The sequence below is a fragment of the Lissotriton helveticus genome, chromosome 8 (genome assembly GCF_964261635.1).
Source record: "Lissotriton helveticus chromosome 8, aLisHel1.1, whole genome shotgun sequence".
NCBI lineage: Eukaryota > Metazoa > Chordata > Amphibia > Caudata > Salamandridae > Lissotriton > Lissotriton helveticus.
Genome location: NC_136069.1, coordinates 1,276,194,230 through 1,276,266,318, shown reverse-complemented (window position 1 = coordinate 1,276,266,318; position 72,089 = coordinate 1,276,194,230).

The window sequence follows — 72,089 nt, the reverse complement described above, 5'->3', positions numbered from 1 at the left end:
CCTTCAGTAACCTTTGATATCGAAATGACAACATAAAAAAACACCCTTTGTTAATACTATAATCCTAGTGCTCCTACAATTGAATTGATGAAGACCCCATATTGACAAATCAATATTTTTCTGTTCAAGGATAGCAAAATGGGGAGGCACCACGGGCATCACCTGTCCTCGATGCAACTCATTAGAGGCAGATATTGTACATATCTTTGCTATCTGCCCTCAACTGCACACTTTGATCAAAGATATAGAAGTTTTTCTCGATAGGTCATTAGATATACAAATAACTTTAACTCCTATCTGGTTGCTGATGGGGATAGGCCCAGAGGGGGGTAACCTACAGAGAGAATTTATCTTTATGGCCACTATAGTATATAGATTAACTATAGCTAGGGCATGGTTGGATAGAAACCCACCGGTTATGCAAACATTTTTTTTTGTTGAAACTTTTTATTATTTGAAACACAAAAAAACAATACATCAAACAAACAAGCAAGGCAGTACAGTAACAATACAGTCATTAGGTCTGTGCTCAAGGAGGACGGGAGAAGCATGGTAGCAGGAGAAAAAAGTCTTTGAATACAGATGGGGGGGGAGGCGGAGGCAGAATTGCAGATGAGCAGTACGATATACCACAGCTGGAAGGGATATAGGTCAGGGCGACGGGGAAGGGCTCTGGATAGCGGTGAACGGGGGTGTACAAATATCTCCATGGTATGAGTTCCACGAATTCCAAATCTTCCCCCATTTTTTGGGCCTGCCTCTTGCAATATATACTGTTTTCTCACGAAACATGCACCAGTCCAGACTCTCTTTCCAAGCAGTCACTGTAGGCGGTCTCGGGGATCCCCACAACTGGGCTATATCTCTCTTCGCAACCATATTGGCCAAAGTCACCCACCGAAGCTGCGACACGTCATAGTCATTCGGACCCCATACATTCAATAGACATTGTCGGGCTTCCGGCATCATAACAACACCCGTGACATCATCCATAATCTCATGTATACGTTTCCAGAATCGCACCACCTCAGGGCATTCCCATATGATGTGGAGATAGGTGCCAAGGAGACCACACCCACGCCGACACATACCATCCGTAGAGAAGCCCATATGAATTAGACGGGGACCAGTGACATAAATTCTGTGGAGGATCTTGAGTTCGACCAGACGGAGGCGGGCCGGAATCGCCACTTCCTTGGGAGAGGAGATCGCGGACTGCCAATCCTCATCATCCAGTTCAATACCATCAGCAATCCAGGTCTCACGGAGGCGATCAAGCAGACCCGATCGGTCATTAATCATTTTCTTATAGAACAGTGAGATAGTACTATCCGGCACATAGCCATCTAGTATACGATCTTCGAGGGGGGAGGAATCCGGAACAGCACTGCCCACTGGCAACACAGAATTCAGAGCATGACGTACCTGGATGTAACGAAATTTTTCCCTGTCACTCAGCTTATACTCCATTTGCAGTTCAGTGAAGGCCTTAACCTTTCCTTTAACTCAGAGATCACGCACTTTACCAATACCGATCATATCCCACTTATCAAATCCCTTCGTCCTCCATAGGCCACCCAACTTCGCAGAGGCATAGAGCGGTGTCGCACCCGTTAATTTGTCACTCCAGCCCATAGCCGCCGTCGCGCTATGCCATACCCGCACAGCTATAGCAGTAGGTCCCGTAAGTTGTGAACGAGAAGGTCTCGAGTAAAGTGCCCTATAATAATCACCACCCGGGAGCAGCCACTTGTCCATTTCGAATACTGGATTCAACGCCGGGCCATACATCCCTTGGTTGATAGCAGCAAGGTGGGAAGCCCAGTAATACCTATGAATATCCGGGAGCGCTATACCGCCATCATACCAGGGGAGTGTCAATTTCGGAAGAGCTATGCGCGAACGTCCGTCCCATATTAGTTGCCTCTGCAACGACTCTACTTCCCGAAAATATGTCGACGGGATAACATCAAAACTATTCTGTAGGGCATATAGGAACCGAGGTAAGGACATCATCTTAAAAAGTCCGCGCGTCCTAGGGGAGACAACGGTAATTTATGCCAACGGGCCACGTCGGAGCGTAACGGTTGGAGTGGAGGGAGTAAATTACGTTCGTAGCGAACCGCCGGTTCCGTGGAGATAAACACACCCAGGTACTTAAAGCCAGAATGCGCCAACTCAATGGGACAGCCCCGTGGCAAACGAGGGACATCACCCGCCAGTACATAAATGTAGGATTTCGACCAATTAATGATGAGGCCCGAGTTCTTCCCAAAGGAGGTAAGTACGTCAAACAACACATTGAGCGATTTTTGGGGAGAGGTAAGGTACAATAAAATATCATCCGCGTATAAGGAAATACGATCCTCAAATTCCGGCGTCCAGCGTATACCCTTCATTGAGGGTTCCCACCGTAACCAGGCGGCAAGAGGCTCCAACGCCAAAGCAAAAAGGAGTGGGGACAACGGACAACCCTGTCGTGTGCCCCTACCAAGTGTAAAAGGCACGGAGACGTGGCCATTAACCACCACCTGGGCTAGCGGTGTTTCATACAGGAGTTTGACCCAGCCGATAAAACCCGCGCCGAATCCAAACTTGGCGAGTACAGCCCAGAGATAAGACCACTCGATTGTATCAAAGTCCATCGTGGCGTCCAAGGACGCCATGATGGCCGGTTCACGCAGCTTCGGGGCCCTTGCAAGAACACCATGCAGACGTCGCAAATTTAATGCCGTGTTACGGTGCGGGATAAAACCGGATTGATCTGGATGAATCAGGTCGCCAATAACCGTAATCAGACGATTAGCAAGCAATTTGGCAAGGATCTTGGGTTCCGCATTTAAAAGCGAAATGGGTCTGTAAGACGAGCAGCGATCTCGTGGTTTACCCTCCTTATGGATCACCACAATGGTCGCAAGACGCTGATCTGGGGGGAGGGAACCATTATCTCCCGCAGCCAGAAACATAGCACGTAGATGGGGAGCCAAAGTATCAGGGCGTAACTTATACAGTTCCACAGGAAGGCCATTGGGACCCAGAGCCTTGCCGGAGCGAAGGGAGCGCAGTGCGAGAGCCACCTCATCCACCGAGGGCGTGGCATCCAAGCAATCATGCTCCGATTCCGACAAACAGGGTAGCGCTATGTCCCGAAGCAACAAGTGCGAATCCTCTTCAGGCCTGTCGGACACCGAGGTATAGACCTCTCGAAAATAATCAGCAAAGCATTCAACAATGCCAACAGGATCAGTTAGACTCACACCATCACATGACACAATCACCGGAACCACTCGATTCGCTCTCTCTCTTCTGTCCAGCCAGGCAATCAATTTTCCTGCTTTATCACCCACATCATAGAGCCGTCCCTGCTGTTCCCTACTCATCGTCTTTGCCGCATCAGTAACCAAAGTCTTATATTCTAATTGTTTAAGGTGGAGGACATGTAATGCTTCTCGAGACACCCCCCGCTCCAATGCAGCCTCCAGGTCTGTGATTTCAGTTTCGAGCTGAACAATTGCCTCGTTCTTACATTTCTTGGCACATCCCACCAAAGACAATGCCTGTCCCCTGATCACAGTCTTAAAAGCTTCCCACAACGAGACAGGTGAGGATACAGAACCAACACTTTCAGTAAAGTACAGATCAAATGATTTAATCAATTCAGCGCATGTCTTGGGGTTGAGGAGATACCATGGGTTAATCGGAGCCACCCTGCCTTCAGCACCGATGCTAAGATTAAAATGAAACCAAATAGGGGAATGATCCGATATGCCCCGGGCCAGGTGTCTAATCTCTCCAATCGAGGGGGACAGTGCCGCCGGTATCAGGATATAATCTAATCTAGAAAGACTGCCATGAGCTCCCGAGTGAAAAGTAAACTGTGTTTGCTCTGGGTGCATTAGTCTCCAGCAGTCTATGAGGCCCAATGTTTCCAGAAAGTCGCCCAACCAGGACTGCGCATCAGGAAGATCTCGGGGGGATAGCGGTCTCTCCTGCCAGAAATGACGGAGTTAAAATCAGCACCCAGTTTTAAAACACCCTCAGGGAGAGCCAGCACCATCCGCCCCAGGTCCATGAATGTCATGGATTGCAAGCCCGGGGGGACATAAACTGACACCAACGAGATGGGCTTTCCCTCCCAGCGCCCGACAAGTGCAACTTATCGACCCCTGGCATCGAGGATCACATCGTCAACTTCGAGGGGAAGGGAAACCCTAAGCAGAATACCCACTCCTCTAGAACTAGATGTAAAACCAGAGTGGGCAGCAAGACGATAACCCCTTCTATTAAGAGCGTGACAAGTGTTTCCTATCAAGTGTGTCTCCTGTAACAGAACGACATCAGGCGAAAGGCGCCGCAACAGCTGCATGACCACCCCTCTCTTTATGCGATCACCCAACCCATTCACATTCCAGCATAATACCTTCAACCCCCTACCCCCATCCAAGTCCAAAATGAACTCCCATCGCAAAACGAGCATCACACCAGTGTCAAAGATAATGAAAGTACCTTGCCTTGAAAAAGAAAGAACAAACAATCCCAGAACTCGTCCCTCCCTCCCCCCAAGGTTCCCAACACAACTCCCCCCCACCCTGCACCCCTGCACCGACTCAAAAGCCACCCCAATTTGCAGTGTGCCTGTCGCCCTAGCAATTACAAACATGAACTAATTTACACAAAGAAAACCCCAGAGGAGGAAAGGGTCCCGCCTTCCCCGCTACCTCCGAGGATACAAATGGAATGATCAATAAAAGGCAGTGAAATCCGGCTGATCACGCTGAAAATTGTTCCGACACAGGCACCGAAATCATTCTTGGTCCGTCAGTCCCCCTTCCGCACCACCAGCATGTTCCTGGCCAGCGCGGCGAGTCGGCAAAGTGTCCAACCAATCACTCATTTCCTCAGGCCTGGTAAAAAAAATGTTCGATTGTCATATTCAACACGCAGTCGGGCCGGGAATAACATAGCATATTTTAGTTCCATGTCTCTTAGTCGCCGTTTCACACCTTGAAATCCCATGCGTTGTTTCTGGACCGATTGAGAAAAATCTGGATAAAAATTCACAGCGGCGTTCTCGAACTGCGTAGGGCCACTTGTCCGTGCCGCCTGCAAAATGGCGTCGCGATCTCTAAAGTTGAAGAGCCGTGCAATGATCAGACGGGGGGAAAACCGGGCTTCGCCTGTCCCCCTGGCACTCTGTGCTCACGTTCAATGGCAAAGAATTTGTTCAGGCCCTTTGGTGCCAGATGATTAAGAATGAGGTCCTCCACTCGAAGATCAGTGGCGAGTGGACTAGATTCTTCCGGGACCCCAATAATACGCACGTTATTGCGCCGTGCACGGCCTTCAAAATCCTCCAAGCGACGAGCAAAAAAGTCATTAGCAGATCGAAGATTGCGCACTTCTGTTTGCAAGTCGGACACGTCCGTGGTAAGGCTGGATATCTTCAGGTCTAATGACTTCACTTTCTCATTCGTCTTGGCCAAGTTAGTGCGAATGAGGTTGACATCGATAGCCACCGTGTCCAACTTCAAGGCCAAGGCTTCATATTGTTGGCCAATAGAAGACTGAATGCCAGCAATGGCGCCCATCACGTCTTGTAGTGTTAAGTCCGCCAACACAGCAGGATCATCGACAACCTCCTCCCGGGTCTTAGGTGCGCCACCAGGGGATCCTTTAGAAAGTGTATAGCGATCCATGACGTTCGTCTGGGTAGAACCTCCACGGATGGTGGTCTTGACCTTCCGTTTCTCACCCTCAGGCTTGCCCGTCATGGCGGGTCGGGTGCCCGGAAGGGATGCTTGGGATCTGGTCCAAATGGCTCCTTAAAGTCACACACTGGAACATAGGAGGCAAAGTTGAGCCAAGTGGAGACCACAGCCAAACAGACGCCCGCCCGAAACTCAATGAGCTGGCATCGGGGCTCGTCCGATCAACAGACACACCGCATATATGAGGCAGTGCGCCGGAGAAATGAAACCGAAAGTGAAGAGAGGATGTGGTCCGATCCCCGCAAGCCGTTGTTGTTAAATTACGACCCGGGCACTGCCACCACTCAAGGTCCAGGCTGCTCCATGGAGAAGGCCGCAAAGTTCAAGACGGCAAAGCTCGGGGACCCTGCGTCCGATTTCGACCCAAAAACCTGCTAGTACACCAGCCGGGTTGTGTCTTCAATGATCTTCCATCAAATCAGGATATTGTACAGGATAAATGCGGGAGGCAGCAAGGGTCTCCAGGAGCCCTGTGCTCACGCGGCCATCTCGGATGCGCGCGAAGCTCCTCCCGGTTATGCAAACTTGGCTGGCAAACCTATTAGCTGCCTATAATCTGGAGAAACCTATATATGCTCGGAAAGGTAGGAGGGGTAAGATGCGAGGCTTAAGAATTTGGGAGCCCATAGCCAGATGGAAGGAGGCTCTGGGTTCGCACTAAGATTGTTCGTACCTGACCATTGTTAAAATGTATAGTAGGTGTCGCTGCTTGCATTTTGCTCTTACCCTTATTTTATTTTACCTTTTTTTTTTCTTCCTTTTCCTTTTAAACATTAATTTGGTTATTTTTCCAATCTAAGAGGTATTATGAGGAAGATGTACTGTATATATATAAAGTTATTGGTTGTAGCATTTGAAACGACATAATATGTTAAATGTACAATGTGTGTAAATCGAAAAATAAAAAGATATTTAAAAAAAAAAAAAGAAGTGCTGGGTACAAATAACCCCATGACTACCACCATAACCAAAAATGGAATTGATTCCTTTGAAATATGAAAAGTTGAAATGATTAAATGTGGTGACACTAGCAGTAGACATTTTATGTGTGTTAACATATAAATGAGCTGCCAAATATCAATATATATTGCAATTGATGAATATGGCAAACAAACTTTTTAGTTGAATTAATTGTGTTTGCACATGGTGTCACAAACTTATCTCCGAGGAAATTTTAACACATGTCTAATGGCATTACATGCCGATATAACCTTTTCTAAATTGCCCAAATGACTCAGAAAATAAAGATTTGGATTTGCCAAATTAAGGAGTTGTGTCATATGCAAGGTACTCATTGCCCCATAAGTTGAACATTTCAAAAGCCACTTGCATTCGGAAGACTACTCCAATTGGGAGCATATCTCTCTTAGTTCTGTGCCCGAGAGAGGAGGCAACATTATGCAACTTCTCAAAAAAGAAGAATTGAAATACATCATGCAATTGGAAAAAATGAAAACTGAACCTAAACCACAACAACCTTGGACTTCACCATTATGATCAGCATTGGACATTTGTCCTCTGCAGCACTTATCCAGCTTCTTGTAGACACATTTGATTTATTTACTCTGTTTTACCGAGTCACACCACACCCAATCATTCAGAATTCCTACTTGACCGGCTGCTTCTCTACTACAGCAGCACATTTTGCAATTTGCCAAGAATGTTTTTCCCTGACACGCTGATATACTGAGGTATGCAAAATATTGTAGTGATGCATAAGAAATAGAGCAGAAAAAGCTCAAGGAGAAATTCATGTTGACCCAGACAAAGTTTATTCATAGAGGGTTTCACAACCAGTCTTTTTCAGGATATCAAGGTGGGTGCAAGGTGTTGGTATACCGGCAGGAGTGCAAGGTGTTCAAGGTGGATTCGTTTTTTCACAAGGAAGCATTAGAAGTGTTTAGGGTGCAATAGTATCCTGCTTACAGGCTTCTCGTGCTGATGCCACTAGTAGATTCATCAATATACTGCACTAGTACTCATGCAGAGGTGTTACGATTGATCCAAATTCTGGTCTGGACGTTGCGAATTTGAAGAAAATTACTCCTTGTATTTATTGTAACAAGATCTGGAATTGGAAGAGGAAGTGTAAGCTTAATCCTGAAAGAGTCAACAGAAATATGCAAATACAGGGAGGAAACAAATTGCAAATGCAAAATGTGCCAGTTTAGCAGAGGCAAATGCCAATACAGAAGCAGGTCCCAATGATGCAAGTCCCACAAGACCAGATGGTCTAGCAAAATATTGGAAACCCCAAATTGACTTTGAACCTGTTGCCCAGGGCAAACTTAAACTCTTTCCAGAACCAAAATCAGAACTCATTTCAACAATTTCCTGCATTTGAAAATGACAGTTTTGGCTCTGACAATTCGCAAAGCTGGTGCCTGAGAGGGGAGGAAGATTGTGTGCTTGACGAAGTCTTAGAGGTAGAGCAGATTGGTCCATTCATGGAAGGTGAGTTGAATGGCCACCCAATGTCATTTTTGATAGACACAGGTGCTACCAGATCCACTGTTAGAATAGGGGAAGTCCCAAACCTGCCCTGCTCTTGAAAGAAGATCCAAGTTGTAGGAGTATCAAAAAACAGATTACAAACCCAGTTTCAGAGAAAGTTCCTGTAAAAATAGACTAATTTGAGAAAAGTCATAATTTTTTGGTTTCTGACACCAGGCCAGTGAATCTGCAAGGGAGAGACTTGTTGTGCAAGTCAATTTGCTGTACACCAGATGGAGTCGAATTTCATACACATGATGAGGGTGTTGATTTTAAGATGACACAACAAGATTCAGCTCGAGTGTTGTTCCCAGTGGGAACCATTGAAGGGTGACCTCCTGATTTAAAAGAAACAGTGAACCCAGAAGTGTGGGATTACACAGGAAAATATATCAGACTGATCAAAGGTGTAGAACCAGTCTGAGTTACACTAAAGCCAAATACAGTATATCTGAGAACACCACCATGCAATTTGACACCAGAGACAGTTGAAACAACTTTATTTGACAACATACTAAGTAAGGGGGTTTTGAGAGATTTGGCTGGAGGTACATGCAACTCTCCAATCATAGGTTTGCAGAAGCCCAATGGGAAGTACAGAATAGTGCAGGATCTTCGAAAACAATTATAATATTGTCATTCCATGTTTTCCTGTGGTACCAAATTCAGCCACTATGCTTTTCCATATTCCTTGCACTGCTGAATGGTTTACTGTTATTGATCTTTCCCAGACCTTTTTCTCAGTGGCATTACACGAGGATAGTCAGCACCTTTCTTATTTTGTGTTTGAACAGAGAGTTTTGCATGGTGCTTAGTTCCGCAAGAATATACAGAGTCCTTACATCTGTAACCAGTACTTGAAAAATAATCTAGAGGCGTTGCAGATGCCCTACAAGTCAGTACTAGTGCAGTATATTGATGACCTACTTGTGGCATTGACACGAGAAGCCTGTAAGCAGGATACTATTGCACTCTAACATCACCTGACTGAGACTGGACACAAGATTTCTCCAGGGAAGTTGCAGTACTGTCAGAAAGTAGTTCAGTATGTGGGACACATTACTGAGAGAAGAACAAGACAAGTGACATCAGAGAAAGTGTAAGCAATTCTTCAGCGGAATCTATCTCGAAGACAGTGAGAAGTTAGGATGTTTTGGGGAATGGTTGGCTACTGTGGACAGTGGATACCAAACTTTTCCTTAGTGGCTAAGCCTTTACGGAATTCTGAAGGAGGTAATGGGCAGTCCATGTAACTTGCCTATTATGGGTTTACAATAACTGAGCAGGAAAATCAGACATTGTGCAGGACCTGAGGAAGGTAAACAACATAGTTGTTCCATGTTGTCCAGTGGTACTGAATCCATCTTTGATACTGTTTCACATTCCATGTCAAGCGGAGTGGTTCACTGTGATTGACCTCTGTCAGGCGTTCTTCTCGATTCCATTGCAAGAGGAGAGTTTATTCTTGCTTTTAAGCTGAACAATTTTGTCTTAACATGGTGTTGTATCCCGCAGGGGTACACAGAGAGTCCATCGATCTTTAATCAGATCTTGAAAAAGAACCTTGAGAGCCTTGTACTGTCGCAGAACTCTGTTCTCGTACAGTATATAGACAACCTCCTTGTTGCGTCAGAGACTGAGGATACATGCAGGGTTGATACCATCGCATTACTGAATCAGTGCCCCCAAGAAATTGCTGTTGTAAGGTGCACGGCTCATGGGAAGGGGACAGATTTTGTGTCACTTGGAAACCGCTATGCGGATGAAGTTTCACGTTTCTGTGCCGAACAAGGTTGCTCATTTACTGAGAGTCATGTAGAAGGGATCCAAGAAAGAACCGAGTTCAACACGATGTTGGCCATGGCAGATACTTGGGATGAGCTCAAGTGCCTGCAGGAACAGGTTTCAGACCAAGAGAAGAATGTGTGGATCAACTCAGGCTCCTTAAAGGGGGATGTGGATATCTGGGTCTCATGTGATGGGAGAGCGGTGTTACCGGATGAGTTGTTGAGCCCGATGGCAAGACAGATTCATGGTGCGGTACATCTGGGAAGAGATGCGATGGTGCGAGTGTTGAGACAAACCTGGTACAATCCAAGATTTCGTGCAGTGGCTGAGGCTGTGTGCCAGAGATGTGTTACATGTCAACATATGAATGTTGGAAAGAAAACTGTGGATACTATGAGTCACATTGGGAGGTCTGGGGGACCTTTCAACAGGATTCAATTGGACTTTATTGAAATGCCTATGTGCAATAAGTTGAGGTACATCTTGGTAGTGGTATGTGTGTTTTCAAGCTTGGTGAGGCATATCCGACTCATAGGTGTGATACACTCACAGTGGCAAAGCTGTTGAGGGAACTCATTCCTAGATTTGGGATTCCGACGTCTTTGGAATCGGACAGAGGGACACACTTCCATAGCGAAATCATGAAGATGCTTTGCACGGCATTGAATATTGATCAGAGACTCCATTGTAGTTACCGTCCAGAGGCTTCTGGGATAGTGGAGCAGATCAATGGGACTTTGTAAGCTCGAATGGCAAAAGTGTGTTCATCCACGTTTCTGAAATGGGCTGATGCTTTGCCTCTGGTGTTGATGAGTATTTGCAGTACCCCTGACAGGAGAACAGATCTTTCACCTCATGAAGTGCTGATAGGGAGGGCTATGAGGTTGCCAGTGGTACCATTTACAGCCTTGATAAGCATCACAGATGATCTGGTTCTTGATTATTATAAAGGACTCGCTGATGTCATCCGTTCTGTGTCTCATTAGGTGCAGGCTGCTGTGATTCCGGCTTCAAGTGATCTCTGTCACGACCTGAGTCCGGGGGACTGGGTGCTGGTTCGGAAGCACGTGAGAAAGAGTTGCTTTGATGTTCACTGGAGAGGTCCTTACCAAGTAATATTAATGACGACCACTGCAGTGAAGTGTGGAGGATTGCCAAATTGGGTACATGCTTCTCACACCCGTCGAGTTTCAGCACCCCTGGAAGAAACAGCTCCTCTCCCAAATGAAAAACCAGCTGAAGTGGCAGGGCCACAGGAGGGGACAAGCCAAACTGTGAGGGTGTATGAAGAAGTTGGTTGCTCACTAGACCGAGCTGAGGAGGGTCAAAGAGGCAGTGACACTAAAACTGCCTCAGAAAGGGGAAGTGACTGTGAAGGTGACCCAGAGTCAGACTCAGCTGAGAGAAGTTGTGAGCAGGGTGAGCAAGGAGAAAGCAGGAGTACCAGCCGATCAGAAGAGCAGTGGCCGGAAAGACAGAGCCAATTGAACTTGAGATTGGTCTCCGAGAGGGATCTTACTCCTGTGTCTGAAGAGTCTGAGTTGGACGAAGGCAAAGTAGGGCAAGCTCGTGAAGGTCTGAGGAGGTTAAGACGAACGAGAGTGCCTTTCCGAAAATACGCGACTGCAAAGTGGACGTACATTGTGACAGATTCCAGGAGTACTGAGATCGGGAAGAGTGACAGTGACCGGTTCCAGTCCTAATGTGAAACTGGACGTGGTACGGTTGGTTCCAGGACTGAAAATTGAAGGAGTGCTAACCCTCACAGTCCCGAATCCTCCGATACTAAGCAGAATTCACAACTTGATACTGAATAGACTGAAATTTCCTATCTTTGGAACTGAGATACCACCTCATGAATCTACTGTTCTTCGTATTGAACTTTTACAGCATGTTCTAGAAGCTGTTGGAGCAAATCTTATTTTGGATTAAAGAGACTTTGTTGTAAATAAGTGCAATTTACCTAGGTCCGAGTGGAAGAAGAAGAAATTTAGGGGCTTTCCGTAGATTTTGGAGAAGGGTTAAGGAAGCTTTTGCTTGCTGTAAATAAGGAACTGAAATAAATTGGGACTTCCAGCTTTCTGAAGTGTGGTTCGAGTTGGTTCAAGCAACTAGAGGAGGAGAAGGAGTGACTCTTAAATGTTGCTGCTGAACAAGAATTGCAACAAGTCCTGAGACCATGGAGGCTGGAAACCCAAATTGTAGAGCTAGGTGCATTGTAGGCACACTTATAGGAGGAGTGATACTCTTCATAATTCTATTAGTTGTAGTTTCGTATTTAGCACCACATGAGCAGGCAGTAGAGGTTGAGGGAACACCTACACCTAGTACTCCTAGCAAGAAAGAGGTCAAAATAGGAGACGAAAGAGCTTTGCTACTAGAGGAGAGTCGTAGGTTACATGCAGATCTGTCTAAAGGTGATTTTAAGCCTAATACATATGAAAAGTTGTTGTATGAATATATTGATGCAATGGATGCGAAAGATTGCTATGTGTGTATGCATTTGCCTGCTTCAGTAGATGAGAGAATCGGATATCATCATCTTCGATTGACATATGGTATTTCCTGTAGTTTGCTGCTTAGCATTTTTTATGGACAAAATAATTTTGAGTATTTCTTTTCGAATTATGATGTAGTTCTTCCTGAAGTACGTATCAACAAAGGAGAGAGTAAGGGATTCTTCACCGTAGTGAATGGAGGGTACTCCTAGTCCCAGGGACTGAAATGTAATAGAAACAAAAAGAGGATTATCCCCTGAAGGAACTGGAGGTTCTTAATGGGATATCAACAATGGTAGCAGAAGGACATTATCCTTTTGTTAAGAAACCCCTCACTCACCAACCTGGTTGGTGACATGCTTCATCATCGGGGTCCACCCTGATGGCCGAGTGCCATCCGGGTGGGCTGCGACACCTGACTACAGTGGAGCTGGTTGTTAGTGTTGAGTGCAAAAAAAGTGATGTTAAAAATGGTCCTGGTATACCTTGTAAAAAAGCTTTTTTTAAAGCTACTGGACAATAATAAGAAACAAAGTGTAGATACTGGTAGGTTATAATGAACAATAGTATCAATGTGTGTTATATAAAAACAGCGGGTCTACATGTTTCAACCTGTAATGGTAATCCCAGGTTTCATCAGGACCTATAAAGGAAAATGGGTGCTGTACACACACTAACGTGTACCCAGGCCTAAGTTCCTTGTACCTAACTGCAAAATTGAGCAGCAGGCTGCCTCAAAAACCTTAATAGGTGAGGAAAAAAAGAGAAACCTGTGGAAGGAAATGGAAACAATCACAAACAGATAGTATACATGCTTGTAACGTAGTGTAGGTGCTCAAGATGCTGCATGCTTCATGCGAATCCCAATTGTAAAAGAATTACAGTTTATAAAATGCCAGGGTCGTGGATACCGGCGTTAGTGGATGCTGGTATCTGGTGCAGTGGTGTTCACTGGCTGTTTATAGTTAAAGTGTTGCTACAATATAGCCATCAATGTGTGCTCACTCAGTCGCACAGATCAATGATTGCGTGCGTGGTGGCTGAAAAAATAACATTAAATATGGTCACTGGCACACAGAAAATTATTCGTAGCGTGACTATAAACTCACTCGCACATCGGTGAGTTTGATTAAGTTATGCATGCATATATCGTTGTCTACACGTAAACAAGACAGCTGTCACAAGGGTGGTATCTTACTCAATTGAGGAATTTCAAATGCTCCAGGGGGCAGAGGAGGGCTTGTGGAAACCTAATCTGGGGTATGAAAGGGTATAAATGCAGAGAGCAAATCAGTAAGGGTGAAGGAAGGCTCGAAATGAGCCCATGGACGCCGTAGCCGCGTGGCGGTCCTTCAGCAGCGTCTGGTTATTAGAAAAGAACTTATAGTTTAGAAGAAATCCAAATTCGGAAAACCTACACGCCTCTTTGTCATCCCCGTAGCAATGAGGAGCCGCCGCCGAAGGGATTAACAAGCGGCGGCTTCCGGGGTGGGCGTGGTCAGGCGTGGTCATGTGTGGCGCGTAGAGGCGCCGTTGCTAAGCAACCACCAGGTAAACTTGTACGGTGGTCGGGCGGTGAAAGAAAGCAGATTAGGCAAAGCGTCGAGCGCGTGAATGCTTGTTGCTTAGTGACCGCACAGAGAAATGATCGGACTAGGTTAAATTAAGCAAAGAGGTCGGAGTGGACCTGTGCACACAGAAGGGGTCGAAATGAACCTAGGGGTAAAAACCGGTCAGGAGACTCAATTGAAAGAAGTAGACATTACCCACATGGTTGGGATAGCTCATGAGTCAAAAGGAAGAAAGTCTCCCATGAGACCGGAGGAGAAAAGGTAAAACATCCCAGTTGGGAGGGGGAGTTCATAAATAAACAAAGTAGGGGATCCTCTACTGGAGAAACCATAGGTTAGTGAAAACAAAAAATGGGGGGAGGTTCATAATAATGGTGAAACCATAAGGCAGGATGGAGGTTAACAGAAAGATAGTGGGATCATCTTTGAAGGACGGAGCCCCAGGGTATATTATCATTCAATCCTGCAGTAAGTGTGGATAATCTATAGATCCACCTTTGTTATTTTTCAAACAGTTGTTTGTGTAAATTAGGTCCTGCCTTAACCTATTCAATAACAGACCATCTCATGTCAATGGGGGTGTGGTTAACTTCCAAAAAGTGGTCTGAAAGTCTGGTTGCATTCTTTTTGCATCGGATGGTACTGCAGTGCTCGCAGATCCTTTGTTTAACTTTCCTAGTTGTCATTCCTATGTATTTTTTACCACATGTACAAGTGATAAGTTAAACTACGTTGGTACTATTGCAGTTGGTATGCGATAATTGCTTCCAAGTTTTTCCTTCCTCCAGGTCTAAAGTTTTTGTGTTGTTGGTGAGGTGGCATACGCTGCAATTTCCACAGCGGAAATGTCCAATGACAGCAGGGAGTCCCCAGGCCCTTGTAGTTGATTGTTCATCAGTGGTGTTGGTCACTTTCGGTCTGGTGTTCACCAAGGTATCTTTTAGAATACCGGTTTCTCCCAATGCAAGTTGCGTGTGTTCAATATAGACCAATGCTTATTCACACATCTGCTCATTTGGTTGGAAATGGCATTGAAAGTTGTGACACAGGTCAGAGGTAAGGCCTGGTTGTTACTGGTCATTTTTTCTTCTAGCAGAGCTTCCCTAGGCTGGTTTCTTGCTCTTTTTGGCATTTATTGATGATTTAGTTGGGATACCCTCTGGCTGTTAGTTTTTCAGTCAGTTCAGCTGCTTGGTTGTGATAGTAAGTAGTATTACTGCAGTTACAACGGAGCCTCAGGTATTGCCCGTAAGGGAGGTTTCCCTAAGGGGTCAGGGTTGGAAACTCTCAAAGCGTAGAAGGTTGTTTTTTGCCGTGGGTTTTTGATTGTTTTAGTTTCAAGATGGTTATTAGTTTTAGTTATTGTGATGTCAAGGAACACCATAGTATTCTTGTCATAGCTATGGGTGAACCTCAAGTTCTGGTCACATGTGTTGATCCATGTAATGAATTCCGGCAGGGTTTCTTGAGGTCCTTGCCAGATTGCCAGGACGTTGTCTATGTAGCGGTTCCAAAAAATCAGGTGGTTGGAGAAAGGATTAAGTTCATTGAGAATAAATCTCTCTTCGAAATCAAAAACATAGAGTCCTGCTCTAGCTTCGCTCCCTAGGTACAAGGAACTTAGGCCTGGGTACACGTTAGTGTGTGTACACCACCCATTTTCCTTTATAGGTCCTGATGAAAACCTGGGATTACCATTACAGGTTGAACCATGTAGACCCGCTGTTTTTATATAACACACATAGATACTATTGTTCATTATAACCTACCAGTATCTACACTTTGTTTCTTATTATTGTCCAGTAGCTTTGAATAAAGTTTTTTTACAAGTTATACCAGGACAATTTTTAACATCACTTTTTTTGCACTCAACACTAACAACCAGCTCCACTGTAGTCAGGTGTCGCAGCACACCCGGATGGCACTCGGCCATCAGGGTGGACCCCGATGATGAAGCATGTCATCAACCAGGTAGGTGAGTGAGGGTTTCTTAACAAAAGGATAATGTCCTTCTGCTACCATTGTTGAAATCCCATTAAGAACCTCCGGTTCCTTCAGGAGATACTCCTCTTTTTGTTTCTATTATATTATTATTCTTCCTGATATGCCAGCTTATAAGCATTTTAATAAGTATGATTATTACAAATCAGAGGCTAGAATTAGAACGTATTTCATTCCGACTCAAGAGTTGGATACAGCTTATGCTCATCGCCATAATCTGACGTGTCTGTTGTTAGATGTGGAAAAGAAATTCGTAGATCAAGTAGCAGATAGATATAGGAAACAAAAACAGTTAAGAGATTCAGGTCAGGGTAGGGTAGACTGGACAGAGGAAGAGAAATTACAGAAGTCGAAAGGGAGTTAAGGGCCAATAGCTCTAGATGAAGTGCAGAAGGGGAAATTGTGCATAAGTAGGCCACGGACATATTATGAGAATGTGAACGTGGGGCAGGCCACATGTGAGCATACCTTTACATTGGAATATTATGCAACTGACTTTTTATGTGTATTTTGTTTGTGGGAGGAATGCATATGTGCGATTGCCTGAGAAATGGTATGGTACATGTTATTTAGCCATCATATTTCCCAAGATTTATCATACAGAAGATTTGGAGCTTTTAGGACAGCATGTAAAAGTGAAGCGAGGTGAAAGTGCAGCAGCTATGTTTGGAAATAGTTTTGGAGCAATATCAACTTTGGGAGTTATTTTGAATGATGTGAAAATTAGAAGGTTGGCAATTGTTGTGGATGAATTGTCGATGAATACAGCTAAATTTTTGGTGTTAGTTGAAGGAGAGATGTTGTCGATAAGGACGATGGTTTCGCAAAATCGTCTTGCTTTAGATGTCCTTCTAGCAAAAGAGGGAGGAGTCTGTAAACTTTTTAAGGTCCAAGAATGCTGCACATACATCCCTGATAACAGCAAGGACCTGGAGAACTATATAAGTAATATTACTGCGATCCATTCTGAAATTGAAGATTTGAATGAAGAAACAGTGTAGGAAAACGTTGGTAAGGGATTTGGCAAGGTAGGGAGTTGGTTTGCGAATCTTGGAAAAGGGTTCCTTGGCTTTGTTTTGAAACCCCTTATTATAGTTGTGGCATGTGTGATTGGATTGTGGAGTCTGATAAGAGCTTACAAGTGGTATAGATCTAGCAGATTGGAGAGATCACTGAGAGTGCAAGAGAGACGAATGGAGAGACTGCAGGACAGTCAATATCAGAACCTTAAGAACATGAATTTGATCAGGAAAGGAAGAGTGGCAATGAGTTCTGTTTAAGTAGGTTCTTTCCCCAAGGATGGTGTAGTTTGTGATAACACAGGTCATCAATGGGGGGCTGATACAGCGCCATGAAAATTGTAGGGGTGCATTATAATCCCCAGTAGTCAGCACCCACATATTTAGAGGACCATGTTAATGTGTGATCATTAAAAGCGTCGTACTAGGCTGGGATCAGTGCAATATTTAGATGTGTGCTCATGTTATTCAGAGACTAATGTAGTGCTTTAACCAAGATATGTCTTACGTAATGCAGAGATTAATACTTCGTGTGTAGAATTTTGCATTAGGATTTAACATGCCATATTAAAGTTGCATGTGTAGGTTGCTAGAAAAGAAGAAAAGTGATGTTCTAATATGAGAAAGAATACGTTTTAGAAATGTTTTGAAATAATGCTTTTAGGATGACTTTAAATGAATGATTACAGACTTGGCATAGCGCATGGCTACCCGAAGGCATCCCAGCGCTTTGTGACCGAAGCAAGCACCACTCCTCAGCAAAACAAGAGAGTCTTTAGTCGTTTCCTGAAAACAAGATGGTTGAGTTCAAACCGAATGTTCTCAGGGAGTAAATTCCAGCTTTTCGCTGCATGAAGCGAGAACAGACGGCCCCCCATAAATGATCTCTTAACCCTCGGGACGGTCAAAAGATTAAGATGGTTAGACCTAAGGACTCTTGAAGATTGATGTTGGCAAAACAGAGAACGCAGGATAGCCGGGCCATTGTTGGTTGTTGATTTGTGAGCCATACACATAGCCTTAAATCGGATCCTCTCCTGTACCGGCAGCCAATGTAGGGAGCGCACTGCGGCCTTCGCAGAGCAGTGTCTCGGTACCTCAAGTAACAGCCGGGCTGCGCACTTCTGAACCGACTGAAGTATTTTAATAGTGCCCACTGGGGCTCCTAAAAAGACCGCATTGGCATAGTCCAGTCGGGAGAGTATAAGGAACTGGACCAAAAGCCGTCTGGCGTCAAATGGAAGAAGGGTCAGAACCTTCCGTAACAGCCTGAGCAGTCCATAACAGGTCGAGGCAACCTTTCGGGCCTGCACCTGAAAGCCCAGAGAGGGATCGAGCCAGACTCACAGACTCTTGATTTGGTCCTTAGGAACGGGGGGAGGACCCAGACACTTCGGCCACCAAGGATGGAGATTAATAGGGGCTTTGTATCCCAGGAGCATAATCTTAGTTTATTGTATTTCTATCTAGGACCCTAATTCGATATTCCTAATTTATGCCCTTATATGGTTATATTAAATAATATCCTTATAAAGGCATAAGAATCATCTCCATATTTAGTCGTAGCCCATGCAGTCCACATTACGCAAGGCTACTTCCCCGGACTCCTAGAAAGTACGAGTTCTCTAAACAAAACAAACCTCCAGCAACCTGGGAATTCCCCATGGCTTTTGTTTTGATTTGTCCTAGAACTCCTGCGAGCACTGTAAGAACGGCCAGTTCTTAGTGACATCTTTATTGACGTCTTATGTCCAACCTTACGTCAAACCCGGCACCTTTCAGGTATAAATATACCAACGTTGCCTAAAGCAAACACACGGTGGTTTTGGAGCAGAGCGGCTATCTACTTGCCCGAGAGCCCAGCTGATGCGAGAGCCCACGGACGCCGCCCCTCCCTTTTGATGCACTGAGAGAGACGCTGTCTTTTCCCCTGCCGAGAAATCCAGCTCCGGTGTTCTCAGCCACCCTCGCGGGTTACTGGGATATCGAGTCCTGAGAAAGAGATACCAGACCTCCTGCTTTTTATTACCCAGGTACGGAGCTGACTAAACCCTTAAAGAGAATTCTAAATTCAGATTCTTGGCAAAACCAACTTAACTTAAACTGCTACTTACTTACTCCTTCCCACGTATTAGGCTTAGGTCAGGTACACCGGGGTAGGCATATTTAGAAGCACCAGTTGAGTACGTTAGTCAATGTAGATATGTATGTATATATTTTATCCATTTTAAAGTATCATATGGCTAAGAAACCATATCAATGCTTTTACAGTACTAATTCATAATACTCCTTTTACTGTACGCACTTTACTTTACTATGAGTATTGCAATTGTGGCAATTCATTTCTCTTGTATGAGAAAGAAGACTGCTCAATAAATAACACCTTTTATTGAAAACGCCCGTCTCTCTTTTCTCTGCACTCTGGTGAAACTAAGTATGCTCGATTGACTGAGTCAAATAGCTGTCTATTGTTTTCACACGACTCTAGAGATACACTCTTATTCTGAGGGAGCAAAGTTGTCATGTTTTATGGTTGTCAGAAGCTAATCCCTTCTTGTCTATCCAGGAAAGTTAAACTCCTCCTTGTTTATTCGAGAAAGTTTCTAGTGACCTCTGAGCTAGCTGGCAAAACTAATTAAGTCTAATATAGTCTAGATGACCTCAGTCCTACGTCTAAACTGCTGTTTATATTATTCCAATGCGCAGAGCCTATTGGGAATATAGGAACTACACTACAAGTTTTTGAGCTGTTAAGTTTTAAGAAGGAGGAGTCCATCCATTCGAGCACCCTTGTAAGACAGGGGGACAGATTGTTTGTCCCAAGGACCACATCTTCCGACCTGGCAAGGGAGACACCCAACTGCGTGTCATCGGCGTAGGTGACCAACTTGATTCCCCAGGGAAGAACCACCTCAGCCAAAGGCCTCATGTAGATGTTGAACATGGTGGGGCTCAGTGAAGATCCCTGGGGAACGCCATAATGCAGTGGAAGGTGTTTAGATGCAGATTCCTCTTCAAAAACTGAAAAGGTTCTTTCTGCAAGTAAGGATTGAAGCCATTTTAGGGCCACCCCTGAGATACCAGCATCTCGCAGGCGCCGGCTCAGCAGAGTGTGGTTTACTGTATCGAAGGCTGCGCTGCGGTCCACCGCAGCGAGCCTCCCGCATCCACAATTTTCCTTGTTTCTTCCACCACCACGACCAGCGTGGTCTCTGTGCCCTGCTTAGTTCTAAACCCCGTTTGAGTGGGGTGGAGGGCTCCCTCGTTTTCAATTAAGGCAGATAGAGCAAGGTTGACATGCTTCTCTGCTATTTTACTAAGCCCCGGGAGCAAAGAGATGGGGCGATAATTGGCCCAGTCCTCTGGGTCAAGGCTAGGTTTTTTTTAAAAGAGCCTTAACTCTGGCTTGTTTCCATAAAGGTGGAACCACACCAGTGGCCAGAGAGGTGTTGATGACGTTCCTGATGACTGGGGCCACAATCTCCGAGACCTGTTTAAGTACAAATGGCGGAGCGATATCTGAAGGTGACCCAGATTGAAGATTATCGAGTAGTCTTTCAACCGTAGGAAGATCAATCAGCGGGAAAGCATCAAGGGTTGAGACCGGTGCAGGCACAGTAAGATGGGAGGTGATGTCAGTGTTATCATTAATACAAAAGGCAGAATAAATATTAGACACCTTTGTGGCAAAGAAATTGGCTAGCTCCTCGCAGCGTTTCTGAGGGTCAGAAGCTTCATTCGGGCGACAAGGGGAGGTGACCAGGGATTTAAATTTTTTATAAATTTCCCTAGGGGAATTAGCAGCTTCAGAGATCTTCACCTGATAGTAAGATGATTGAGACGATTTTAATTGATTCTTGTATGCCCTAAGGGCTGATCTATATTCCTTTTTAGACTCAGGGGAGAAATTCTTTCTCCATTTTCTCTCCGCCCTCTTACAGGTACGCTTAAAGTTTTCCAATTCAGCGGAATACCAGGGCATTTTATTTGTACCGGCGTGATGGAGTACTTCTGTTTTAGGGAGGGTGAGGTCTAAGGAGGTCTCCATCCATTTATTAAAGGCCTCATTAGCTCTAACTGGGTTATCACTGAGTGAGGGGGGACTTCTTCAGGGAGGCTGCCAAGTCTTCCACGGGCCATCTTCTTAGAAATTTTTACCAGATGGAAGGGGTCAGCCGGGGTCCACGTGAATGAGAGCAACGCATGATCTGACCATGGGACAAAGAGTGATTCAACCCAGCGCATATCATTGAGGTTGGTAAAAACAATGGCCAATCAAATGGCCCGCAGAATGAGTGGGTCCATCTACAATTTGTTCGAGTTGCAGGGTCCCCAATCCCTCCAGCAGGTCTTGTGCCGCAGGAGCCTCTGGCTCGTCAAGATGTATATTAAAATCTCTTAAAATGGAGAAATTAGAAGTACTGCTTATAATATGAGTAATCTTATTGTGGAGACCACTACAGAAACTGTTGTGAGCTCCCGGAGGTCTATACAGCAAGATCCTCGAGAGGGTACATGTGGGGGAGAAAGAGATAGAATACTCCATACTCTCACTCTCCGAGAGCGGGTTGTCAGTGGTTCGGCACTTATAGGAATTTTTATGGACAATTGCAATCCCTCCTCCCCGACCGGATTGGCGGTCATTCCTGCATATCCCATAGCATAGAGGCAGGGCGCAGACTATATCGGGGCCCGAGGCTTCAGCTAGCAATGTTTCCGTGAGGATAAGGACATCCGGGTCACGATCCTCAAGCAAGAAACGGATTTTATGAGCATGTTTTGGTAGGGACCGACAGTTCAATAGCATTAAGGAGTGGGATTTTGGGTTTACGGTGGTTGGCAAGCCCGGGGTCTGGGGATCCAGCTTAGGTTTTACAATGAGAACAGGGAACCATCACTATCCCAGGTAATGTCAGGTGGGGGCAAGGTACAACACGAACCCCCCTCAAGTCCCGGAGCTGGTCCCCACTGTAAGTCAAGTTACCTGCTGCACTAACTCCCGATCTCCCAGCCCCTTGTCCCGTCCTGTCACGGACGGGCACAGACGGGTTTTCCTTAGGCGCTTCTTTGGCACGGGAAAAGCGCACCCGCTGACCGCGTCCGCTGCGCGGAATGATTAATGTAATGCTTATGTTCTTGTATTAGAAATGCATTTAAACATGTAAAGGCCTGAGACTTGAAATCGCCAGCAGAGGCCTAACTGTATTTTCTTAGATTAGCTAACCTTGTAGGCTGAAATGTGTATTTCTCCTTGGTAAAAGGCTCCTCTTCACATTTGAATTTCAGATTGTAACTTAGAGCGTATGCAAGGTTGTTTCTCATACGTTTCTGTTGCAGGTGCAAGGACACAAAGCTTGTTAGGTAGAATAATCCATTGTTTAGGAGTTAGGTTTGTAGGAGTGAGAACGAAGGGAGTATATTGGAATGTGCAACTGCAACATTTGGTGGAGAAGGTGCCTGGGACCCAAGGACACAGCACTGGAAATGTCCAGGAAAAAGTACCTGCCCAGAGGGGTGTGTTCAATGCGTGTTAACGGTTTTTGGGATTTTGTATGAGGGACAGCACCCGCGGGTGGAGAGCAGATCTTAGACAGACTTGAGGGAGACCAGACAGGAGAGGGGTGTATGAAGGAGCATCTTAAAACGAGCTCTGTAGCCTAGGCTACTTACCTACAGAAAGTGAGTGTACTTCTTAGGAAGTCTTCACTGCTGACACCTTTTCTCTTGCCTGGGAGGGAATGTTAAGTAGGGATGTCACCTTAGAGCTAGTGTAGGGACAGACTAATATTTTCTTTCTTGAGCAAATGCAGTCAAAGCTTCAAGCTGGAACTGTAAAAGTATGCCTAATGCTTCTTGAACTTACTCTGATTTTTAGGTCTCCGCCGAGCCCCTATTGTCGGCATGTGAGCTTCCCAGGAGACAATCCTGGCCGCGCGCATCGCCTTGGAGGCGATTTGAAAGTGGCACGCGCACGTGAACGAGCGCTGCGGCCAGGCGCTGTCTCCTAGGAAGCTCAAAACACCACACACACGCATGCACATACACACACACAGACACACACGCCGTCGCACACATCATACACACACACACGAGTGCACCGAGCCCCCCCCCCTCTTTTCAACTTACCAGTTCAATGTAGAGGGACTCCGCTCTCCTTCTGGCCTCCCGAGACGCTTTCACTCCGCCTGCCTTTTTTTCCGGTGCAGACGCAGCCCCGTCCCCGTCACAGGCGACTTTGCCTGACTTCCGGACACATCGCGGAAGGAGTTTGTATAGCTGTGTTTAAAAACATTTTATAGCACCGCTCCTCCACAGTTTCTAATCACTGCAGATAACTGCCTTCCCCTGGCTCGTTTTGTTTTTGCCATCTCTGCATCTGGATCCTCTCGTAACGTTCTCGCGGAGCCCTCTGAATCCAGATGTTTGCGGTCTGCTCGCACGGGTGGGTAAGGGGGTCTAACGTGGACCTAGTCTTGACATTATCGCGAAGCTCGCAGGAATGTTCCTGAAATGTCTGTGCTTCTGTCATGGCGAGTGAAAAACGGCCTCTCGTCTGAGTACAGCACTGAACCGTGTACGTTGAAAGTAGTTTCGTATGATGAGTTTTCCGCATACCTCATGGGCACGAAACCTTCTGTTTGTAAAATGAGCTAATGTCAACATTTATCACTATTACACTGCAACAACAGCAAATTGCTGACCGACACGAAGAGAGGGACGTTTAGCTGATTTTATCTAAAGGGCAATTATGAAAACATTCTATGACTCGTAAATGGCGGCTGAGTTGCTCATACTTTCAATATGCGTGGCTACTTTTCTCGTGTTGCACAAACGCTTTCCTTGGTGTTGTCAACCCCCCCCCCCTCCATGTTTGTTCTTTACTGATTCACCCTCCTCCCCTCCTGACCAAGCTTAATTTTGCCGCTTTCACTTTTCCGGTGCTGGGAAAACAATGTTATCGCAGGAGAAGTTCAAAGATAAGTTTTGGAAAAGGATGAGGATGAGAGGGAGAAAGAGACAGAGAATGAGCAAGAGAGAGCGCGCCAAGGAAATCAGCAAAAAGCAGGGCAGCACCCACATGTCTAGTGCAGGCTGCCGCGCGCACACGTGTGTTGTATTAATATTTATATAGCGCCTACATAGCTTTGTAAGCGCGAAAGCACTTTTTAGATCGGCACTGACCCTCATATAGAGCTATCTGAGATTAAACACCATATTGCATCATACCTAGCATACCACGCTCCGACATGTTCTGACGTAATTATATTAGTATTTTATTAAAGTGCACTGCTCTCTGTGCTTTACGTTTTGGCTGTATCTCACTGTGCGCACTCGCTTTGCATGCCCACTGAGCAGTTTTCCGATCTAGTTAGTGTTGAAAGCGATGCTCAAAGGTTGATCGACTCTCTTATTGTCGAGGCAGGGTGTAAACTGAAATGCCATCACTGAAGAATGTAAAGGTTAAACAGGCTTGCAGTGGTTGCCCGCTGCCAGACACCGAATGCTATGAAGAGGAAGGGGCCGCTCTCTGTCCTGTCACGTTGACTCCTTCTCCTTTAGCCATAAAAGAACAAACGGGGGCTTCAAGCTGGGAAGAGGTAACATTTAGACCCAACGTTCAGGGTTTCGTCGGCTATCGGGTTTTGTGGTATTGTGGTGCTGTGTGTGTGTGTGCTTGGCCTTCTTTTGAATTCAGATGCACTCCCTTCAGTCGAGCGCTTATCTTTGGAGATTGCATAGCGGCTATTCTGTTCCCTTTTTTTTTACTGTGTAAGGCTTTATAGTTGTTGTAGGACTAAAATACTCTGTCTCCTCAACAAGACACGTTTCTTTTTTAGTTTGAGACGGAGAGTACCGGCACATCTCAAGAGAACTGCAAAACCTTTAATTGGAGAGTACCGGCACTTCTCAGAAACAAGCAGGTACTCTACTTGAAGCCCTGCCCACTCTCCGCCCATATTTGTCATTGGTTTGTGTCATTGTCCTTTATAAATGCTGGCTTCTAATTTTTTAATACGCTTGTTAGTCCCTCCTTAGTACCGCCTTGTCTTCATTTGTATCCTCCCATGAGGACTGGCCCTTCACTTCGGTTATTACACTACATCTTATTTAGTCTGTAAGCACTACTTTATTTAATGAGTTTATCCTACTGCAGGCACAACATGTTTTCCTGCAACATTCAGCGTGCCATGCCCGCTTTAACTTTCCAAGCAGCCCGAGACAATGACGGCCACTTCTTTGAAATGCAGCAGGTCTCGCATTTACAAGAGTATGAGCTATTAGCAATGTAAATGACAATGTATTTTACTTGTGTTAATTATCTAAACAGATAAATAGAAGGCATTGTCATTTACAATGCCAGTAGCTCAAACATTCGCAAATGCGAGACCTATTGCATTGCAAATGCTTGTTATCTTTAGTCATTAGTGCCAGTTTATTTCTTGAACCTCTTGCTGAGGTGCTTGTATGTTCAGTTATTTTTGGCTTTGTAAAAAATGTTGAACTTCATTTTGTAGTCAGTGGTCCTTTTAAAATTGTTTTAATTGATTATTTACTAGGTTGTCAAAAGTCATGATTTGAAGATCTTCCCTTTAGACTTCTTAGCAGACAATAAAGATTCAGTCGACCAGGGATTCGGAGGATTGGTAAGGAAAACATCTATATGAGAATCCCAGCGGCACCAATCCCACCTTGGAAAAGCACAGGAAAGAAACATTACATAATGGTGGCATTTGCTAACTGTAATGCAGTCTATTTTTTGCAAAGCATCTTTCTAAAACTCTATACAACATTTTTCCAAAATGATTTTCAGCTGTTCATCATGATACATCACAGTAATGCTTTTGGCAAGGATCGGAAAATAACATCAGAAATTATAGTTGTTCAAAATGTTTGCTTACATAGTCATTAAAACATAAAAGAGACTCATAAATAAGGTCACATCCTCAATTGACTTGTAAATAAAGATTTCTGAGAACTCTATATAAAACTGTGGGACCCGTGTACTACTTGACTATAATATTTCAGGTACCCCATTTTACAAGTGGTGAATCGCAGAATTCATTTCATTAAACTATGGTGAATCTGGCAGTGCGAAAAATTTTTATGATATATAGTTAAATATATTTTTGTAATATCTTAATTCAACACTAGAGCCCTCCCCATGTCGTTGGGAATACGCACTCGCATGCAAAAGTGTAGCGTGTCTTTGGGGATTCTCTTTTTTTAGAACTCATACAGCTTCTGGGAAAAGAAATACATGCTCGTTCAAACTAAATTATGCAACTTTCCTACAAAGTTAATTTGTTCATCTACATTTTATAGAAAGTGTACCGTATGTTGAATCTCACTGGTGCTGCAGGGAGCTTGTTCTATTTTAATGACACGTTTCTTATATTTTTAATATGGCTCAGAATTTGCTTAAATGTAATATTTTCAGGCGACGAGGAATGAAGAGTCCAGGATCCTGGGGATGCATTTTTGACAGAAAATGCATGCCTGTTAAACATTACTTTGTGTTAGAAACAGCAGTAAAGCTGGTCATGTTCGCTGTTTTAGTAAAACAAATGTCTCTCAGTGGGAGATATTCTGGCTTCCCTAATGGCAGAGCCAAGCACTTCATTATAAAAATAAAATATCACGTCGAGCCAGAGAAACCTCTGCTACTGCCTCTTGAATGAAGGCATTTCACAATTTCCTTTAAACATTTATCTTAGGAGAGGTCCAAACCCAATTGCTAGTAAATTTGTTGAATCACATTTCCATAACATTAAGCAGGGCATCTTCAAGCCTGCAAGCAGATTCCTAGTAACTCTCTCCATCTAGACCAGTAGAATTAGAACACAGACGTCACACAAACATGGCAGAGATAAATTATGTGGATGGAAAGTTGACGTTTGGCAATGCTTGAGAAATGTAATTTTGCAACAAATAATTTCTCGTACTAAAACTAAAAAGCATATTTATTTCACACTAAACAGATTTTGCGAATTTTTGCTTTTACTACTCAGCCAGTTTGGTCTATCTCTGGCTATTCTTTCATGCTTTGTAGATATAGGGAGATTGAACAAACAAACTTTGCTTTAAACATTTTTTAAAGTGAACTACCGCCTTTTAATTGCACATTGCCCACGCATTAAACATTTTTCGGGACCAAAAAGTTTCAATAGCTCAGTAACAGTATTACTCTAATTCTCGTATCGGACTATGAGAGGCAATGTAGATTGACCATTAAGGGGCTTATTACGATGGAGGTCAGAAAGCTTTTGACCTTTGTTCGGAAGCTTTCCAACCACCAATGTCGGTTTGAATTGCGACCAGTTGATTGTGAATCAGCCCCTTCGGAACTGGCTTCCGACAAGCTCAAGGAGCCCGTTGGCCAGACAGCGGCCAACCCGTATTCCCAAAGGGAGGTCTTTCAAGTTCAAGTTCAAGTTCAGAAATTTGTATAGCGCACTACTCACCCAGAGGGTCTCAAGGCGCTTGGGGGAGGGAGGGTACATTACTTATCGAATATCCAAGTTTTTAGTTGCTTTCTGAAGGAGAGGTGGTTCTGTGTAAGGCGGAGGTGGGTGGGAGAGAATTCCAGGTTTTGGCCGCTAAGTAGGAGAAGGATCTTCCCCCCATGGTGGATCTATGGATGCGTGGAATTGCGGCGAGGGCTTGATTGGACGATCGTAGTTGGCGGGTGGGGTTGTAGTAGGACAGTCGCGTGTTGAGGCATTTGGGTCCTAGGTCGTAGAGGGCTTTGTGCGCGTGGGTGAGGAGACGGAACGTTATTCTCTTGTTGCCGGGGAGCCAGTGGAGGTCTTTCAGGTGTCCGGAAATGTGAGCTTGACGGGGGATGTCTAGTATGAGTCTGGCTGATGCATTTTGGATGCGTTGGAGTTTTTTCTGTAGTTTGGCTGAGGTTCCGGCATAAAGGGTGTTTCCGTAATCCAGTCGGCTTGTGACCAGTGCGTGGGTGACCGTCTTTCTTGTTTCGGTGGGGATCCAGCGGAAGATTTTTTTGAGCATGCGTAGCATGTTGAAGCATGATGATGAGACGGCGTTGACTTGTCTGGTCATCGAGAGGGAGGAGTCCAGGATGAAGCCCAGGTTATGTGCGTGGTCTGTAGGTATGGGTGCGGTTCCCAGGGCCGGTGGCCACCATGAGTCGTCCCAGGCAGCGGGGGATGAACCAAAGATGAGGACTTCCGTTTTGTCCGAGTTCAGTTTTAAACGGCTGTTCTTCATCCACTCGGCTATTTCTTTCATTCCTTCGTGTAAGTTGGTTTTGGCGGAGTTTGAGTCTTTGGTGAGGGAGAGGATCAGTTGGGTGTCGTCTGCGTAGGAGATGCTGTTGAGGTTGTGTTGGCGTGCGATGGATGCGAGGGGACTCATGTATATGTTGAAGAGGGTGGGACTGAGTGATGATCCTTGTGGTACGCCGCAGATGACTTCGGTGGCCTCTGATCTGAAAGGGGGGAGGCGGACTCTCTGGGTTCTTTCGGCGAAGAACGAGATGATCCAGTCTAATGCTTTTCCTTGTATTCCGACGTTGCTGAGGCGTTGTATGAGGGTGCTGTGGCAGACTGTGTCGAAGGCTGCGGAGAGGTCAAGTAGGATGAGGGCAGCTGTTTCTCCGTTGTCCAGTAGAGTTCGAATGTCGTCTGTTGCTGCGATGAGGGCGGTTTTGGTGCTGTGTTTGGCTCGGAAGCCGGACTGTGAGGGGTAGAGGGATTTGTTGGATTCGAGGAAGGCGGCGAGCTGACTGTTGACGGCTTTCTCAATGACTTTGGCAGGGAATGGGAGGAGCGAGATGGGGCGGTAGTTCTTGAGTTCAGTGGGGTCAGCTGTGGGTTTCTTCAGAAGGGCGCTGAGTTTGGCATGTTTCCAGCTTTCCGGGAAGGTAGCGGAGTTGAAGGAGCAGTTGATGACGTCACGGAGATGGGGTGCGATAATGGAGTCTGCTTTGTTGAAAATGTGGTGGGGACATGGGTCGGTTGGCGATCCCGAGTGGATGGAGTTCATCAGGCGGACGGTGTCTTCAGTGGTTATTGGGTTCCAGGCGCAAAGGTTGTTAGAGGGCGGTTTTGGTTCGGGGGTGGGTGGAGTGGACTGGTCTTCGGACTGGGTTCCAAAGCTGTTATGTATGTCGGCGATTTTGTTGTGGAAGAATGAGGCTAGGGAGTCGCAGAGGTCTTGGGAGGGAGTGATGTCGTTGGTGCCAGTGGTGGGGTTGGTAAATTCTTTGACGATGTTGAATAGTTCCTTGCTGTTTTGGGCGTTGTTGTCAAGGCGATCCTTGAATGCTGATTTCTTGGTGGATCGGATCAGTTGGTGGTGTTTGCGGGTGGCGTTCTTGAAGGTGGCCAGGTTGTTAGTGGTTGGGTTTTTTCTCCAGGCTTTCTCGAGGGTACGGCAGAGCTTCTTGGATTTCTTAAGGTCATCGTTGAAACAGGGGGCTTTTTTGCTACCTTGCTTGATATGATGGTTTTTCAAGGGTGCTAGTTCGTTAGCGCTGTGGGTGATCCATTGTGTGAGGTTGGTGGCTGCTTGGTTTGGGTCCGATGATTTGGCAGGAGGGTTTTGGTGAAGTGATGTGAGGAGCTGGTCGGTAGTAATTTTGTTCCAGTTTCTTCGGGGAATAGGTTGTGGGGGGTTGTGGGTTGTGATCTTTTTGTAGTTGAAGTGAACGCAACTGTGGTCTGTCCAGTGGAGAGCTGTGGTGTGATTGAAGGAGATGTGCTTGCTGGAGGTGAAGATTGGGTCGAGCGTGTGTCCGGCATAGTGGGTGGGGGTATTGACAAGTTGTTTGAGTCCGAGGTTGGTCAGGTTGTCCAGAAGGGTGGTGGTGTTGCTGTCGTTTTTCTTTTCCAGGTGGAAGTTGAGGTCTCCCAGTAGCATGTAGTCCTTTGAGGGGAGGGCGTGTGGGCTGATGAAGTCAGTGATGTCTTCGCTGAATTGTGTGCGGGGTCCTGGTGGTCTGTAGATGAGGGTGCCTCTGAGTGTGGTCTTGGGGTCGGTGTGGATCTGGAAGTGAAGGTGTTCGGCGGTAGCGAGGCAATCGTCGGAATTGGTAGTGATGCGGATGGTGTTCTTATGGATGATGGCGATGCCTCCTCCTATTTGGTTGGTGCGGTCCTTTCGGATGATCTTGTAGCCGTCCGGGATGGCTATGGCGATGTCGGGAGCTGATGAGGCGTTCATCCAGGTTTCTGTAAGGAAGGCGACGTCCCGCGATGTAGTGTCGAGTAGGTTCCAGAGTTCAATGGCGTGTCTGTGGACCGAGCGGGTGATGAGCAGGATGCACTTTAGGTGGTTAGTGTCGGAGCTCTGTTTGGAGTTTGTGGATTTGTTGTGGGTCCTGATGCACATTGCCCACCCATTAAACATTTTTCGGGACCAAAAAGTTTCAATAGCTCAGTAACAGTATTACTCTAATTCTCGTATCGGACTATGAGAGGCAATGTAGATTGACCATTAAGGGGCTTATTACGATGGAGGTCAGAAAGCTTTTGACCTTTGTTCGGAAGCTTTCCAACCACCAATGTCGGTTTCAATTGCGACCAGTTGATTGTGAATCAGCCCCTTCGGAACTGGCTTCCGACAAGCTCAAGGAGCCCGTTGGCCAGACAGCAGCCAACCCGTATTCCCAAAGGGAGGTCTTTCCACCCTTAGGCTTACGATGCACGGTTTCCAGCAGGGTTTCCATGACGACTTTTCCGACATGGAAACCCTGTCGGAAAGAGTGTTTGGGTGCCCCTAGCAAGGCCCCTTCGTGTGTGTGGCCTCCGGCTGGGGGCCGAGTGCCCCCCTGTTACTTCCTGCACCACGTTGCAGGCACCTTGAGGTGCCTGCCACGGGTGCAGGGATTAACACCACCTCTGATTTCCATATGGGAGCATATACTACGTCCGTAAGACATGCTCCCATAGGGAAATGTTGCAATGCCACTAAACAGTGTTTGGTTGCATCCTAATCAGGTGGGCGGGACCACAGACCAGAGGTCTGTAAGATCGGGTCACTGATTGAATGCCAAATTGGGTAGCTGTCTAGTTGATCTGAGGAGGAGGTTACCCTCACTACTTAAGGCAGATGAAAGCGCGGGCGTGCAGATATTACGAATAGTAAGCTGCACATACTGCTGGAAATATTGAGATTTGCACAAAACCTGTTTTAAGCTTTTTAAGTATTTTATGATAAAAACTGTTGTTGCACTTTAAAAAACAAAGGTGAGCTGGTGTACTCCGCATGTAAGAGTGGGTCACCAATTGAACACCATCTTGGTTATTGGTCTAGTTGACCAGATGGAGGAGGTTACCCTTACTACTTAAGGCCAATGCCAGTGTGGATGCGCAGTAGATGCATAGCGGGGGCGCCGAAGAAGCACCAAAGGCAAGCCTGTCTGCGCCCGTCCACACACCGGTCACGCACAGTGGCAGCCATGCTGCCAGTTTGGAAGAAAATTCCATCGGGTCTATATGCCTCAGATATACCAGGGAGCATCTCCTGGCATTAGGTGAGCACGGGCGGTGACATTAATCACAGTGTCCCGGCAACTCCAAGAACACTTTTTAAAGAAACAGGGGGGATAACCTTAAATGGGGTTTACTAAATGTTAGATCCTTTGTTAAACATCACCTGGAGATCCACCTCTTGCTGGAACTATATGAGCTGGAGGCGGTGTTTCTGATCGAAACAAGGACACGCCCAGATTCAGAAGTTGAATTGGGGCTGACAAGTCCACCATGATATAGGACCTTTCAGAAGCCTAGGCACGGCAGAAGAGGAGGCAGAGTAGGAGTAATTTTTAAAGAAAAATGGAACTTCACCCCGATTGATAGTGATGAAGTTGCGGATATAGAATTTCTGGGGCTTTCATTAAAAGATCATAATGGGCACCTGCTCACTGGTATGGTGTGTTATAGGCCCCCGGCCCTGTTAGTCCCCAACAGCAGGCATTGATCACCATCTTTAGTAATATGTCACTCACTCATGCCAGATTGATCATTCTTGGGGATTTTAACTTATGGTAAAATGGTGACCCGGGTCCTGCTCTAAGGGCCTCCTTCAATCTTGCGAGAACATAGGTCTGAAACAAATGGTGATGGAACCGAAGCATCATGGAGGACACATACTAGATTTAATATTTTCATCTAAAAATGTTACAGCAATGGAAAATATTCTACCCCTATGCTAGACTGACCACTATCTCATAATGTTTTCAGCATTAAACCCCTGAGTGACCAAATATACAGCCACTCTGGAAAATAACCGCCAGGGCAGGGAATGGAACAAACTTTTGAAAATAGCAAAAGAAAACCCTGTGTTCACAGATAAGTATCCTTTTAATATAAACAAATCGGTGGACGAAAATTCTCTTGAATTCTGCAAACAGATTAGATCCACCCTTGATCATATTGTCCCAATTAACAAGTAACAATTAAAAACCTTCTTGTTCACTACCCCCCTTTAATTCTTCTGGCTGATCCCCCTTCAGTGCTCAGTTATCACTAGCCTACACTAGCGCTTGGACGCCCCTGGGCAGCAATCGCGCTTTATAAATTCACTTTTCATTTCATTTCATTTCATTTCATTTCAATGAAAGAATTAAAAAACACACAAAGGCAGTCAGCACCATGGTGTGATGAGGAACTAAAAAAAAATCTAAAAATGGGCTGAAAACAAAAATCCCGCATATGGCCTGGTTGAACACCATGAGACGGCAGGTCTGCTCCATTTCTTATGAAAAGGATCTAACTGCAGTCCGACACAACACCTATACAAAGGCACTGGACGACTCTTACATCCTGGGGAAAGTCTAACCATACCTAATGGAAGCATTAGGGGTCCAGGCCTGTAAGAAAATCCTTTTTATGAGGCTAACGGCCCTAAGAATTTGTGGGACTTCAATCCAGCATGGGCACGAACAGACAGAGCTGTTTCATGTCGCCTATGCAATTACCAACGGGAATCTTGGCTTCATTTACTGTTCTTTTGTCCAAAACTCATCAATGACTGACAGAGGCTGCTTCATCCCATCTTAAGAGCCCTTGGCATCAGAACTTGCAAGGAGGCATCAGATTGGTGCTTCTCGGAAACAAAAACACAACACCTTGCAAGAGCGGCAACATTTATTTACCAGATTGAACAAGCTCTGGTCGCTAGAGTATTATGGACTCTCCTTAAGCTGTCAAACCCAGAGTTGATAAATGCGCCAACAAATAGATTCCGTAAACACCAATAGGCAAAGAAGACCTCGCCCGGTATTTCAAGTGCTCTGTGTGGAACCCTGCCGCACTAAAGTTAAGTACCTTGATAGAAAGCCAAAAGGTCCCTGCAACACAAGATTGACCGTTGGAATGAGGTTTTAATCTCATAGGAGGCACCGGGTGGGATGTGAAAAGGGTGGATGGGTAAGGGGGATGGAGTTCTAATTTTAGCTTTTTACTGTAATGATTTTAACTAATCGAACGGTTAATGATAAATCAATCAATCAATAGCTGTAAAAGGGCAGAAAGAAAGTGGAGGAAGCTCTACACAGATGAGGATAAAATAGTCCTGAAAGCAGCCTTGAGCAACTATAAAATTGAGATCTACAATGCAAAAGCAGAGCACTATGCTAGCACTATTTTAAGGATATCGAATAGTGCTAGAAGTATATTTAAAATAATGACTGATCTCTCTAAACCTGACTGCTTAAAAAACAAGATCACTGCCACACAGGACCTATGTAATAGTTTAGCTACATTCTTTGAGGAGAACATTAATAAAATCATTGATGGTCTGGAAACAAGCAACACAGACCAATCAGAAGGACATGGCTAGGTGAGATAGGATGAGATGCCATCACTGGCTCAGAAGGAGGAGAAGGTGGATATGGATAAGATAGAGACTCTGGAAAATTTTGAGACTTTAACAGAGGATGGCTTCAATACGTTAGCTTTGAGTATTTCCTCAGGATCCCCGCTGGATCCATTACTGCACCAGGTGTAGAAAGAATTAAAGGAGGAACTTTTTACACAACTTTGAAAGATCTGCTGTTAATCTTCGAGTAGCAAAGTAGTACCAGCACGTTGGTAACAGGCTATAGTTACACCACTTTTGAAGAAAGCTACGTTAGACCCCGTGTGCCCTACTACTATAGACCTATTTCCCTTTTACCTTATCCTATGAAAATAATAGAACTTCTGGTCAGCAAAACACTCTCTCAATTCCTAGAAACTAATCATAGGCTGGAAGATGAGCAATTTGGCTTCCGACCGGAACATGGAACAGAAACCGCCCTACTAAAAGTCATGGGTCAACTTAGAATGCGAGCAGACAGAGGACAATTAGTTATACTGATTCTTCTGGATATGTCTGCCACATTCGATACGGTCAACCACAGAACCCCCATGACAAAGGCTTACTGAAATTGGGGTAGGTGGCATGGTAATGAAATAGCTGCAGCCATACCTGTCGGACAGACAACAGGCAGTGGCCTTACCCCCCTTCCAATCTAAGTTTGGAAATATTAAGCACGGTGTCCCTCAGGGATCGGCAATTGGCCTTATATTGTTCAATAGCTATATGAGCCCATGGATTTCAATCATTAAGTCATGCAAAGTCAACCTGGTGAACTATGTGGACGACACACAACTTATCTTGTCAGTGTAAGGGAATCAATCAATATCACTTGACAGCTTCCACGAGTGCATGCAAAAGACTGCAGGATGGCTTAAAGATAACTCTCTACAGTTTAACGGCGACAAAACTGCGATCCTATGCTGTTTGGCAAAGAAAGTTCCTCTTTCTCTCCCGACTAACTTCTGACCTATCCGTACAGATAAGCCACTAATACCCTCAGAGACAGTGCGCAATCTGGGGATAGTCTTTGATAACAAAATGAGTCTAGAAACCCAGGTGAATAAAACATCTGGGACTTGCTTTTCCATTATCAGAGCACTACGAAAAATACTTCCAATGCTACCTGTCTCAGCCAGAGCACTCGTAGTAAGAAGTGTCATACTGAGTCTATTGGATTAATGGTATGCTCTGCTATTGGGTGCTCCAAATTTTCTTATTAAGAGATTCCAGAGAGTTCAGAAAATAGCCTAAAAACTAGCCTTAAACAGACCACGCAGATCATTGGCTTCCATGTCTCAATTCTTTAAGGGAGCTTCATTGGCTTAAGCTGACACAGAGGTTACAGTTTAAATCGCTCTGTATTGTGTTTACGGCACTGCATGGTCTCAGGCCCATACCACTGAAAAACAAATTCAAATGGTGTGTCTCGACCAGAAGCCTTCATTCGTCATCAGCCAACCTGGTAAGAAGGCCCAGGTTTAGACCAACAAGATTTAGAGGAAGAGCTATTAGTATTGAAGCAGCACGACTCTGGAATGAGCTCCCGTGTACTCTAAGACAGACAGAAGATCTATTACGGTTCAGAAAGAGGCTTAAAACACGGCTCTTGCCAAAGGATTCATTCAGATCGCCTGATAACACCCAGCAATTGACATCTATATAGGAATATGTGTTAATAGCAGTACTTACGTAATACCGCGCCAGGATACCCGTGGGGTGATAATGCACTTTATAAATAGCTGTAACATACATACCATAAGAAGTCAGTTGGTCCCATTTAAGAGACATAACAGGCGGACAGAAGTCCGCCTGACATCATAATCAACCCCTAAGTCTTGAAGTCTACCTGACTGCTCGATGTATTATTGTATGATCCTAAAGGCTGCAGGGCATCAATACATTCACAAACATGCCCAGACATGTCAAGGTTTTCCAGGTCCATATATGATGCGCTGCTGAAGTCCAGGTTTTTCTTTGAATTCTGGGACTTGTAATCTTGTTTATTTCAATATAAAACAGGACTACATGTCCCAGAAATCCAAGAAAAAAAAACCTGGACTGGAGCAACACATCACACATGGACTTGGGAAACTTGGCAGCTAAAATGCTTCTCCTACTCACATTTTATTTATCAGGAAAAAGAACCCTAAATACTGACAACTCGTCTGTTATGCCACCAAAAATTGGTATTGAAGAAAGACGTCTGTTTTTAAAAGGGTAATAGACTTTCTTATATAGTTACAATAACAGGATACCAGACAGAATTGGTTACTTTTAAGAATAGAAGAAACACCACTCTCCTTTAAGATAAGTAGCCATTGACTGCATCAACAATTAACAGGACATCAGGTAAGCAGGCAGATTCTCAGCGTTAACAGCCTCCCAAACAAAGTGAGACTTGTAGGGCCAAGGAAGCTAACAGCTTTCTGTGTGTCTCAAAACTTAAAAAATATAATAGAAAACCGTGAGAGCTTGAAAGCCCATACAGTGAAAACGTAAAAGGAATTCTCAATGGGAAGACATAGAATGGCTAAAGATCAAACAGTGTGTCCAATCCCTACTGTGGCCTAAGGCTGTACATAACAGCCTATGATTGGCTGCTCAGCCATGCATAGTAGACTGTACTCTAGTTATTCAATCGCTTTGCCCCACTGTCCTTCATGGATCAGAACGACTGACTCATTCCCCCAGAAGATACCAACAACGAGGGTTTTTTACCTGTTTCTTTATCGGTCCCTGTACTTTCTGATTCAAAAATTATCAGTAACAGGGTTTGTTCCATCTTGAGTTGGAATGTTGCTGGTATTAGTTCTAAAATTAGTAATAAGAACTGGTTGGAAATGGTTAGATCATATGATATTCTTGTACTTCAGGAGACCTGGGAGACGTCGGACGGATTTGCCTTAGACGGCTTTTCCCAGTTCTCCGTACCTGCTGTTTCTAGTACATCTGGAAGGGCCAAGGGAGGCTTGGCTATATATATTTCCCTAAATGTTCAGGGAAAGCCAAGACAAATTAAAACTAATTCATCAAATATATTAGCGGTTGAATTAACCACACTTAACTCACAGCCTATTTTATTAGTTAATTTTTATAATTCTCCTGTCAGTCAATTGTTTAACGAGCACTTGGTAACTTTAGAGGATTTCCTCTCCACCCATAGCGAAAATAGTGCCCACGGCTATGATGTGATTCTCTTGGGAGATTATAATATCCACCCATGTAGTATGGATTGCCGTGAGGAATATGAAGATTTTCCTCCCTTCCTTTGTATTCCGCACTTTGAACACTCACCGCGAGGGGAGGCATTGGAATCACTCTTAGCTACTTTTAATTTGTATGAATTTTCTAGTAGTAGCAGAGACTTGAGGTTACCAACATTTGTGGGTAACAACTCCGGCACAATAGTAGATTACATTTTTTTGTCGTTTAGTATTTTGTCTGAGGTTTCAACCTATAAGGTAGTAACCTCAGTCTTCAGTGATCACAACCCAGTAATTTTAGAGATTTTATCTCAGGGAGTTTTTGGAAAGAGAGAGGCTGTAGTCTCATGTGCGACTAATTTAGTCCTGGTAGACCAAAACCGTAGGCTGAAGTGGGATCAAGTCACCCCGATCACTTTTATACAGGACACTTTGTCCAAGGTTGAGGGCGAGGTTGCAATTTGTCTGGATAATAATAATCTGCCCACTACCCTGATAGAAGCATTTAACATAATTTGTAAACAGGTTGATCTAGACCTGACTCTAAGGAATAAGGCCCGGACATCTAGGGCCAAAAAGTGGTTTAACTCAGATTGCTCAAAGGCTCACTCAACTCTCCTAAAGGCTTTAAAAGCTGAGCCTAGAGACAAAGCACAGATAGCGTTGTTAAGGAAAAGTTATAATGACGCTATCAGGAAGAGAAAATCAGAGATCAAATATGAGGCCTGGAATGACTTGTTGTCGCCCGATACTCAGAGAGATAGTTCAAAATTCTGGGCGATAATAAATCATCCCTTTTTTGTCGATCTAGATAAGCAGAGAGCAGATTGCATTATACCGGACGATCAGTGGGTCACACACTTCCGTAATATCTACAGTTGTCCTGATAATATCTCAGGCTGTGGAATGCAATCCACACAAACCGCCCCTCCCATTTCCCTTTTTACTATAGAAGAGGTAAAAAAAGCTATTAGCGACACACATTCTAAAAAGGCTCCGGGCCCCGATGGGGTTCCCGCTGACTTTTTTAAGAGCGCCCCTGAACTAAGCGCCAAGATTCTTACCAACATTTTTAATGCCACAAGAGACTTTGTTTTTCCTACTAGCTGGTCGAAGTCTACTATTATACCAATTTTTAAAAAAGGACAAAGAACAGATCCAGCCTGTTATAGGCCAATCTCCCTAATCGATTCAAGTGTTAAGATTTTGGGAAGAGTCCTTTTAGGTAGACTGACTCAGCTTTTAGAAGGGAAGGGCATTTTATCAAACGCACAATATGGTTTTAGAGCCAAAAGGGGAACCTTAGATCAGTGTCTGAATTTAGAACTGATCATAAGTAAATATGTGGCTGCCAAGGGGGGCTCTCTGTACATGGCCTTTATGGACCTCTCCTCAGCTTTTGACCTGGTCAACAGGGCTAAGTTGTGGGGGGTCCTTTTGGCCATGGGCTTTGACGTCCCCTTAGTGGGATACTTGGCAGAGCTACATAGAGACCTCAAGACGTCGGTCAGAGTGACTAGGGAAGGAAGATGTACCTGTCATTTTGAATCAGGGAGAGGGGTTAGGCAGGGATGTATCCTTGCACCCCTTCTCTTTACACTTTATATTAATGGTCTTGAGGCAGTTTTGGCAGGCTCCCATACTGACACTCCGCGTGCAGGAGAAATAAAGATACCTGTTCTCCTGTACGCGGATGACGCGGTCCTCCTGGCTCGCTCTGGAGTGGCACTGAACAAACTACTCTCAGCTTTTGGGGAATTCATGTCCTCTTTGGACATGAAAACAAATGTAGAAAAATCCCATGTAATGATAGCAGGACCCGCAGGCAGGAAAAGAAAGTCTAAAACTTTCTTTTGCTCGGGGAAGGAGGTTAGGAGAGTTCCGTCTTTTCCCTACTTAGGCGTGATCTTTGATGAAAAAGGTAAGTGGGGTCCCCAGCTTATGGCAAAAAGCAACGCAGTAGCTAGAGCGGCTGCTGGGCTGCTTGGTTTTGCTAAAAAGCTCGGTGCTCGCCCCATGGAAAGCATTATGAAGGTCTATAAATCCAAATGTTTATCGGTTGCCCAATACGGCTCTGTTATCTGGGGGTACACTAGTCAGGAGTATGATAAAACCCAGAAAGTTGAAAATAAATTTTTGAGAACTCTGCTTTCTGTCCCCCAGTCAACCTCTACATACATAATACACACAGAGCTTGGCCTGGGCTACATTACCGACCTCTTAAAGGCTGCCCCAGTTATTGGTTGGTTGAAAGTGTGGCTTAATCAGGAGCTCACTCTAAACCATCATATTCTTAAAGATTGCTTAGCCCTGGATAATGTACATAACATCCCTTGGCTAAAATATGTCAAGACGCAGTTAACTCTAGTTGGCCGTCCTGAACTTTTCTCCTCCCCACACTTGATAATTTTAGAAGACGTAAAGATAGTCAAAAATCTTTTGACTGATCACTATGTCTTGGAGAGGGAAGCCACAGAGCTGAACAAACCTACAGTTAGGAAACATTGTACGATAACATCGGTTTTAGGCATGGAACCATACCTTTTCTCGGTACATAAACCATACCATCGGTTTCTCCTAACAAGGTTCCGTCTTGATTTAATTCCTTTTATTCTGGGCAATTTTAAAAAATGGACTAGACCTGAAAATGCTGATATCTGTGATTGCGATTATTTTTCTATTCAAGACACGACGCACTTTATCCTGTTCTGTGGCCATTATAAAGAGAGTAGGAAAAAATTTTTGCTGCCAATTTTGTGCGATATGGGTTTCACACAGGTAAAGCCAGCTATGCTATTCCTGCAACTTTTACCCAATTTAAAAGTGGCATTTCATGTTGCTAGTTTCTTGGTTGCTGGCGCACGTATAAACAAACATCGCTTTAGCACTAGACACTTTGTTCCCGATTAACGATTACCCTCTATATCTTATTGATTTTATTGGTACAATTTTATTCGTGTATAATGTGTTTTTAGGGTTTTTATATTTGTTTTTTATAAAATTGTTATAAATTTTAATAGATTTTCCGAAATGTATTATTGTGTGTCATGATGAAATGTCTCCATGTATTGCTCGTTCTTTTATGATTTTAATTAATCGAATAAAGAAATTTTGACTGACTGACTGACTGACTGTACTCTGACAAGTTCTAGTTGCATATGACCGAAGACTCTATAGAGATTTCTCAGTTCTGAGGGCAAAGTGACTTGATGTCAAGATGTGACCAAACTCCACTCCCTGGGCCCCATTAATTAATTAAGTGCTTATATAGCGCTGGAATCACTCCCGAAGGGGTACCTCCGCGCTTTTGACCGCTGCGAAACCCTTCCTGGCTTCCCTGAGAGATGGTCCCTTAATGGGTATCTCCAGGGTGAGACCAGGCATCCCCGGCGGTCTGGTGGGGCCGTTAGTGAAGATGAGGCAAGCTAGTGCCCAGAGTTGCCGAGTGTGATCGCTGATCAGAGTGGGCACCGAGGCGAGAGAATTATCGAGTCCGCTGACCCTGGTCCAGAAACCTGCCGCGTCGGGAATCGAACCCTGGTCCCGGGCCGTCCTCTGCTCTCGGGTCTGCCGCCTCTAACCAGTGAGCCACACTACTCCACCTATTCCCCCATTATTCTTGGTAATTTTGAAGGGTGTCTGCAGTCGGTTCTGGTGGCCTGGTGACAGGGTATACCACCTGATGTTTCATTACCTAAATACTTTATCATATGAAGATATAGAAAAATACCTTCTCAGCCCTGTATTTATCATTGTACAACTTCAAATGGATTAGTGAGAATGTGGATTTTCAACTAAGTGGTGACCCCTTACCAGTTCTTTGATTGGACCATTGTAAATCCCCTTTTCGATATCCTGTTCCAAATATATGATCACTGGCTACAATTCTGGGATTGGAACAAATAGAACATTAGACACACTAACCTTTCCTCATGCATTCAATCAAATGTCCCTTGCTTTACTGACAATCGTGATGTAAACAATACTACCACACTGACATACAACTGTGCTGTCTCTCTCTCTCGGAGGAAAGAGCAAAGAACAGGAAATAGGCTCCTTGTGAACCAATCAACATATTGTGGAGCAGAAAAACAGAGAATAACAGAACGCAACTGGTGCCAAATTGCTTGAAATAGGTATGAGCACGTCTTTGCTCTGGCAGAGGATGCCATTAAAAGATATGTTAAATCCAAATCCACTTTCATCAAATGTCATATTGATTTGGCCAACAATCATTTAAAAAACAGTTTAAAGTAATAAAAGCTTTTACCAATACCTTTTTTTATTGATTGAAATCCCTAAAAATAAATGCAGAGAATCTCCCATTTTGTAAGTGAAAGTTAGACATTTTTAAATGTCACCCTGTTTTTACTGTCTCCATTTTATTTGGTCAGTGCATGTTCCACCTGGACCGTGTAGAAGTCATTGAGATCATATTTAGACACAGAGAGTTCTCTAAGCACCAAGCAGGATAGGAAAGCATTATAACACTGCACAAATTATTATAACTGAGCCTCTAGCAGCCCTGTCTTTCTTTCCCTTATCACCACTATAAAGCAGAGTCACGCATATGATCACCTCTCAGGTAGGCCTTTCCTGCTGCCCTCAACACCTATGCCAATTGGACTGATCCTCGTTTGCATACAAAAAGTCAGCCAGAATCCTCTTTTTTTGTTATTTTTTACCAGCCTACAGTAACTCATTCTCTAAAATATCAGAAAGGGATCTTCCAAGACTGGTGAATGGCATAGGAAGACCAAAGCATGATCAGATATGCATAGTCATAGGGTCCTCTAGTATACTTTGGGAAATCTAGAAGAAGTCAATACATGTATATGCCCCATTGTCACAGGAAGGTATATTTTCTGCCATGTGGGATGAGCTTTGTGAAGAAATGTGAACTGGGATGTAGTTTTCAATTATATCCTCTTTCTCTACCATTACTAAAGTTATGTCTACTCAATCTGTCTGTGACAGGATTCACACGATGCTCCAATTCCAAATAATCACAATTACACTCCTAGTAAGCTCTGAAATGCCCTGAGCCTGTCTACTAAAAGACTACTCCTTAATGCAATTGAGAACATACGTTGTTCTCACACTAAAGGTCATGGCTTGCATTACTCTCTTGATAAACACAAGAAAGGATTGTAAGAACCCTTTCTTGAATGGAAGCACATTGCCATTTGGGTCTTGTGTAGTACCTGCGTCATATGCAAATACCCTTTCCTGGTTCAATGCCTCCTCGACTTGTTGCATTCAGCAGGGAATAAGTGGATCACCTGAACATGAGTGACAATTGTTTGTTTAAAAGCCACTTTCACAATAAACTGATGCTCTAAACCCTCCAGCACCATAGGGGATGTTGTATGCATTTATGCCTCAATGTGCGTCCCCCCCTCATGGGGCTTACTAATGCCCTGGGGATCCACCACCTCTCTGTGGCGTCTTTTTAAAAAAAAGTTTCTTGGACCCTCCCAGCACCAGGGACCAACTCCTCCCCGGGGCTTTAATGCAAGGATGGTGTGCAGACTGCCGTGCAGCCCCGGGGAGACTCCACCTCCCAGGGGCTTTAATTGCGAATAATGCAGGGGCCACGTGGCCTTCTCACAGCCCTGGGGATCACCACCTCCCCAGGGCAAATTGTAGTAGGGGGGTGTGTACCCCCCTCCGGGAGCCATACTTGGTCATGTGGGCTGGCTCCTGCTATGTCCTGGGGAGCCCACCCCTGGGGCATAGCTGTTTATCACTTTATTGCTCCCACCAAGCCTTAGCAAGCACTCCGCGTTAAAAAAAAAATATCTTCTTGCTTTGTAGAAACGGAGCACAATTGTTTTTAGACACAGAGAGCTGCCCTTGCAGCAGCTCCCTATGTCTAAAAGCAATGCCCACTCCCGCAGGAGGGGGGGGCGCCGACAGGGACCGTGGGGCCTTCAGGCTTCCTTGCGCTCCCAATGGAGAGGAGGCACCCTGCGGGTGCCCACTTAAAGATGGGCAGGCCCTATGAGATGGGGTCACAGGGTCGAATTCGTCCCCGGGAGAGTGGCCGCGCAGCCCCTCTCCCCCATCTGTGAATGGCCATGCACCGGAGGATGGGGTCCTCGGCCTGGGGAGGGCGGCCGTACGGGGTGTAGGAGAGTAGGGTCTGCTATGCTATGGTCACCCCAAATTTTTGCTTTTTGCTTCACTGGTTTATGACTTAATGTGGCTGTGGGCCTGGTAATCAGACCCACAGCCTGCTGTTCTCTCTCTAAATTGTTACCCATGTACTTTAGGTGCATAACGAAATTGGAACTGGTTCACCTTATTGGCCCCTGTAACAGTGCACCCAGGTACCCAGGGCATAGGTGCTTCCAAGGCCTACCAGGGGCTGCAGCATGTATTGTGCCACCCCTGGCCTGGCCTCCATATTTGACACAACTGGCTGATCACTCAGCTGGGGTAAGTCGGTGTAACCACCCCTTACTTAGGTGTAGTATGCCTATACCTAACCTAAAATGGACACATATGTTCCTATCAGTCACTCCTATGGAAGGCCTCATCAACCCTGGAGGCAGAGTGCTTGGAAATATGTGAGATAGTGCTCTGGCATGAGCTGAGCCTGTCTGCAGCTTTCAGAACCATGTCCTTTAGCTGTTTCATGATATTGCCATACCATATACTCTTAAGTGCATTATGAACCTCGCGGTTAAATGCTATCTTAGGTTTGGCTTTATCAAAACATGTCGAGTAAGGTGTCATACGAATTGGAATACTACCCCCTCGCCAGTTCTGGCGACGGGGGTAGCATTCCACCCTTCTAGAGGGACTCGACATGTACCTAGCCTGAACCCCGGTTAAAGTTAAACAGAGCCTTAGCATCCCAAAATGGATGCTGCCACCACAGACACAAGTCTGACCTCCTGCTGCTGGGAGTCCTTCCAGCGAGGGCAGCTTGGACAAAGGGTTTCCTGCCTGGGGAGGTGCTAGCACCACTCCAGACAGGATTTTGTGTATTGGGTAGGACAGGGCTGAATAGAATCAGACATGCCTGGGGCACACAAGGTGTCCCTGTGCATAGGCCAGTTCAAACCGGTGCTGGGGCTTTCCAGCCCCAGTCCTGGCGCGAAACTGGACAAAGGAAAGGGGGTGTAACCACCCCCCTTCCTGGTTCCACCCAGAGGAGGGACCTAGTAGGTGATCCGGCCCCCCAGATTCGAATAAGAGTGGGAGCTGTGTCCTGAGACTTGAGATCATCCTGAATCAACTTGAAATAAAGAAGAAGACTGGACTTCGACATTCTGCTGCACAGAAGACGGAAGAGAATCTCCCTTGTGGCCAAGGAGTGACCACCCTGTGAACACAGGCACCAACCAGCAACTCGACATCTGCTTTGCCGCCGCCTCCCGCCGGAGCCCGAGCCCAGAGCCTGACAAGACCCAGACTCTTAGACTTCTCACCACCCGATCCACAGTCTCTGCAAAGAAGGGACCCGTGGAGGCACCAAGAGACGTGGGACCGGACATCTTGGAAGACCCCCGAAATGCTGACTTCGCAGCATCAGAGGCACCCTCGACGCTGTGCTTTGGGGTTTGAGAAGCCCTAACCTCGAGCAGCCTTTGCACCAAAGATCAGCCCCCCAGCATCTCCACAATCTGCGTGGGGCCCTTTTGCACCGTGCCACTCGACGCGCCATCCCGGCCACTTGCCACGTGGCTAGCGGCCATCTTGGCGACGAAACCTACAACTTTCACTGTGGGTCTGGTTGCTCCAGACTTGCCCTTGCTCCTGTAAAAAGGAGTACCTGCTCTGACCTTGTTGGTCCGAGTAACAAGCCTTTTTCGATTCCTGCGTGGCTTGCATTAGCCAAGGCCTGTTTGCTTCAATCAAGTTGCCGACACCGCCAACAGCGAGAAGCCTGCGTGGGACAGCTCGTGACCGACTCCTGGACATCTTCGACTCCTCGTGTCCACGTGGCTGCAGAGAGAATCTACACCTCGACGCCTGTTTGCACCCGACATCGCCTGGTTCCACTCTGGTTCCACTCTGGTTCCACGGTAGTCACTGGCTAGTGACTTTGAACATTGTCCCTTCTGCTTTCAGGTCTTCAGATCCACCCTTGGATCCACCGGAACTCTTCACATCGAGCCGCCTGCAGCATCTTCAGCTCCAAGCACCATCGACCTGCGTGACGAAACCCGACACTACTTTGATCCTATGCACCCGCTTCCTGTGGGTGAGGTAACTCAGCTCCGCCGGTGTTCCCACACTGGTACACACCTCTAGTGTCTGTGTCTCAAGTTTCAGCTTTCTAGGTCACTCGGAAGGTTCCTTTTTAACTAACTTTGTACTTTTTACGCACCATAGACTTTGCATTGGTGAGTGCGTGCACTTTAAACACTACACCCGAGTCCCGCGGGCCTTTCCCGACTTCTTCACTGCTAGTCCCGAACAGCTCCAGCGATTCCCCAGGCTCTAGGCCTCTTCACTTTCCCCATAGTGGTTCTTATACCACTATTTTAGTATATGGTTTAGGTGGCCCCTAGGGCTCATCCATATTGTGCAACTTTTGTGTATTTAAACTGTGTTTTGTTTTAACGCATTTGCTTCTGTGCTCATAAAGAGTATCAGGGATATTTGTAGTAATAAATCTATATATATTTTCAATATATATCTGTGTGGTGTCCTTTCATTTGGTATTCAAGGGATTGTGTATGGTAAAACAGCTCGCTTCACATGCCTTTACAGAGTTTAGCCTAAGACTGCTTAGTCCATGCTACCCCTAGGATAGCTTGTCTATAAGGTTGACTTTACAACCTGCACCATAAGGGTTGCTTGGCATGGTACAAGGTGATCACTAGAACTAGTGAGCATCATATACCAGGCCAACTTCTCACATTGGTGAGCAGCGGATTGGGATTTGAGCTTGCTGTTGTTTTACCATTACAATCTTTGAAAATATCATTTGAAAGATCATACAGGTACCTGATAGGTACACTAAAACAAGACTAGATATACTTAAGTTCTACTGAACTTAGTTGTTGTAGAGGATAGGGAGTAGCACACCCTGACTACAACTACTAGATAGGTTTTGTAGGAAAACACCAGTGTAGGTAGATTGCAACACATCCACCACACTAGAGCAATGTCTGGAGCAGAGGGATCCAATGGAACCACCTCTGTTGAGAGTGACCCTCCAGGGGCACCATCCAAATTTGCTACCTTTCCATTTAAGGAACTGAGGCAACTGTGTTCCATGAGAGGAATCAAAACAGGTCCTTCTCCTACAGCAGGACACCTCAGAGAGCTATTAGACCAGTCTGAAGCTCTAAAGAACTCCAAACCAGGCACCTCAGGGACTGGTGAGGAAGTTTCTCCTTCTGAAGATGATAGCCCTGATGCCCCTACCCCTGTCATCCAGATAGATGAGGAAGGCCAGACCCCTGGGAATTCTCAGCCTGAGGAAGAAGAGGGAGAGGAGGTAGAAGAAAGTGATTCTGGTGATGATATAGATAGCCAGGTGTTAGTCAGCAGGCTTAACCAGGCTAACTTAAGCTTATTTGGGACTGAAGGTGGGTCCAACCCATTCAGACCCCCAAATGGAGGAATCACTCAGGTGAGTCCAATACTTCCCATGTTTCTAAAGGTTCTCATGGTAACTCCAGAAGGGAGTTCACTAGCCCTCAGAGAAGGGAACATGAGGCCAAAATGAGAGAGGCTGAACTTAGGATCCAGAGACAAGAATTAGAAGTTGCCCTGGCCAAAGAGAAACTTGCTAGAGCAAGGCAGCCTAGAGAGAGTGGATTAGATTCCACTGGTGGCAGCACTATCCAGAAGGATAAAGACAGGTCCTATGACAATAGAAACCTGAGTAAGATTGTGCCCCCCTACAAAGCTGGGGATGATATCCACAAGTGGATGACTGCACTTGAGAGAGCTTGCAAAGTACAGCAGGTTCCTCAGGAGCAGTGGGCAGCAATCTTGTGGCTCTCCTTTGAAGGTAGAGGCCGAGACAGACTCCTCACAGTTAGTGATGGGGAGTCTAGAAACTACCTGGTCCTGATGAGTGCTCTGATTGATGGGTTAGGCTTAACCACTGAACAGTACAGGTTAATGTTCAGAGATACCCAGAAGACACAGACTCAGGACTGGTCTGAATTTGTTGAATGTGCCACTAAGGCTCTGGAGGGCTGGTTGCTGGGAAGTAAGGTTACAGACTATGAAGGATTGTACAATTTGCTTATGAGAGAACAGATTTTAAATAACTGTCAGAACCAGCAGTTGCATCAACATTTGGTTGACTCAGATCTAACCTCTCCCCAAGAATTGGGAAAGAGGGCAGACAAATGGGTTAGAACCAGAGTTAAGCAAAAGAACCAGAACCAGAACCAGGGTGGTGACCAAAAGAAAACAGACCAGAAGGGTGGGGAGCAGAAAGCTAAAGACCAGAAGTCTTCAACAGGGCCCCAAACTAATACTGAGGGTGGGTCCCAAACTTCCAAGAAGAAGAAGAAAGAAGGTCAAAGAAAACCCTGGTGTAGCTTTTGCAAAAACACCACTCACTGGACAAGTGATTGTAAAAAGGGTGGAGCCACCAACACTGCAGCCCCTAAGGCACCTGCACCCACTAGTACAGCTGGCAGTGTTGGACCACAGACTAAGGGGGTAGTGGGTATCACCTTGGGAACTGATGGAGATTCTGACCTAGTCAGAGTCCCCACACAGGCTGTTCTGATCTGTGATGGGGAGATTGATTTCTCCCCTACTGTCAGTCCCAATAATTTGGGCAAGTACAGACAGACACCTTTAATTAATGAAAAAGTGGCTCAAGCAAACAGGGACACATGTGCCAGTGTCACTATGGTGACGCCTAGCTTTGTGGACCCTGGACAGTACATATCAGGTGATAATTACCTGGTGACCAATGCCAGCAATGTCACTACTACACATAGTGTGGCAATTGTTAACTTTTCCTGGGGAGGGGTAACTGGCCTAAAAAGAGTTGTGGTTAGTGCTGATCTCCCAGTAGAATGTTTGTTGGGCAATGACCTGGAGAGCTCTCTATGGTCAGAAGTTGAGTACAGGACTCATGCAGAGATGTTAGGGATATCATCACATGTCCTTGCTGTGACCAGGTCACAGGCCAAAAAGTGCCTCTCTGAACCTCAGGTCTTGGATCCTGGAACAATGGACCAAGTACCTTCCAAGACAAGGAACAGGAGGGCAAAGGCTGTGCCTTCCCAAATGCCTACAAGTGAGGATCAGCCTTCACATGAAGATGATTCTGAGACCCCTGAAGGAACTGTCCCTATAGAGCTTGAACCTGATCAGGTTGAGTTTCTGGGGACAGGGGGACCTTCTAGGGCAGACTTGGGGCAGGCTCAGTTATCCTGTCCTTCTCTTGAACCCCTAAGACAGCAGGCTGCTGCTGAGGCTGCTGGGAATGCTCAAGGTACCCATAAGGTTTATTGGGATGATGGGCTCCTTTATTCAGAGGGTAGAGACCCCAAGCCTGGTACCACCAGGAGGTTGGTCATACCTCTGCAATTTAGGGGCTTCCTTCTTACCTTGGCACACGATATTCCCTTAGCAGGACACCTAGGCCAGAGCAAAACATGGGACAGACTTGTCTGTCACTTCCACTGGCCTCACATGTCAGAAGATACAAAGGAGTTTTGTCGCTCCTGTGTAACCTGCCAAGCAAGTGGCAAAGCAGGTGGTACCACAAAGGCCCCCCTAATACCACTACCTGTGGTGGGGGTGCCCTTTGAAAGAGTGGGGATTGACATTGTTGGTCCAATGGATCCCCCTACAGCATCTGGGCACAGATTCATACTGGTGGTGGTGGACCATGCCACCAGGTACCCAGAGGCAATTCCACTTAGGACCACAACAGCTCCTGTTGTGGCCAGGGCCTTACTTGGAGTTTTCTCCAGAGTGGGGTTTCCTAAGGAGGTAGTATCTGATAGAGGTGCAAACTTCATGTCAGGTTACTTGACAGCTATGTGGAAGGAGTGTGGTGTTAACTATAAGTTCACCACTCTCTATCATCCACAATGCAATGGGCTTGTTGAGAGATTCAACAAGACCCTAAAGGGCATGATCAAAGGATTACCTGAGAAGCTCAGGCGAAGATGGGATATCCTTCTGCCCTGCCTTCTGTTTGCTTACAGAGAGGTCCCACAAAAAGGAGTTGGCTTCAGCCCCTTTGAATTGTTGTTTGGACATCCTGTAAGAGGACCCCTATGTCTGGTGAGGGAAGGATGGGAGTTACCTCTCAAAAAGCCCAAGCAAGACATAGTGGACTATGTACTTGGTCTCCGCTCCAGGATGGCTGAGTATATGGAGAAGGCCTCCAAAAACCTTGAGGCTAGCCAGGCCTTACAGAAAGCCTGGCATGACCAAAAGGCTGTCCTGACTGAGTACCAGCCTGGACAGAAGGTATGGGTGTTGGAGCCAGTGGCCCCAGCAGCACTCCAAGACAGATGGTCTGGACCCCATACAATCATGGAGAAAAAGGGAGAGGTTACCTACTTGGTGGACCTTGGAACTCCCAGGAGCCCCCACAGGGTGCTCCATGTTAACAGGCTGAAAGCATATGTTGACAGGGCAGACATGGGCTTGCTCATGGCTACAGATGAGGGACAGGAGGAAGAGAGTGACCCTCTCCCAGACCTGCTGACTCAGAACCCTGAGGATGGCTCAGTTGATGGTGTGGCCTTAGATGGCAGCCTCACTGAACATCAGCAACATGACTGCAGACAGGTTTTGCAGTCATATCGACATATGTTCTCCCTGACACCCAGTCAGACTAACTGGTGTACCCATGTGGTGGACACTGGCGATAGTCTTCCTGTAAAGAACAAAATTTACAGGCAGCCTGACCATGTCAGAGACTGTATCAAGGCTGAGGTGCAAAAGATGCTGGAGTTAGGTGTCATTGAGCCTTCAGAGAGCCCCTGGGCTAGCCCAGTGGTTCTGGTCCCCAAACCTCACACCAATGATGGAAAGAGAGAGATGAGGTTCTGTGTGGACTACGGAGGACTCAATGCTGTCACCAGGACAGATGCACACCCAATTCCAAGGGCAGATGAGCTCATAGACAAATTGGCTTCTGCCAAGTTTTTGAGCACATTTGACTTGACAGCTGGCTACTGGCAAATCAGGTTAGCTGAGGAGTCTAAAGCCAAGACAGCATTTTCTACCCCCAGTGGGCATTACCAGTTTGTGGTGATGCCCTTTGGTTTGAAAAATGCACCTGCCACCTTCCAAAGGTTGGTGAATCAAGTCCTTACTGGGTTGGATGACTTTTGTGCAGCATATCTGGATGATATTGCTGTCTTTAGCTCCACCTGGAAGGATCACCTGGTCCACCTGAAGGAAGTGCTAGAGGCTCTGCAAAAAGCAGGCCTCACTATCAAGGCAACCAAGTGCCAGATAGGGCAGAGTAAGGTTGTGTACTTGGGCCACCTTGTGGGTGGAGGCCAAGTTCAACCACTGGAGAGTAAGATTCAGACCATAAAGGACTGGACTCCTCCAACTACCCAGACTCAGGTCAGAGCTTTCTTGGGCCTGACTGGGTATTACAGGAAGTTTGTTAAGAACTATGGGTCCATTGTGACTCCTCTTAATGATCTGACATCCAAGAAGATGCCCAAAAAGGTTCAGTGGACAGAATACTGTCAAAAGGCATTTGATGACCTGAAGAAGGCCATGTGCTCTGCACCTATCCTGAAGAGTCCTGACTACTCAAGAGAGTTTATTGTCCAAACAGATGCTTCTGAGTTGGGAGTGGGAGCTGTGCTTTCACAACTTAATGTAGATGGTCAAGACCAGCCCATTGCTTTAATTAGCAGAAGGCTGACCCCCAGAGAGAAACGTTGGTCAGCCATTGAGAGGGAGGCCTTTGCTGTGGTGTGGGCCCTGAAGAAGTTGAGACCATACTTGTTTGGCACTCACTTCAAGATTCAGACCGACCATAAGCCCCTCCTATGGCTTAATCAGATGAAGGGTGAAAACCCCAAACTGCTCAGGTGGTCCATTTCCCTACAGGGGATGGACTTTACAGTGGAGCACCGCCCAGGGACTGACCATGGTAATGCAGATGGTCTCTCCAGGTACTTCCACTTAGAACATGAAGACACAACTGGTCAAGGTTAGTCTAATGTCCCTGCGTTTGGGGGGGGGGTTGTGTAGGAGAGTAGGGTCTGCTATCATATGGTCACCCCAAATTGTTGCTTTTTGCTTCACTGGTTTATGACTTAATGTGGCTGTGGGCCTGCTAATCAGACCCACAGCCTGCTGTTCTCTCTCTAAATTGTTACCCATGTACTTTAGGTGCATAACGAAATTGGAACTGGTTCACCTTATTGGCCCTTGTAACAGTGTACCCAGGTACCCAGGGCATAGGTGCTTCCAAGGCCTACCAGGGACTGCAGCATGTATTGTGCCACCCCTGGCCTGGCCTCCATATTTTACACAACTGGCTGATCACTCAGCTGGGGTAAGTCAGTGTAACCACCCCTTACTTTAGTGTAGTATGCCTATACCTAACCTAAAATGGACACATATGTTCCTATCAGTCACTCCTATGGAAGGCCTCATCAATCCTGGAGGCAGAGTGCTTGGAAATATGTGAGATAGTGCTCTGGCATGAGCTGAGCCTGTCTGCAGCTTTCGGAACCATGTCCTTTAGCTGTTTCATGATATTGCCATACCATATACTCTGAAGTGCATTATGAACCTCGCGGTTAAATGCTATCTTAGGTTTGGCTTTATCAAAACATGTCGAGTAAGGTGTCATACGAATTGGAATACTACCCCCTCGCCAGTTCTGGCGACGGGGGTAGCATTCCACCCTTCTAGAGGGACACGACATGTACCTAGCCTGAACCCCGGTTAAAGTTAAACAGATCCTTAGCATCCCAAAATGGATGCTGCCACCACAGACACAAGTCTGACCTCCTGCTGCTGGGAGTCCTTCCAGCGAGGGCAGCTTGGACAAAGGGTTTCCTGCCTGGGGAGGTGCTAGCACCACTCCAGACAGGATTTTGTGTATTGGGTAGGACAGGGCTGAATAGAATCAGACATGCCTGGGGCACACAAGGTGTCCCTGTGCATAGGCCAGTTCAAACCGGTGCTGGGGCTTTCCAGCCCCAGTCCTGGCGCGAAACTGGACAAAGGAAAGGGTGTGTAACCACCCCCCTTCCTGGTTCCACCCAGAGGAGGGACCTAGTAGGTGATCCGGCCCCCCAGATTCGAATAAGAGTGGGAGCTGTGTCCTGAGACTTGAGATCATCCTGAATCAACTTGAAATACAGAAGAAGACTGGACTTCGACATTCTGCTGCACAGAAGACGGAAGAGAATCTCCCTTGTGGCCAAGGAGTGACCACCCTGTGAACACAGGCACCAACCAGCAACTCGACGTCTGTTTTGCCGCCTCCCGCCGGAACCCGAGCCCAGAGCCTGACAAGACTCAGACTCCCAGACTTCTCACCGCCCGATCCACAGTCCCTGCAAAGAAGGGACCCGTGGAGGCACCGAGAGACGTGGGACCGGACATCTTGGAAGACCCCCGAAACGCTGACTGCGCGGCATCAGAGGCACCCTCGATGCTGTGCTTTGGGGTTTGAGAAGCCCTAACTTTGAGCAGCCTTTGCATCAAAGATCAGCCCCCCAGCATCTCCACGATCTGCGTGGGGCCCTTTTGCACCGTGCCACTCGACACGCCATCCTGGCCACTTGCCACGTGGCTAGCGGCCATCTTGGCGACGAAACCTACAACTTTCACTACGGGTCTGGTTGCTCCAGACTTGCCCTTGCTCCTGTAAAAAGGAGTACCTGCTCTGACCTTGCTGGTCCGAGTAATAAGCCTTTTTCGATTCCTGCGTGGCTTGCATTAGCCAAGGCCTGTTTGCTTCAATCAAGTTGCCAATACTGCCAACAGCGAGAAGCCTGCGTGGGACAGCTCGTGACCGACTCCTGGACGTCTTTGACCCCTCGTGTCCACGTGGCTGCAGAGAGAAGCTACACCTCGACGCCTGTTTGCACCCGACATCGCCTGGTTCCACTCTGGTTCCACGGTAGTCACTGGCTAGTGACTTTGAACATTTTCCCCTCTGCTTTCAGGTCTTCACCTCTTCAGATCCACCCTTGGATCCACCGGAACTCTTCACATCAAGCCGCCTGCAGCATCTTCAGCTCCAAGCACCATCGACCTGCGTGACGAAACCCGACACTACTTCGACCATATGCACCCGCTTCCTGTGGGTGAGGTAAATCAGCTCCGCCGGTGTTCCCACACTGGTACACACCTCTAGTGTCTGTGTCTCAAGTTTCAGCTTTCTAGGTCACTCGGAAGGTTCCTTTTTAACTAACTTTGTACTTCTTACGCACCATAGACTTTGCATTGGTGAGTGTGTGCACTTTAAACACTGCACCCGAGTCCCGCTAGCCTTTCCCAACATCTTCACTGCTAGTCCAGAACAGTTCCAGCGATTCCCCAGGCCCTAGGCCTCTTCACTTTCCCCATAGTGGTTCTTATACCACTATTTTAGTATATGGTTCAGGCGGCCCCTAGGGCTCATCCATATTGTCCAACTTTTGTGTATTTAAACTGTGTTTTGTTTTAACGCATTTGCTTCTGTGCTCATAAAGAGTATCAGGGATATTTGTAGTAATAAATCTATATATATTTTCAATATATATCTGTGTGGTGTCCTTTCATTTGGTATTTAAGGGATTGTGTATGGTAAAACAGCTCGCTTCACATGCCTTTACAGAGTTTAGCCTAAGACTGCTTAGTCCATGCTACCCCTAGGATAGCTTGTCTATAAGGTTGACTTTACAACCTGCACCATAAGGGTTGCTTGGCATGGTACAAGGTGATCACTAGAACTAGTGAGCATCATATACCAGGCCAACTTCTTACACGGGGCCCCTGCTCTAAAAGTGAAAAAAAAGAAATTTAAGGCCGGGCCCCAGGAGATTGTGTCCCTGGAGCCAAAATAGGTCTAGGGAGGGGAGCCTTGCAGGCCCCTACCTCATTTGAAAAAGGTATGGCTCTGGAGGATGGGGTACCTGGTCACCATAGTACAAGGATGCCTGTTTCGAGGGGAAGATTGTTTATGTGCAGGAAGGACCCCTTCTTGCACATAAACAATCTTGAATCTTAAATGCCGTTTAGTAACTTCTATGTGTGCTGCTTAATGCAGCACACATAGAAGTTGCAAAACTGCATTTTTTTTAAATGATTGCTTATGTGCAGGAAGTGGGACCTTCCTGCACATAAACAATCATTTTGCTGTTTCCTCCTTTCGCCCAGTGAAGACCATGTTTTCCCTAGTCTTAATTTTGGTGCTGCCTCCTATTTACGCTGCTGTTGTAAATAGGGGGCAGCATGAAAATCAATGGGTTTTGCGGTGAAACGCCCACCACAACACTCATTGCTCACCCCTTTCACGCGAAGTTTAGCGTGAAAGGGGGCCTTATTTACAAGGCAGCGTTAAGCCATGTTAAGTGGCTTAACGCTTCCTTGTAAATAAGGCAAAGCTTTAAAAGTGACGTTGTGGTGGGGATAGGGGTTTGTAAATATGCCCCATAGTGTCAGTAAACCTTGTTCATAAACACAAAAGTGGCGCAGTATATAGTAGATTTCATAGTTTCAACATTGTTTAACTGCATTCGTGAGCGGTTGCCCTGGTTGTTTATTTTGCCCTAATGTCTGTCAACATTCGGCTTTACCAGCGTGTGTGAGGTGGAGGAAAACAATTAAGAACACCAAGTGGTGATGCTATAATTTTCAACTTCATAAGCCCTTTGATTCTTGATTTTTCAGATTGATGGTGCACATAAAATATGTGGTTCGTAGAGAGCGTTTCTTACTGAATGTCCTGTCTTTTAATAAGTGATCACGAGCACGTGCCTGTTTGCTTATCATTTAATTATATCTGGTGCTGGAGCTGTAGATCAGTTAACAGAAAACACGACCTCAAAGGTGTCTTTAGCAGATTAATTAGAACAAGAGGTAACGGGATCCCCAACGCGCGGTTGTTTGTCGCTCTAATGCAGAAACAATGCCGCCTGCAGTGAAACCTTGACTTCAGTTCATGAAAGATTCATACGGTTTAACATGAAAAGGGATTAATAGCAGCAGGGTCAGTCTGGAACAGAAAATATGCCTGGCCACAAAAATAAAAGTGGTCTCCCTTAATGAAGCAAATAGGGTCGCTGTCCTTTTAAATGCCAGCACTTCCGTCAGTGAACTGGCATGAGCCGCGATTCCCAGAGTATGCACAGGGCTCCTTATATATAATGCCTTGCACTGAGCTGAGGCCTTGGATGGGTTATGGGGCATCGTCTAGACAGATCCAATGTCAGGGGATCAGTCATGCTTGTGAGATGATGTGTACTGCTTGTTTTTATTCATACTGTTAAATCTTGTATACATAACAGCACTGCACACTCTCCTGGGGAAGGCTTTTTTTCAAAGGTTCTTGTTTCCAGTTTGAGAGTGTATTTCTCACAAAGACATGCCTAACGCCTATCCTAGATTATTGTAGAAATTGTTTATTTACTGAAAGGGAATACAATGATTGGATTTTAAGGCATCTGTTGGTCTAGTTTATTGATCCTAATAAGTTATCAGAGCCCCGATTGGTAAAGGTCAGGGGGCCATATTATCAAGAACAGGTGATAAAATTATCGCCACTTTATCAGCAGGAAACTGCTGCTAAAGCGGCAATAATGGCCTTGATAATATGTCCTTGTAAATTCCCATAGCAGCCCAGGTTCTGGGGTTAACCTGGGCTGCTATGGGAATTCACAAGGGCATATTATCAAGGCCATTATCGCCGCTTCAGAGGCAGTTTCCTGCCGATAAAGAGGCGATAATTTTATCTCCTGTTCTTGATAATATGCCCAAGGGTTCTTTGGGAAGGTGGGCAGATTTAATCCTAGAGGGGATGGGATTAAACAGGAGGAAGGGGGATACAGAGAGAGGTAGGGAAGGGTTTAGGAGGGAACATCGCCCACTTACATAAGCGTAAACCAGTTGCATTACACTGGGGGGGGGAAGTCATTTAACTTACACTTTTGTAGTAAGGTTACACTCGAAGGAGCATATTTATAAGGGCTTATCGTCTCTAGAACGTCACTTTTTATGGCGTTCTGGTGCCGAGAAGTCTTCTGCTTTATTTATAAGGCGATGTTGAACCACTTAAGGCCGCCTTGTAAATAAGGCCCCTTTTCACGCAGCACTTAGCGTGAATGGGGCGGGCAATGGGTGTTGCGGTGGGCATTCCCCCGCAACAACCATTGCTTTTGACACTGCCCCCTATTTACAAGGGTGGAGTAAATATGGGGCAGCTCCAAAAATAACACCAGGGAAAACCTGGTCTTAACCTGGAGAAACGAGGATGAATGGGTATTTTCTCCTAGTTTTTTTGCTGTTTCTATGTGTCCTACATTCTGCATCACACATAGAAACAGCAATTCACCATTAGTGGTTATTCATGTGCTGGAAAGTTTCCCTTCCTGTACATAAACAATCATTTAAAAATGACGAGTTGCAACTTGTATGTATGCTGCACAAAGCAGCCCACATAGAAGTTACAATTTGTCATTAAGGATTGTTTATGTGCAGAAAGGGACACCTTCCTGCACATGAGCAACCATTCCCAGCAACACAGACACCTTTGCACCTGCGCTGGCGGTAGGCAGCTAGATTTAGCGCAAGCGCTAGGGGAAACACAGGGCTCACTGCATGCTTGTGAAAACGGTGCATCCTTGCTTGTTTAAACTGACAGAGCGCAGCATTAGCAATTTTGGAGCTACAGTGTGCTCCGCCCGTGTTTATTGTAAATATGCCCTGAAGTGTGTTAATACTAAAAGAAGTAAACTTACTCCAAAGTGTAAACTTACTTAAAAGTATAAGTTACCTTTCTGAATCAGGCCTTTCCTTCAGGTAGGTCCTCGCAACCTCAGCAATAAATTGAGTTTTTAATTCTTCATTTCACCTTCGAATCACTAGGAAAGGCCCCAAAACAGTACATAAAGGGGCATATTATCAAGAACAGCGTTACAATTATTGCCGCTTTAGTTCTGGTGTGAACCTGGGCTTCTATGGGAATTCACAAGGTCATATTATCAAGCCCATTATCGCCGCTTTAGCAGCAGTTTCCTGCCGCTAAAGCGGTGATAATTTGAACGCTGTTCTTGATAATATGCCTCGCAGTTTCTAAAGAAATTATCGCGAAATGTGCCACAGTCACAAACATATTACCATTCCATTGTCAAGGGCCATTGTTCAACAATGCCAAAGAACATTAATCATAAAATCTGTCTATTGCTTGTCTTGTATCATATATATTATCTTGCCTGTGTGTCCTGCATGTTATTTGCAGTCTGTCATGCAGAATATACCTAGTGTTCACCACAGTATATTTGCACATGCTAACCAATATGTCACTCTATTGTCTTTGTCAGCAAAAGCAGAAAGCGATTAGAATTTACCAAGGATTTCATCAGTTGCTGCTTTTCACCAATTTATTTACAACTCAGTAGTTGCCTGTGTTTCATGCATGATAAGAAGTGTGTGACATTGAGACTCATTTGATGCTAGTTGATTTGTGTTTTTTTTCTAATATATTGTAATGCAAAGGCATGTAATAACTCATTTGTGAGCATATTATATATGTATTGTTAAAAGGAATTCATCTTGATACTTAATCAATATTATGCTAACTTGCAGGACAAACTATATTTGACATCTGTATGAAATCTAATTTGACAAATAAACTGGAAACAGAGCCTGTTTTTCAATTTCATTACACGACTATGAAAGTGCAATTCATATACAACGTGACACAGGCTTCATGCTTGGATGTGTAAATATATGTTCCGCCTTTTAAACTGAGTTTCATATTTTCTCCGACCGTGCTGTGATGGTTCTGAAGTGGGCCACAAAAAATGATAACTTCACCCATAAATGTCGTAAGAGGCAATGACTAAGTTGTTCTTCTAATTCTTAGCTATTACTATAAAGTTCTAAAAATCTTCCAAATGTAATATAGATGTCTTCTACTATTATGGTCAAAAAATATTTTGCAAAAAAACTTTAAAATATTCAAATGTAAAACAGAGAATTATAAATAATTTCATTAATAAAACCTAACTGATAAATACACTTCACCAGCGATGTAAGGAAAGAAGGAAACATCCCTTTAAGAGTGTGTGGGGGGGGGTTCTATGCTTTTGTCCGAGGTGAAGTTTTCCTGCTGCTGCGTTATATCTCAGCCACGAGAACTGGGACATATTTTAGCAGAAACATTTCCTTCTGCCATCATTAGGTAAACTGCTTGTCAGGGCGCTAGCAGGGAATAAGGAATAGAAAACCACCAGCTCCTCCTTTCAGCCTTTGGTGCAGTGGGGATAATCTGCTCCCACTGGCGGCTTCTACGGCTGCCCCTTCAGGAAGCTTGCAAAATTAAAATCAAAATCAAAGTTGTCAGACAACCGACTTTGCACGCCTCTCTGCTAGCAGCTGGCCATTCACTGACCTAAATATTGTTCTCTGAGATAATCTTCAGATTTGCTTAAAAGTAGTCATTACTTAGCACTGAAGGTCGTTTGTTGAAAGCAAGACGTGTTGTTGTTTTTATACCGACTGGCAAACAATACACAAATCCACACCTCAATAATGATGTTAACATTCAGGTACTTGAACATGATCTTTGTCTTTGTGTTTGCTTTAGCATCAGGTCAAGGCTACAGAACATTTGGGGCCATTTGTATGACCATTGTATCGCAAATTGAAATGCACTAATGCATCTCAGACACATTAGCAGGTCCAAATTGGGTCGCAAATGACCTCCCTCATCAATGTTCATGAGGCAGGTCGCAATTTGCGACCCTTTAAGAATGGGCAATGACACAGGGATGATGACCTGCTGGAGACAGCAGACCACCATGTCTGTGTTTGCTTTTAAATAAAGCTACTTTTCTTTTTTGAAATGCAGCCCGTATTCCTTAAAGGAAAATGGGATGCGTTTAAAAAATATATATATATATTTCTGTTTCATTTTTAGGTTGAGCCTGGGCAGCGCATGCACATGCGCTGCTCTGCGAGCCATGCTGTATTGGAGTATGTACGTGGAGCCCTGCCCACTCTCCGGCCATTTTTTTCATTGGCTTGCGTCATTGTCCTTCGTAAATGCTGGCTTCTGATTCCTTCATAGGCTTGTTAGTCCCTCCTTAGTACCGCCTTGTATTCATTTGTAACCTCCCATGAAGACTGGCCCTTTTACTTCGGTTGTTACACGGTACGTCTTTGTTATTCTGTAAGCACTATTTTCTTTAATGAGTTTCTCTTACTGCCGGAGGGTCTCTCATGTGTAGTTGTGACCACCGGCTTGTGTAACTCGTAGCAAACTGGGAGCTCTTCAGGGGCCATGGGAGACAGAAGGGGGCAGCTCAGAGATGCCCGCTTTCATAGTACCAGCACTGGCACCACGCTGAATATTTTAGCACGCCACCAATTTGTATGATTGTGTTGTTTTTAAAAAAAAAATTATTTAGCATGGCGCCCGCTTTACGGGCCACCGGGTGCATAAATCTGCCCGGGTGCAAAGTTGCCAGTTAAATAAGGCTTCTTAAACCTGAGCCTGCGGCTGCTTAAACCAGTTCGCTGCACGGCTGTTGTTCCTTAATAATACAAAGAAATCCCTTCTGTTAAGTCTGACGTGGCATAAAGTTAAGTAAAGCCATCACACAACTGTAACTGGGTTTGAAGCATGAGACCACAACATCGTGGAGTGGTTGCATTGTAAACACCCACTTAGGTGGTAATGTTGGTTTAACCCTGCACCAAGTGCGCCGAGCAAAAATATAACCTTAAAGTATACTCTCTCCCACCCCCGGATGCAGAGACACCCATGAAGAGGGCATTGTGTTAATGAAACAAATCTGTGGGCTCCAATATTCCCGATCCCTACCATCTATGCCCTGCGTGTGCCTCATTTTGTTTTTAACTGGACAAGGTGTCCGCTTCATAGTGTTTGAGTTTTTTGTTTTGCCATTTTGGGACAGCCCTCACTCTCCCTTACTCGGGCACCCACCCCACCTCTTCAGCACACCCGGCGCTGCCTCAACTCCGGTTGCAGCAACTGTTACTCAACCTGCGGACGCTTCCTCCATTGGTTCCCCTCACTCCCCCATACATGCCCTTTGTGTTGCTTGTTCTTTGATCATGGGGCTCTTACACCCTATACCTACTCCCTGTTTCTTCAGACTCTCTCCATAGTCTTTAGTGCCTTTTCACTCTGTCACAAGTTCTGTCTTTATTCACCAGTTCTGTTCGTTTTCCACATGCCTGCGTAGGTGCCTCCCTAAATGTAGATTCCCCCTCCGGTGCTGTAACCTTCTCGCCCCAGTGGCAGCACTTTCCTCACCTATCACATGAGCTGCCTGCCGATTTTAAAAGTAGGCAGTTTCTGAATTATTTGAATTCTTTCACTGGTATTTTGTATGGTGCAAAAAAAGTAATGGTAGAAATTTGTAGGGAGCAGTATTCATACAATGCGTGCCACCTGGCTGCCTTTCATTCGCAGATAATCCGTTCTTGTCTGACGTATCTGCATGACCTAGACATGACCTATGTACCTGCTGACATGCCTGGTGGTGTGGAGTGCAAAAAAACGATGGATTTAGGCCCAGATCTCTGTACTGGGGTGAATGTATGACATTGTTCTGCATTCTGTCCATCAATTGTTGTTTTTGCATTTGTCACCCCAAGTGGGATGGGTATGCTCAGACGTGAGTCCCATGCTCTCCAGACCACTGGAGTCAAGCGATCCAGGCTGATGACGGCTGATAGCCAGAAACCGGTCCTTGGATGCTTGATTCCAGTCCAGGAAAGACATGGCTTGGCAGTTCGGGCTGGACTGTTCCCATGAGGCACAGGGTCAAGGCTGATTTGCATATGGCCATGTCTGACCTGGGGTGGTGTGGAGTGCAAAAAAACGATGGATTTAGGCCCAGATCTCTGTACTGGGGTGAATGAATGACATTGTTCTGCATTCTGTCCATCAATTGTTGTTTTTGTGACATGCTTCAATCAGCAGCTATGCCCAAGGCATGCCTTGAAACCATAGGCTTTGTTTCAGTGATGCAAAACTCACAAGCGTTTAACAAGCATTTGGAATGCAATAGGTCTCGCATTAGCAAGAGTTTAAGCTATTGGCCTTGTAAATGACAATACCTTTTATTTATGTTTTAAAAATCAAAACATAAATAAAAGGCATTGTCATTTATAATATCAATAGCTCAAACTTGCATAAAAGCCAGACCTATTGCATTGCAAATCCTTGTTTAAGAATCGGAAGTGGTCTGAGGGACCACTGCCTTCTCTTAAAAAACATTTTTGCTGCCATTCATAAAGGGGATGGAGACCCCTGGGTACCCCTTCCCATTTGCAACTGGCTTACCATCCACTTGAAGTAGACAGTAAATTGCAATTGTTTTTCAACAGCATTCCTATCACAAAACATTTGTTCATGCCCTTGCGACTCGCTATTAGGAAGGGAGCCCTTAGCACACCCCTTCCTGACAGCGAATTGCATACCCTATTTTGCGAGTCAATAATAGGTTACCGACTCACAAAATAAATAGGGTTAGTACTGGCCAGAAGCCGTTTTAGAGGTCGTACATCTGGCCCTTGGTTTCTAGTGATTTAGTCATTCAATGAAAACAAATGTAGGGATATAGAATGTGAAATTAAAAGTGAAGAAACAAATATGATTAGGGGAAAGCCACTATTAATTCCCCGGAATGCATCCCAGTCCATCTTTTTTTGCCCATCAGGCCACCTCAGGCAGGACAAAGCCAGCCACAGCCCGTGCAGGGAGTTTCGGTGGGGCGGAGAGGCAGGGCGGGGGAGGGGCAGGGTGTGGGGTGCTAAAAACCAGAGTATGGATAATTGAAGGTAAGTAAACAGTGTAATAAATAAAACGAATTTCGTAGCGCACCCTGCATCACATTTTGCGATGCAGGGCGTGCTACAAAATTCCTTTTATTAATTACATTGTTTACTTACCTTCAATTATCCATACTCCGGTTTTTAGCACCCCCCACCCTGCCCCTCCCCGCCCCGCCTCTCCGCCCCACCGAAACTCCCTCCACGGGCCGTGGCTGGACAAAGCAACATGTAAATCATCTGTTTTGCTGCTCCTATTGGAAGAATCAAGACTGAAATGCCATTCCTGGCGCCATCTTAATGGGAATACAAGCAGCCCAAAACCATTTTGGTATAGTTAGGCCTTGTCAGTGAGATATAGCTTCAGTCTGTAATACAGTGATTACAGAACACATACGTAGGCTACCCATCACACTTAGGGCTGGGATGTATCCCTTAGGAATTACCAATAGCTGAAATGAATTGTAGCAGTCTCATAATCGCTTTTTTGTAAACTCAGAAATGGAAAACAAAGGCAAAATGTTGTACTTAGGTATTGCACCCAAATAAACATCATCGGTCTAGATTCAGTTCACATGGACTGGTGTGACCATGCTATACTCTCTTTCAAAACAAACTTTCAAACCTCAGCACAAATAACAAATAGAAGAACATAGACCTCAGGAGAACATTTAAAGAGAATGCCCCAAATGCACTGAAATTAGCCACAAAGGCATCAATTTCACTGATCACAGAAATCCACAATGTAAATTTAATGGATAATCATTTTAACATGGCCTTGAAAGAAATTCCTGACAAACATGTACTGATAAAGATAGAATGATAAATCAAAAAAGATCACAAGCCAATGGTTCGCAGATGCTTTATGCAAGGAAGGAGCAAAAATCAGGAAATTGAAGGAACCTGGAAAAAAAACACTGACCAAAAAGTTCTTACAGAGTTCTCACAAAACAAAAAAAAGAGGAAAAATTGAAAGTTGAAAATTATGATTACAAAATCCTTATTCCTATCACTGTACAGAATGGACGCTCTGTGGACAGACATGTGGCAGACAAGATCCATCTCAGGCAGCTAGACAATAGCAGCTTCCTTTGTGCTCGGTATATACTAACGAGAACAGAGGAGTTTCTAGCTTTGATCCACAGAGATGTCCTCTGGTATATCGGATGTATGACGGTACAATGCGTGCTTTCACAACGCGTACCGTTACCACGCAGGTTTTACAACGCAAGTCGTTACAACGACTTGCGTTGGGGGGCGCTGGATAGTGAATAATTTAATTTACTATTCCAACTCCAGTCCCCGTGGATAGTAGGGAAGGTGTTGGATAGTAAATTAAATTATTCCCTATCCTACAGCGCCCTCCAGCGCAAGTCGTTGTAACGACTTGTGTTGTAAAACCTGCGTGGTAATGGTACCGCGTTGTGAAAGTTTTGTTGTAAAGGATGTTTCCCCATATATCTACATTCTAAGTTGATGATTTCATAACTGCACCCCTCAAGTTCCTTTCCCGCTGCTGCTGCCTATTGCCATTGTAGGTTCACAATGCAGACACCAGATGCAAAACTCCACTGACTCCACTCCACTGAGCCATGTCTCCACTCCCCCACTCACCACTCTGCAATAAACTGACGGGTTTAAAGCAGGCCTAAAGTAAACTGCAGACAGTGGGGTCACAAGCGGGAATGGGGCAGAGGGTGAAAATTTTAGATGAGAGTCCAGAGACCACTGACCACAGACCGCAACCCAGAAGGGGAAGCATGCAGCAAACAAGAAGAGCTTAACTAAGCATCAAGGTATGAAGCTGTGTGGAGTGGGGGCTTAGTAGCCCAGCTGCAGGGGGGGTGTAAGGGGTGAGGCAGAGGGGTAGTAGCGATGGTAGTTTTAGCCCACTGGTCATGGAGGCATCCTGCCTAGGGCAGGTGCAGCGTCCGGCCAGAGGTGGGCTCCCACAACTGCCAACCCCGCTGGACCCACTGGCTGAAGGGTTGCCCCAGAGTTGCTGTTTTTCACATTTAAAACATATATCTCTGTGCCTCTGAGGTATAGTGCAAACTAATGAGTCACTCAGAAGAGTGTTCAAAAGTGAGCCTTAAAAGCACCAGTATGCAAAGGATGAATACAGGGGTAAATCAGTGGCAAGCAGGGAGAAGGTACAAATCAACAAAGCAACCCACATGCTTTACCGCAGGTTGTAAAGTCTCTCATAGGGTCTTCCTACAAAGGAGGGGGCAATCACACAGAAAGGGGGAAGAAGGAAGCAGCAAATAAGACCCAGTTACTCAAGAGGTGCCCAGGAAGCAACAAAAGTGATCCTTTACCATGTGGGGAATGGTAAAGGAGTTGTAGAGTAATTAAAGGGCCATGGTCTGGAGTTGGGATATGCCCAATGAGAATGGGAAAGTAGTTGACGATTTTAAAGATGGTTTGTGTAAGCATGTTTTACATAATTTATCTATTCTTGCATAAGTTGTTTAAATAAAGTTAGGTAAGTAATATTTATACTGACAGCATTCATTTTTTGCATTGTAGATACCCCTGATGAATGGAACCTATTCCCGAAATGCATTGGGTAACATGAATAAAGTCGTGATATGCGGAAATGCGGATCTCTCCTGTGTCCATGTGAACATCTCAGTATGGCAAACGAACGAGTAAAATAAATCTAAAAATATGTCAAGCATGGTAAAAAAATATGGAACAAAATGAGAAAAAATAAGGAGTTAAGCAAAGAGTGGTTTACTTGATTTATTTGTGTTCATACAGTCCAGGACTTTGGCTGTGCAGCCGGATCGGTACCCACATGTGGTACAGTCGTGTTGTAACCCAGTAACCCTTAGAACCTGGGTAAGTAAACTGAACATAAACAATGGTTCTGTTGGGAATCACACTTACATTGAAGACGTATTGAATACACAGATGAAAAAATATATCCGGTGAAGGATATATCAGGGAACACAACTGAAACCAAAACATAGACAAAAACACTGACCACAATGGAATATACAGGTAAATCTTTTGTATTAACCTTTTTGATGGATTGATTCAAAATGTATTTGAGAAGCTGTCCAAAACAAACAATACACAGACTGAATGTACATTGGGTGAGTGAGTCCTGACTGGTGACTGAGTGCTCAAACAAAGATTAAACAACAAAAATGATCATACATATTGACACTACATTTATATCAGAAGTGTCCACTCTGAATTACAATGGTTTCAAACTGATATATTATTTCTTTAGTTCGTTGAAACTCTGTGTGGATGGATACATAGACAGAACGTCAACGTTTCGACCCTAGACAGGATGCGCTGATTTATGTGCATCTGGTAGTACAGCCTATGAATGTAAAATAAGGTAAGGTCAGGGCCTAGTGTGTGTCAGTGTTAAAAACAATACGGGCATGGATGCCTCATCAGGCTCACCTTAATGAGCCTGACGAGGAATATATAAAAAAATTGATTCAGGAGCAAGCTGAATTTGATTACTTAGGTACAGGACTGACGCCTGTAGACACTACCCTTAATGATAAATTGACACGCTTGCAAAGACTAGAGATGAAATTTATTCGCTCACGCCTGCATGGTCACCTATTAACAAAATACTTGCAAGAAAACATTATCCCAAAGGTTACACCAATCGTAACAGGCAGAACAACAGAAGATTTGCTACTTTTTCAAATTCTTCCTTTGGCAGTGGCCCAGAAAGCAAATCAGAAAGATCCAGTACCAGCACTGACTCAAGGACATATCAACAAGGGCCCTCCTAGCAAGCACAAACACTGAGTTTCCCCTCCGGGGCTCCAAACCCAGGAGGGCTACAATATCAGGATAAATTTAGCCACCAAAATGTGTCCTCTTTTTTAGGGGATCCCTCATGGAACAACAGAGACCCCAACTAGGGACGCCCTCCCAGATGGAACCAGGGAAGAGGCAATCTTCGAGGCAATACCAAAGTTCGGTTTCAACCTCAACCACAGCAGAACCATGGAGAAATGTGGGACAACAAGGCATAACAAATATGAAAGACCCCATTCTAAACATCTCAAACTAAGCCTTGAATACAGCGGAGCATGATATATTGGCAAAGGGCCTATCATTCGTACCTACTGCTCCCCCAAACTCCTTCAACATAAAACTAGAGCTACAACAGTTCTTCAGGAAAATCCGTCTGAAGTACTTCTTTATATAAAGGGATGAGTACACCAGAAAGCCAGCAGCCACAAACTTGCGTCCTCCTTCCACCTTTGTCCCTGCTGCACATCTCATGAATGAACAAATACTGGCTTAATAAAAAGTGGCGTGACAGAGGTCATGAATCTTCTACAAGACACGAAATATATCAAACATAACATTACGAAAGAAGAAAGAGAGGCACTACAAACACTCAAGGAAAATAAATATATCGTGATAAAGACTGCAGACAAAAGCGGAGCTGTGGTTATCCAGAATACAGAGGATTACGTAACAGAGATCACACAACAACTGAATTGTGAAGACAGTTACACTCCTGTACCACGAGACCCCATGAAGGATGTATCTAAATTGATCAGGGACCTCACCAAACAAGGCCTAGAAGAGGAATTCTGTTCAGAACCTGAATTCAAATTCTTGAACAATGATCCAGGATCCCTACGATCTATACAATTCCAAAAGTCCATAAAAAAACTTACAGAGACCACAGGGAAGACTGATAGTCTTGGGCTGCGGTTCTGTACTGGAACTAGTTAACCAATACCTGGACAGCTTCGTACAACCCTTTGTATGGGAAACAAGATCATTCATACATGACACAATGCACCATCCAAATTTTGGAGGACCAGCCATTCAACAAACTGACACAATTCTTTGTCACACTCGATGTGTGCTCATTATATACGAGCATACTACAAGAGGAAGCAATCAATGTCATCAGGAATGTCTTAGGCACTCGTCCTTCACCTCATATGATCACCACTGAGTTTTTGGTCCAATTGCTAACCATTGCGATGACAAAAAATTATTTAATCTTCCAAACTGAATTCTTCTACCAATGTAAAGGAGTCGCCATGGGGGCCGGCTTTGCCCCCAGTCTGGCTAACCTGTTCATGGACAATTTTGAAAACCAGCACATATACTCAGATCGACATCCACATAATGGCAACATAACCTCTTGGAATCGATATATCGATGACATTTTTATGATCTGGATAGGCACAGAAGACACACTCCAGCAGTTCCTCCTATGGCTGAATGCACGGTCCACAGACATTCAGTTTACAATGGCATAGAGCAATGAGTCAATCCCATTCCTAGACCTCACTCTGGAAATAGAGGAAAAAAGAATTGTGATGAACCTATTCAAGAAACCAAGAGATCAAAACACACTTCTGCAATACAACTCGCACCTCCCCAGGATCCTGAAGGATAACCTGCCTTATGGGCAATTCTTGCGAGTCCGCAGGAACTGCACAAGAAGAAAGGACTACTTCCAGGAGAGTAAATTATTCATTTCCAAACTAAGAGAAAGGGGATACCCCAAGGGGCTCCTCAACAGAGCCAGGAAAAGAGCCTGGTACAGACCTCGTGAGACCCTACTAGTAGTACTACCAAAAAATCATGAAATGGACAAATTGGTCTGTGTAACCACCTTTAACACAAGAAGCCATGAGATAAACAAAGTAATCAAAAAATACTGGAATCTGGTGGGACAAGAAATCAAAATACCTGAGGTTCCCATGTTCTCTTTCAAGCAGGCAAAAAATGTCAAAGATTTTGTGGTGTCTTCATTTCTGGAACCAACACCTACACCTGACACCAAATCCCAGCTAGGTCTTCCACCCATTACTTGACATCAAAGATGTGGCAGCTGCAAAGCATGCAAATATGCAATAACAGGGAAAACGGTCACTCACCGTGGGAAGATATATACACTGAGTCAATTCACAAACTGGAATAGCCAAAATGTTATAAATACGATAAGATGTCCATGCCTACTGATCTACGTTGGCCAGAAAACCCAAAAAGTGAAGAACAGAATTCTGCAACATCAAAGTAGAATACGATGCAAAACACAAGGGCACCATTAGTAGACCACTACTCAACATTTAGACAAACACACAAGCAAATGGAATGGATAGTGCTTGAAAAAGTGGCCCCACACCAGAGGGGTGGCAACATTGCAAACCAACTTAACTTCAAGGAATGCCGCTGGATACACACCATTGAGGCAATTACTCACGGCCTCAACGAACAGGAAGAAACCTATGTGCAGATGAGCAGACTGTAACCTATGCATATGCTGTCCGATCGCGTCCGTCATACATTACAGACATAGCGATACAACACCCCATTTGGCTACGCCAAAACCTCAGGCCACACTAGGTATACACAGCTAGTATAGCATGCAATTACAGTATCAACCATTTTGTAAATATGTATAAACGCCCCCCTGTGTTTAGGATGTAGACACTACGGTATCCTTGTTACCTGTGTCCCCCTTGCCAAATGTAAATCTACAAAATAGTATTGTACTTTACATATGACTCATGTAATAACTCTGTTTTGTTTCCCCCTTACAAAATGAAACCTACTAAATATGTTTTACATTTTACAAATATGACTCATGTAAATGCCTTAGGTGCTTCTTTAACAAAATCAAAGTCTGTTAAAAACAGTAGCTTCGCTTGATATTTAAATACAACCTTGCGACAAGGCACCATCAAGTAAACTTGTACTCCTTTTTAATAATGTTTTTTAAGAATGTTGACAAAACAACAACCATGTTGCCCTTCTTAAATATGACGATGTCACCTACCCATTATGTAAATACAAGGGGGGGCCAATAGGCCCCCACGCAAGCATGGCGGGGCCCGGCCCCTCCCACACCCCGTCCCTTTCGGGGCCGCTTGCCCCGCGCCCTCGCCCCGGAAGTAGTGGTGCGCTTCCGGGGCGAGGGGGCGGGGCCGCGGCGGCGAAAGGGTTAAAAAGCCTGGGGAGCGCGGGAAGCGGCCTCTTTGTGCCCGCGCTCCCAGGCTCGCACCTCGCCCCACCGTGGGGCCGTGTAATTTTCTTGTTTTTATTCCAGGTTAGACTGCGGAACTCCTGACCTAGGCGGTGAATGGCGAGGATCGATCCCGGCGGAGGACGGATCCAGGGCGGCGCGGTTTTTCTTTCGAGGATCCCAGGGCGAAAGGGTCATCGAGGACAAGAGTGTCCGGACTGCAGTGCACCGCCAATCGGCAATTTTGCGCTGTTGACTGAGAGGAGGGAATGCGCCGCGACCAGACTCCAGCGCTTCACCGACCGGCATTTGGCGCGTTCGACTTCGGATCTCCTACTGTGTAAACCAAGCGGAGCACGAGGTATTTTGCGGGGCGGGGGGGGATCCGAGAACAGCAGCAGGCGGAGGGAGCAGCCGGTGGGGGAGTTAATCAAGCCCGTATCAGCTCAGTGCGCTAGATCTGTTGACCTGAAGCTTCCCGGTTCTTTCCTGGGTTTGGGAAGACGCGCTTGTGGACTGTGTAATGTGTAATTTCATTCATACGCTTAGATAGTGGGAATACTAAAACGTGTTAACAAAAGTGAAACGCGTTCGAGTTGGTGAAAACGCGATCGATTGCCGAGCTGCTGCATATTTGTATAGTGTGATCTTAATTTGTAGCACAAGGTTACACGCGAAACTAAGCAGGGACAGCTAGGGCACATGGTGGGATGGGAGACCAAAGAGGGTTTCTCTATGGATAAACGTTTTTTCGAATAAACAAAGGGCTGGACTGTAATGTAATCAGTGAATGCTCTCCAATTTATACAACAGGGGATATTGAAAGGGTTTTGTGCATTTTTAAATATTCATTTGCAATTTAGTGAGCTACAATTTAAAGAGGTATATACCCTGTGGTGTGTGTCTATTACAAAGTGGTGGCTGTTTTTTTTTCTTCATGTTTGTCAAACGGTGATATAGAAAGGGTTCAGATACAGTTTAAAGACTTAATCCCAAGTTAGTTGTTTTCAATTGAGACAGGGGGTGACTTAGTTTCAAGGCACCCAGGGCAATTTTATTCGGCCTTGTTCTATATAAGGGGTTGGTTTATTTGCAAGTTAACTGAGGAGGGGATCTGATCTTGTGAGGGTGTAAGGGGCTTCAGCGCCCAAGGGCCCGGTCGCAGTGCGTGCCTGCTCAAGTGTTATGTTAAGCCTGAAGGTTCTCGATATGACAGTGATACTCACTGATGCATCCTGTATTAATCGCTTAACATTGGCGCGGAATGTAGTGCTTTAGCCTGCTCTTTCTTTCCTTTCCGCTTATGCAACCTGTGGGTATCTAAATCTTCCAATATGGTGACTATCACAGGCGCCGTCGGCAAAGTGGTAGACATAGGGAGATGAGATGGGACGGCTGCTAAGACTGCCGGTTTTATATCAGGTCACAGGTTGATCTCTTGCATCTCTATTAATTTAAACAAACGCTGGAACTACCGTATTACACGCAGTGGATCTACCGTCTCAGCCACTGCAAGTTTTGGTTTAAAAAATGAACACACTACACTGGCTTTTAATTATTGTGTTAGTCTAGCTCAGATTGGCCCTGCTCGCTAGCGGACAGGATGGGAAGCTAATGTATTGCAGTTGGAACAAAATCCGCCGCAATGGGGTTTTTCTTTTGGAATCACCTTGCTAGAAGACGGGGCTTAGGGGCCTGTTGCACGTCCATTGTTATAACCAAGCACGGACTGTTGGCGTATCAATGCTATCAGTGCATCAGGCTTTGCTCACACAGCCATGTTGTTTTATGTTGCCCCATTTGAGTAAATTTCGCCGCATGTAACGCTGCGTGGCGTATCAAGGCTATCAGTGCATCAGGCATTTGCTCACACAGCCATGTTGTTTTTGTTGCCCCATTTGGGTAAATTTCGCCGCAGGTAACGCTGCTGTTCCTATGGGGGAATGCTCTGTCACCCTCAAGTGAAGTCCGCACTACATAAAAATTATGATGGGATCCTTTTCCACATTTAGGCCTATGCTACCACCTAGTGGTCTAGTGAATCCATGTCGGGCCACCAGGAGAGAGCATGGCCAGTGAGGTCAGGATCGTTATCGTAGGCATAAGGACAAGAAGGTATGTGTGACATGCACTCCGTTTTCCAAGGGGTTAATTCAAATAGTAATAGTACAGGGTTTGCGCGGGGGACAAAAGCCTTGTGAGATTCAGGCCAAATCACTTAATTTCCCCGCACCAAAGGTGTAATGTAAATATGGTGCTCCTGTGAGGCACCCTGATCTTGTGTGAGATAAATAGGCTTATCTGTCGAGACCTTGTTGGAGACACTTTAAATTTTAGAATCATTCCGCCATGGTATTCATTCTGGTGAAGAGACAGGGTGAAGTCTACGTTTGGCCACCATATTGGGACACGCCGGGATAGCAAATAAACAGTCGGGAAGTGGCTCTTGAACGAAGACTGACAAATCAGGCATGGATTGCCTCAGGGTGGTAAATCCGCTTTTCGCCACTTAGATGTCGCGTTTTGAATACAGCACCGCTTACTGTGCTGGCACTTCACTAATTCTCTTAAAAACGTGAGTCAGATGGCCCAGAGGCATACGTGTCCCGCCCCTGCTCTGTGAAATTTGCACAACATGTGCAGGTGAATACATAATATGATTGACAGTTTAGCAACAGAGAGATATATTTGTGGACGCCAAAAGTACAAAAGGATGTGTACATTGTAGGGGGCAGCAACTGTGGGTTCAATTATAGGGATATGGTTAGTACATGAATTTGATTTGGGATCCACTGAAACATTGCAGTGGTAAAGCAACGGTTAAGCGTAGCCTTTAGAGGTAGGCCAAGGTTAGCCAGATTGCATACACTTAATGCTCAAGGAGTGTGATGGATAAAGCACTGCTTATAGACCTGATGGGAAATGCACAGTGCGATGTTGATGTCCTCTTCTTCTATCAGTATCCTTAGATAGCCAGGTTTC